Source organism: Crassostrea angulata, chromosome 10 (genome assembly GCF_025612915.1).
Source record: "Crassostrea angulata isolate pt1a10 chromosome 10, ASM2561291v2, whole genome shotgun sequence".
Lineage (NCBI taxonomy): Eukaryota > Metazoa > Mollusca > Bivalvia > Ostreida > Ostreidae > Magallana > Magallana angulata.
Genome location: NC_069120.1, coordinates 15,799,946 through 15,872,034, shown reverse-complemented (window position 1 = coordinate 15,872,034; position 72,089 = coordinate 15,799,946). Strand labels below are relative to the sequence as shown.

The following is a 72,089-nucleotide window of genomic DNA, read 5'->3' as shown; positions in this document are numbered from 1 at the left end:
CTTGTATAAACTGCATTTAAGCTTTTTGAAATATCTTATTTCATGTTGCTAAAAACTGTTGTTGTTTTTTTTAAATAATGTATGATTTTGCTTAACTTTCTACGTCGAGATTCCTTTTGTGACGTCAGCAAACTCGCGAGATAACTTAATATCACAGAAAGTTAAATGAAGTACTAAACTTCTATGATATTAATACATATAGGATATTATGTTTGAAATAAAGTTTGTTAAAAATAGAAACAAAGTCTTTTCCTCGACCAGAATGGCACTACGTTATTAAAACCTGTCACGCGGTTTCTTTCTTATATTATAGGACACTAAGCACCAATATGGCGACTACGTTTTCATCATTGTATTTCTTTCTTTTATGTATCTATATTTACAAAGTTTCTCTACTGAACCAAATCACTTAAAATTAGATTTTTACTGTATATCGGATCGGTTAAGTCAATTTAATGGCTCAGTCATGCCCTAGTTGGACTTTCATGCTAAACACCCACCCTATTCTCTCCGTCAACAGTAACGGATTGTTTTATGTTCATGTAAAGTACATGTAAGAATCGTCTTACTCTGTTTTACAATGTTTATGTCCTAATATTCAGGAACCTAGTGTACACCAATTTTTGTTACAAATTAAATTATACCAAGCGATATGTAAATTGCGTAGCAGAAACCAAATAATTTTTAAGGGTAACAAAAACATTTATTTTTTTTTTTTAATAATTTATTTCTATTTCAAAGAACAGACATGCAGAAACAGACACAAAAACATAAGTGTTCGATTCAATATACTAATATCTAATCTAATACATCAAGATGCTTAGCCAGCAATTTGAATATGGAGTACGGTTAGTACAAGGTAACATCATACAAACGTAAGCATTATGTATTTGCTGTTTTTATAATTTAGTTTCTTCTGTAGTTTTAGTTTAAGTACTACTTTTTTTGCATTCATCTTATATGATTTTTTTGTCATGAGGAAGGGATTTGCATTATTAATAAAATATTAGATTTTGACCCGTGCATGCACGAGTTGACATAGCATATGATATCGGACATTTACGAAATAAATACATCGATACACCGTATATTGTTTACGTTTGCAAAACCAAGCTTTAAGCCTACAATAATGCTATTAATTTCACTACACTCTGCTGAGTTTGAATTATGTAACTGTGTTTGGGGAAATGCCTTCACCACAGTTAAAATGCCTTTCATATACCCGTAATGTAGCAGAAAATTGCAGAATCGTCCCAAAACGATTTGGGAGAAAATTAATAAAGTTGCATTTAAAATAAGAGTCAAATTGTTCGTAACAAATCATTTTGAAGCTGTAAATACCTTTCTTCGAAAAGTGTAATTTTATGATTGCAGAATTCAATATTTCTACAACAACGTTTTTTACATACCATGTTGACATTCAAAACTCTCAGGATTTTATTTAGTAAATGCCCTGTGTTAGAGTTATCTCCCGCATTTTCTTTGATGAACAGAAGAAAAAAATTCCAATGAAAATTTACACCCATTTGTTTTATCGTCTCTAAGTTTATCCATGCAAATGTGATATTGTGGAAACATAAAATAAAGAGCCTTGATTGAGCGTGAATGTAATGCGCATGCGCAAGATTGTAAAATCCAAAAATATAAGATGATTTCCGGAATTTTTTGAGGAATTTTTGTTGATTATTAATTAGCGCAGCTTGATTGAGAAATAATAAGAACAAATTGGTAATCTTCAAGTATCAATGATTTTTAGAATATATAAAACAAAAGACAGTACTCTTCCGATTTATCGGTATTAAAGCTAAAAAAAATTCGAGTCTATTATTTCAATATATTAGTACAGATCGAACCTATGTTAAGAGAGATAACTCCGGGTCTTATTTAAAAGAATATGGTCAAGTTGTGTGCATTTCATTTTTCTAAATTATTTTGGGAAAACTTTATCGTTTAGCAAACGAAGGGTTGATTAATCAGAAGTATTGTTATTTAGTGTGTTGATACGGTTCTTCAATATTTAATATCAAGCACTTCACAGTTTAGGACTGCTATGCAAATGGCATGATTGATAGTATCTCCTGAAAATCTAAGAAATCTATGAATCATCAGAATGGGCTTTGTTAGTGAATGAGTACGCATAAGGTCCTTCCTCTGTTGAAAGTATCAACATTATGCAAAGAACAGTATTACATACTCGTATCAAAATAACATGCTGATTATGAAGATTATGAATATGCTTATATATTTTATTTAAGACTAATCAAAATAGCTTAAATACATGCGAATGCAGTTTTGAAATAGCAAAAACGAGACAAATATTCTATTCTTATATTCTGCCATTTTGTTCTATTTGCACAATGTTAATTTTTTAAAATCAAAGCACATACAACGAAATCATTGACTTGTTATAAAAAAAAAATCTTGGTTAAAAACCACGATTAATCATAATTTTTGTATAACATGATTTACAATCAACTAATTAACAAAGAGAGCATGGAAAAATAACTATTTCTAGATTTAACTTTTAAGAAAGTTGGTTTTAAAAAATATGCAGTGGAAAGCAGCGTTTGCTACCAATACCGGGTGTGCACATAAAGCACTCACACTGATAAAAACGCAAATAATTACCCAAGTATCATGGATAACATCTTGTCCTTGATCAAAAAACATCACAGATAATTGAAAAACTTTGGTTTTACTGTATTTTTTTAAATGTTCTACATGAATCGAAACTCAATGTGAATGCTAGTTAAGTTTCGATTCTAATCAAATTAAGTTTAATTAGATTAAACCTAAAATATTTAGAAAATTAATTAATTTCTCGCATTATCAACAATGTGAGATCAGTCTGTCCAGTGTGAGACAGCAGTGTCTTACACTGTGTATTACTACGCCGCTTTAAAACGTTAACAAACGTCTGCTGTAGAAAAATGCAAAATGATGGATTGAGATTATCCAAGTAATTATTAATCCATTGTTTTGCTAATTAATTACAAATTATCTTATTTTTATTTAAAAAAAATGTTGTATGCTCTCATTTTAACCTCCACTATTTGAAGCACGCGGAGGGATAAACCAAAAGTAATCATTTGAACGTTGTAACAGAAAGTTGTCATAGCCTCGTCATAGACCATGAATCTTGTCCCTCGGTGGAATTTTACTATCCCACACTCGAAATAATGAATGATTCTATCAAGGATCAAGGACTTTTATTGATTAAGAATTCAATTGATAACATTCTAGATGTTTTATTTCTAATAGCTGAACACTGAAAATTTTTTGGGGAGTAAAAAGTGTTAGATTATTGACCGTTGAAATTACATTTTACAATATACTATTTTATGATAAGCCTATACAATACAATATTCAAGTTCCAATGAATCTCGCTCTCCTGATACAGCAAATATAAATATTGAATTTACTTCATACACTAAATAATTAAGATTATTAGCGACCAAGCATTTGAATACATGAAATGTTTCACAATTATATGTTTCGACCACACAGTTTAAAAACTTCTTGACGAAATTGGTTGTCAGTGAAGAAGTAGACGAATGGATTCAGAATTCCATTAAGAATAATGGCGTCCGGAACATATTCATTCACAACGTCTTCGACTTTAGAGATTTCCCTATTTGGAGACACGTATCTTTCAATTCCTTGAGCCAGATGAAAGATATTCAAAGTTACAAAACTTATCACAAGCATGGAGGTAACAATGGAAAAAGTTATCGCAATCCGTCTGTTTTTGGCCGCTTCCTGGTCTTCGACCGATGGTTGCGGCGTTTTCGCTTCTTCCTGATTTTCTGTTCCCGCGACAAATTTTAATGTTGTCGTGTTTTTCAAATTTTTCATCCTCATTTTTGACTTTGCTTTTTGCACGAGAGCATTCCGTATTTTGATTTGAAATATTAATATAGCAACAATATCGAACAAAACAGCTGTAAACGTGATGAGAGGAAATACAAAAGGTAGTACCAAATAGTCATACTTGTTTTTAATATCGCATCTTGTTGCAGTTATGTTATCTACCTTGACAAACCTCACCCCATATATTTCATAGACGGGGGACACTATTGGAATAGACAGCAAAATGGAAACAATGCACATAATTTTTGAACGCTTGATAGTGATTTGGGGCTTGAACGGAGTACAGATTTTTCTGTATCTCTCAAATGCAATGAAAGTAACAATAGAGAGAGCAGGGACTCCTGATAAGTAACCAATGTAGTTACCCATTGCACAAATATGTGTTTGTAACACGTCCTCAAATTGTCGATAGATAATGAACATTCTATTTAATTCTTTAATAATGTGATCGATACACATAGAAATATCTAGACCTGATAGAGACATAACGAACACTCTGTAGTTTGAGGCCGGCATGCGCGTTAGAAATATGTACAAAACTAAGATGTTGCCAACAATTCCTATGATGTTTAGGAGATAACATAGTGCCCCTAGCGGTGCCCTTTCTTCCCTCCAATGTATGTTGTCTGGTGGTTGCGATAATTCGAAAGGCGAATGTAGATAATCCATCTTTCAAGGATTAAAATGATCTAACAAATAAAAGGTGAACACATATATTGTACATCTGTATTTGGAAGAATAAATAAAACAATCATAGTAAATTCATATATCCAATTTTTTCAACAATTCAATTTATAGCTCACCTTAGCTGAAAGATCAAGTGAGCTATTCTGATCACATTTTGTCTGTCGTCCGTCCGTCCGTCTGTCTGTCCGTAAACAATTTCAACCAAACTTGGCACAATGCATCCATAGGCAAAGGGGATTCAAACTTGTTAAAATTAAGAACCACACCCTTTTACAAAGGGGAGATAATTACGATTTATTGAAAAATGTAAAGAACTTTTTTTTAAATCTTCTTCTCAAGAACCATTTTGCCAGGAAAGCTGAAACTTGTACAAGCATCCTCGGGTAGTGTACATTCAAAGTTGTGAAAATTATGACCCCCGGAGTTAGGTTGGGCCACCATCGGGGGTCGAATTTTACATAGGAATATATAGAGAAAATCTTTTAAATTGTTTTTCTAAAAAACCATTTGGCCAGGAAAGCTGAAAATTTTGTGGAAGCATCCTTAGGTAGCGTAGATTCAAAGTTGTGAAAATCATGACCCACGGGTGTAGGGTGGGGCCACAATGAGGGTCGAATTTTTACAAAGGAATATATAGAGTGATCCTTAAAGAGACAGTACAGCTGAAAACATATGTGTGCATAACTTCTGATTTACCTATTGAATCGTTAGGAAAAAAGAAATAACGTTGATTTTAATAGTTGAAATAAAAAAAATCCATTTCACATACATGTACTTAATTATCGTAATTATGAGCTTCCGGAAATGTAAGGGTCATACAAACCGGAATAATCTTATCTCGTTTATTTATACCACGTGGACTTTGATTGACAGTAATTGACACGTGCTGAAAACTACAAGATCTTCGTCCGACTACGGTCATACGGTTATTCGAGGTTAAAGGGACACTCTACACGGAACACATCCTCACTATAAATGGCTTACTAATTTTGGTTCATTTTAAAATGAACAAACATAAATAGGTCAATTAACCCCTCAAAGGGTCTTATTTACAAAAATGAATTTAGGTTGTAGCAACTTATTGATAAACACGAAAAATACATGCTTACAAAATAATAATTGTTGTTATCTTAAAAACTTTGAACAATTACTACGTGGAGGATGTAAAAAAGACATATTTTTATCGACAAGCATTTCCAGGAGAATCTTCGCGAGCCCTACATATGTTTTGTTTACAGTAAATATGCATGCGTAATAGTATATAAATAGTGCCTGTTTGGGAGGGTAACAGTTGAAATTGACACCCCGAGAAAACCATTGTCAACCGACGCGAAGCGGAGGTTGACAATGGTTTTCGAGGGGTGTTAATTTCAACTGTTATCCTCCTAAATAGGCACTATTTATTTTGTTATACTGAATGTCTTAATTTTTAAGAAAATTTTATTGCTTTTATATAGGAATAACGTGAATTCTACAGCGAACCGTACGCGCATAATTTTCGCGCATGTAATATTTTTTAATGTTACCCGTTGCTAAGTGCGTTGCTAACGCTGAGGGTAATTGAAAATATTATTAACTGCGTCTCAACCAATCAGATTTCAGTATTTAACATGAAAGTATAACAATATAGAAGGATGAACCCCATAACACTTTGCGATGTAAATATGTCGATTTATTTCATGGAGAACTTTATACTTTTCTGAAAGTTTATACATTCATGAAAAGTACAAAAACATTGAACCCTATCGGAAAAATTTTTCAAGTCGGTTCTTTGATAAGATGCGCGGTACTGTCTCTTTAAAAATTTTCTTCTCAGAAACCAACTAGCCAGGAAAACTGAAACTTGTGTGGAGACATCCTCAGGTAGTGTAAATTCAAAGTTGTGAAAATCATGACTCCTGGGGGTAGAGCGGGCCAACAATGGGGGGGGGGGTCGAATTTTTCAACGGAATTAAATAGTTAATCCTTAAAAAAATTTTCTTAGAAACCAATCAGCCAGGGAAGCTGAAACTTAGTTGGAGACATCCTTAAGTAGTGTAGATTCCAAGTTGTGAAAATCATGACCCCCGGGGGTAGGTCGGGCCCACAATAGAGGGGGGAGAGGTGGAAATTTTTATATAAGAATATAAAGAGTAAATCTTTGAAAATCTTCTCAGAAACCAATCAGCCAGGAAAGCTGAAACTTATGTGGAGGCATCCTCAGGTAGTGTAGATTCAAAGTTGTGAAAATCATGACCCCTGGGGGTATGGTAGGTCCACAATGGGGGTCATTTTTTTTACATACGAGTATATAGTGTACTGTCTGTTAAAATTTTCTTCTTAAAAACCAATCAACCAGAAAGCTGAAACCTGTCTGGAAGCATCGTCAGGTTGTGTAGATTCAAGTTTGTTCAAATCATGATCCCCGGGGGTAGGATAGGATCACAACGGGGCGGTGGGGGGCGGACAAATTTTTTCATAGGAATATATAAAGAAAAATCTTAAAATTTTCCAAAAACTATTTGACTAAAAAACCTGTAATTTGATTAAGTGAAAACAACTTCAGATAGTGTGGATTCAAATTCGTTGAAATCAACATTTTGATGAGTAGAGTTGGGGGGGGGGGGGCATTTATTTATACAGGATCTACATGTAATATACCACATTATCCACATATTTTTATTATGACTCCATTCAGATGATTGTATCATGCCTATTGTTGCTCAGGTGTGCGATATGGCCCATGGGCCTCTTGTTTATTATTTCAAACGAAAAGTACTTTCAATAAGCATTACAACTTAATGATTACAGTAGATTTACTTTTCAATGTATTGTTTTTTATGAATAGGATACAATTAAATATTTGTTGAGATACTGCTTTGACACAAATGAATCGCTATTCCACAATGTAACTATGTTTCCGTTCATCAAATGTTTCAATTAAAGAATTGTAAATTTTTTGTGTAAAATCTTTTTACATTTAGGAATTACTGTGTGGTATTGACACAACTAATGTATAGGACAAAGTCTATTAAAACATTTATAAATTGAGAATACAGATTGAAATCAAATTAGTGTTGAAAAGTTGCAATTAAACTCATGTTTGATAAGTTTTAGGTTAAAACATATTTTCCCGATCGAACACGGGATATAATTACATGTGTAAGTTCCTGTGCTGTCTTAATATTCTATAACCATTATAAAAACCACAAGAAAAAATTGCATTTTAAAAGAAAAGGTGGAATGCCAAACCAACGTTTTATCTAATGAACAGTTTCATTTCTAACTCATAATTTTGTTGTTGGTACATGTAATAATTTTTTTAATTTCATCATTTTATTTCATGTTTTTTATTTGCCTGACATTCTTCCCTATAACACACTTATCTTTTTATAGTTTTATTAATAAGTTTGAAAATATAAACAAAAGATGTAATTTTTTATTTACAGAAAACCATCTAATTGAGATTACAGGAAGTGTTTTGTTATCTATAATGACATCATCAAATTTAACTGCAAATTTCAAATTCCGTTTTCTCATGAAAAAATACACACACAAAATGCGTATATTCTATCAACAACGATATCAGAAATGATACTTTGGTGATCCATAAAATAAACATTGGCGTAGCATTTTACCTTACATCCAAATTATTGCCAAAATAAATATCTTACAATCTTATTTCATTTTATTTGATAAACATTTCTTAGAATCAATGATGTTAGTATATAAAGTATGATACTTTGATAATCTAATGGAACCCTTTTGCTGATTGCTTCTTAACAAATATATCTACAGATACAGTAAAATAAACATTTCTTAGAATCAATGATGTTAGTATATAAAGTATGTTTACCTGGTAATGGTCCAACTTTGTCTATGTAGTAAGACAAAGTAATTGTCCCTCTTTATATACATTCATTTTTTTTTTAAAAACTAATAATGGATGAAATTGAGTATCACGATACAATATGTTTTGCATGATTTGACAAAATACGTCAAAGTTCATTAGTAGGAATGAAAGTTATCGTGAAAAACTCATCTGAACTACCAATATATCTTTCCAAATAACCATAAACAGGTTAAGAGACCCCTATTAAGCATTCATAAGGATATCATATGTTGTTTTTCATACAATTTATGGCAGAAAATATTTCTTTTGAATATCCATTAAGTTTTATTTTTCCATCCAATAATTAGCAAAAGCTGTGCGTTATTGAAATACGTTGAAGCGTGTTATAAATTTATCAGTTTGATATAGATTGTATTGCTTATTAGTATTAAGACCTAAACTTTAGTATAGCTATTCCTTAGGATGAAATAGAAAATAGATATTCCTTTGGATGGAGTTTACTTATGCTCTGATACGGTGGGGAGAGTTGTAATTTGAGACCGCATTATATAGGGATAGAAATGCATTACTTTATAAAATAGGTATAGCAGCAGGTTTATGCACCCCTTTCAATGTTCTCCGAATGCTGTCTTTATCGTTGTTAAGTCTCTAGCAGATCCTAAATGATATGACCATCGACTTTGTTCCGTATTTGGCATTTTCCTTATCGAGCTACTACTAAGGAATAAGATAACACTCGCTGCAGAGCAGGGACGAGCGGGGACTCCAGACATGCTAGAAAACCAATGAAGTAAACTATTGCGCAAGTATTTGTTTATAACATTTCCTTGAATTGTCGATAGATAATCAACATTATTTTTAATTCTTTAATAATGTGATTGATACACATAGAAAGATGTAGGCCTGATAGAAATATTACGAACATTCTGTAATTCAGATTGTAATAATCTATTGTATTCTAATACCTTAACGCAGAGGCGGGTCCAACAATTTGGAAAAGAAGGGGGGGGGGGGGTCAATTTGATGAAAACCAATATGTGCAAAATTCATCATTTGTCAATAAACAAGGACTTATTGAACGTTTTCCGTGCGTATACAACTGTATTTAATAAACATTTATCTCATCACTATCTATTTCACATCTATTTCAACAGCAGAGTGCACTGCGTTATTGAGTGTTTTGCCGTTTTCTAATAATATAACCCCTTCGACTTAAAATGTATGAAATGTAGAGTGACTAGAATTATTAAGCATATGCATTGTATTTTGAATATCGTGACAAAATACGGCAAAGTTCAATCGTTTAAAAGATACCGGAAGAACCAATCCGAGTTAACAATTGCAATACCTGTATAATTAAGAGGGAATGTCACAAATCATCAAGCTTGGCTATGAAACTTGAAAAAAAAATTCCCCGTTTTTCTATTCTAAATTGAACATCTGAATTGTACTAATCGTTTATTTGGATATGAATAATTTAAAGTCACCTTTATTAATGATTTCAGAAGTTTCCATGGAAACGGCTTATAATACCAAAATAAACTCATTTTCTATGATTTTCATGTATATTGTATTGGCATTTTTTACTGTTAAACACATTTAAATTTATAAGTAGATTAATGTTACATAAACAAAGTTTCTAAACTAACATACTTTAGAAAAAATAGTTTTGGTTATTGGGTTGCTATGGTAACCAATATTTGAGACATTTTTGAAAATAACCAAATTCTAAAATAGGCCTCTAACATTAATTGGAATATTTCAACTCTGCAACAAAATAGGCAAAAAATGTATGTTGCATACAAATGACCAAGAGCATCTTAATCAAAATCATAAATAAAATAGAGAAGCCTTTTTATAAAAATATCGGGAAAATTGTGTTAAAAAATCACATTTTTGCTTAATTTTCATTTTTCAAATTTTGAATGAAAGAGCTAAATTCATTTGCAGAATGATCTTTTTAGAGGATTAGTCATAAAAGAAAGAAAATAACTTGCATAAAAAAGACAATATTGCTAAAAAAGTCCTTAGCAACCAGTTTTACACCATAGCAACCCCCCCTTTTTTTTATTAAAAATGCAAAAAATTGTTTTTTGTTGCATTCAAACTTTTTACAACAAAAAGAAACATGATAAATGATTTAATTGAAAAATAATTTCTCCCTAGCAACCATCTATACAGTTGTATGCCTTAGCAACCAAATCAGTTCCTTAACAACTATATTAAGATCAATTCTATGTAAGAATCAAAATTCGGTGACCACGCGTAGTCACGGATTTTCTTCATACTTGACAATTTGATACACTTTCATGAGTAAAACAGCCTTACACCATTTGTGTGTTGCTATGTGGTCCTGTTGCCATGGTAACCGAGAGTTAAGATGTAAAAATTGCATTTTAATGCTTATTTGAGAGCATGTTGTGAGTAATGTGCAGATCTTGGGGATTCCAGGGTAGAATATATTATTAAAAATAGTGTCATTTTTCAAAAGAAAGAAAAACATTCGTGGAGAAACGCATATTTGTAGAGCGTTTCCATGGTTACTAAACCGAAATTTTAAAATCTGTTTTCTACTTTTAATTTGAATAAAAACTGCAAATCTTCGATTTTTTGGTAAACACTTTTATGATTGTGCAAAAGAAATTTAAATATGAAAATTGAGAACCGTTGCTATGGTAACAAGCTTAAAAAAAGTGAAGATGGGTTGATTCTGTTTTGTGAAAGATGTGCGTCAATGTTGTCACGACAAGAATTGAATGAACATATCTGAGATGATGGTTTGGTGTTAAAGTTAGTGTTACAAGTAATCCTTGAATACTGGGAAAAAGAGCACTCCATCTATAACATCATGAAAACACTTAAACCACATCAAAGAAGATACTGCATATCATTGATTTGTTGACATGTGTCTTCTGCTACTGGAAGTTGACATGTACTATCTTTTGTGCACTTACTATTAAAGACCTCATTCAAGGGAGATAATTCTATGGCACAATTTTGAAGAAAAATTGAGAAAGTTCATGCAGAGAATCACTGTCACCGTGGCCTCTGTCCAAAAGCTTCTCAATATTTCTTTTGATTTATATTGTTTAGGTGTGGCACTTTCTGGATATGTTCTGTTTGATCAATTATGTTGTTGCAAATTTAAGAAAAATAGCATTGAAATTGGGGAAAATTGAGATAAAAATTTCGTTATTATAGCGTTTGAACTGATAGTCAATAAAAAAAATATGGGAAAAATTGTGAAAATTAATGAATTGAGGCAAACAGTTGTATATCTATTGATTTTTTCATAATTTTCATTATGCAAATTTGAGAAAATTTCACATTTCATCAAATTTCAACCCCCCTTTTTTCCCTATTGGTTACCATGGGAATGGAGCGCAATATTGCAAAAAAAAATGGTCTGATATATTAGCATTGTTTTTCTTGACCCACAACTGGAGTAAAAATTGGTTTTTCAAAAAATGTAGTTTCAGTTAATTTTAGGGATGAAGCTTGATGGTTCGTGGCATTCCCTCTTAATTATTAATTATTTAATACTATATATACTTTTAATTAAACCATTAAGAGAGCTGGATGGTCTTCTTGTGAAAAAGAGCTCTATATAAAAATATAGGGAAACGATCAAACTTAAAAGGCACTTAATAATAGCTGATAACTTAACAAAAAATTCTCTTGAATATAAGGTAGATCTGGTGGTTATTTTGTTCACCACCCAACCTCTTTAACAGGGATAGGAATGTCAAATTTTGTTTGCTACAATTCATGGCAGAAAAATATACCCTGCGAATGTCCGTCAGGTTTTATTTATCTATTCAATAAATAGCAAAAGTCATTGACATATGATGGGGCGTGTCGTGAAGTTGTCAGGTTGGTGTAGATCGCTTATATGATTGCTTATTAGAGTTCAGAGTCTAGGGATATGAACGAGTACTCGACTATCGCTCGGTCACACCGATCATCAACTAAAATTGGTCGATTACTCGTAATAAAGTGTAGTAAAAAGTACTAGATGAGAGCCCGCGCAAGCGCGGGATATAACACTTAAAACATTATCATGATATAATAATGCTTAATTTGTTGAACCATTTTTTGTTCATTTTTGTATATACTTTGTCCGATTTTTATATCTTATATTCTTTAAAATTGAAAAAAAAAACCCTGCATTCTTGGATATTTAGAGGAGAGGGCATGGATGAAACATTTAAACTGAAATGGATAATATATACATGTACGTGGCATTAATCCTGTTTGTTGCAGCTGACTGAAAAAAACACAACTTTTTTATTGTATTTATTTCAAACCAGTGAATGGGTATTTAATCTCTCTTTCTCTCTCTCTAAATTTGGTTCTTTTTTCTACATAATTTCTATTACTGTCCCATATAAGAATTTCAGATCAAAGACTGGGGGCATTCCCATTAAACTTCCCCGTTTTATGCATACATCATTTATTCATATAGACGTAGAATACAAACTTAAGTCCATTAATACAAAAAGTTAATAAATAAAATGGAACAATTAATGCGATTTTAGTATTAATAGAACGAACTCTTCAGAACGGGGTGCCCAGAAACGGGTTGACTAATTAACATTATGGCGGAAAGTGTAGGCCGCTTATGTTATGTAGTCTATCTATACTACTATATTAAAATAAAAGACTCGAATGTGTGGGCTTCAATACTGAGAAATCAGAAGAGTACTGTCTTTTTTTTATATATTTTAAACATCATTGGTACTTGAAAATTACCAATTTTTTTTAATTTTTTCTCAATCAAGCTTCTTTAAATATAATAAACAAAAAATCCTTTACAAAATCCGGAAATCGTCTGAATGTTTTGGATTTTACAATCTTGCGCATGCGCATTACATGCAGGCTAAATCACGGGAGGCTCTTTAGTTAATACTTCCACAAAATCACATTTGCATGGATAAACTCAGAAACAATAATACAAATACGTGTAAACTTTCATTGAAAATTTGTCTTATATTCTGTTAATCAAAAGAGATACGGGAGATAACACTAACTCAATACATTTAATATGAAAAATCCCAGAGTTCCGAATGTCAACATGGTGTGTAAATTCGTAGCAAGTAAAAGATGTCGGTGAATTTTTTTTTAATTCTTCATTAATATGAATTAAATTTATAGATGAAAGGTATTTATAGCCTCAAAATGGTTTGTTATGAATAATTTAACTGTCATCTTCAATGCAGCTTCATTACTTTTTCCAAAATCGTTTCGAAATGATTCTGCAATTTTTTTGCTACATTACGGGTATATGGGAGGCATTTTAACTGTGTTGAAGGCCTTTCCCCAAACACAGTTACATTATTCTAACTAAGCAGAGTGTAGTGAAATTAATAGCATTATTGTAGGCTTAAAGTTTGATTATGTAAATGTCAACAATAAGGTGTATCGATGTACCTATTTCGTAATTTAATGTCCGATATCATGTGCAATGTCACATCATGAAAAATAGTACGCTTTTAAATTCTACAAAACGGACACCTGATTTGCCTTAAATTTATTATTAGACAAATACCTAGTCATTCTATGATCCTTCGTAGAACTGCATTATAATCAGGTGACAGATTGGACCATTGGGCTCTCGTTTTATTTTCCTATGTGAGACTTAATACTGTTTAAGATTCGTGTTAAGGAGATCGGAAATCTGCGATAATACCCTTTTTCAACATTTTGTTTTTGTTGTATATTCCGATTTAATTGTAAATATACAGCGCTTTGTTCTTAACGCCTTTCCTGTCTGCATGAAGCAAACCTGTCATTAATGAGAAGTCGCGAAGAAATCCGTTAGATGTACGTGATTTTTCCTGGGCATACAATTAATCTTTTTAATCATCGGGTTCGGAATTTAATAAAACGGATTCGTTTTCCATTATGATGGAACGGACACAAAATGATAGAACACTCCTCAATAATCTTCGTTTTAATAATTACAATTCTCTCCATCACAAGTTTAGAGGACTGACCCAATCTCTCTCTCTTTCTCTCTTTCTCTTTTCTCTCTCTCTCTCTCTCTCTGTCTCTCTCTCTCTCTCTCTCTCTCTCTCAATGTTAAAGTTTTATCAGAAATGGTGTTCTTTTGTTCCAGAGTGACTGAAATATCAGCTACGGAATTCCAAAACACCTGTGCCATTCCTTAAAATAAGCAATGTTTTTCAAAGACAATGCTAGGTGCGGCAGCAAATTTCAGCTCTTCGACGTATGGATTGATTTATGTAAGCCCCAAAACTCACCTTTTTATTCAGATTTGGATCAGTGTAACCCAATTCGTTATATCGACACGTTTCTAGTGTGCGGTCTAGAACGATTCGTACTCACCAGTGACCTGCAATAACACTAGATTCGCCTTTATCAATTGTACCCGTTATACCGAGTTTGATTTTATGAAAAAAGGAAATGTTTCTTTGTTCACCTACACAAGTGCATATGAATTGTTTTATTTTTTTGGTATTTTTATGTTGTTGTTTCATGATATGGGCATTGCAAAAATAGTATTACATAATATTTCTTCTTTTAGTTTAACAAAATAACAAAAAAGGAAATATAAAACTGTTCAATTTCGTTGAAGTGATTTGATGTGCGACAAAACCGAGTCACTCTAAACGTCATCATTTTAACCTTTTATCTGGTATTAATGCTACTCTGCTTGTTTCCTCATTTTAGCTCACCTGAGCTGAAAGCTCAAGTGAGCTTTTCTGATCACATTTTGTTTATCGTCCGTCTGTCCGTAAACTTTTCACATTTTCAACATCTTCTCAAGAACTACTGGGCCAACTTCAACCAAACTTGGCACAAATCATCTCTAGGCAAAGAGGATTCAAAGTTGTGAAAAATTAGGGATCACACCTATTTTCAAGGGGAGATAATTAAAAATTAATGAAAAATTGTGAGAAATTTTCAAAAATCTTCTTCTGAAGAACAATAAAGCCAGGAAAGCTGAAACTTGTGTGGAAGCATCCTCGGTAATGTAAATTCAAAGTTGTGAAAATCATGACCCACAGGGGGTAGGGTCGGCCCACAATTGGGGGTCGAAGCTTTGCATAGGAATATTGGAGTAAATCTTTAAAAATCTTCTTCCCAGAAACTAATCAGCTAGGAAAGCTGAAACTTGTGTGGAAGCATCCTTAGGTAGTGTAGATTCAAAGATGTGAAAATCATGACTCCTGGCGGTAGGTTGGGGCACAATGGGGGGTCGAAGTTTTACATAGGGATATATAGAGTAAATCTTTAAAAATCTTCTTCTTAGAAACTAATCAGCCAGGAAAGCTGAAACTTGTGTGGAAGTATTCTCAGGTAGTGTAGATTCAAAGTTGTGAAAATCATTACCCCCGGGGGTAGGCTGGGGCAACAATGGGGGGGGGGTCGAAGTTTACATAGAAATATATAGAGTAAATTTTTAAAGATCTTCTTCTCCGAAACTAATCAGCCAGGAAAGCTGAAACTTGTGTGGAAGCATCAAGCATCCTCGGTAATTTAAATTCATAGTTGTGAAAATCATGACCGCCACATTGGAGGGTCGAAGTTTTACACAGGAATATATTGAGTAAATCTTTAAAAATCTTCTTCCCAGAAACTAATCAGCTAGGAACTCTGAAACTTGTGTGGAAACATCCTTAGGTGGTGTAGATTCAAAGCTGTGAAAATCATGACCCCTGGGGTTAGGGTGGGGCACAATGGGGGGTCGAAGTTTTACATAGAAATATATAGAGTAAATTTTTAAAAATCTTCTTCTCAGAACCTATCTGCCAGGAAAGCTGAAACTTGTGTGGAAGCATCCTCAGGTAGTGTAGATTCAAAATTGTATAAATCATGACCCCCAGGGGGTAGGTTGGGGCCACATCCGGGGGTCGAAGTTTTACATAGAAATATTTTGAGTAAATTTTTAAAAATCTTCTCAGAAACTAATCAGCCGGTATAGCTGAAACTTGTGTGAAAGCATCCATAGGTAGTTTAGATTCAAAATTGTAAAATTGTTCTATTGTTCCTCATGTGAGCGATGTGGCCCATGGGCCTCTTGTTTTGGTATGTTACCAATAAATCGATACACCTATATTGTTTACATTTGCATAACCAAGCTTTAAGCCTACAATAATGCTATTAATTTCACTACACTGCTGAGCTTGAATAATGTAACTGTGTTTTGGGAAATGCCTTCACCACAGTTAAAATGCCTTTCATATACCCGTAATGTGGCAGAAAATTGCAGAATCGTCCCAAAACGATTTGGGAGAAAATTAATAAAGTTGTATTTAAAATAACAGTCAAATTGTTCGTAACAAATCATTATGAAGCTGTAAATACTTTTCTTCGAAAAGTGTAATTCTATGTTTGCAGAATTCAATATTTCTTCAACAACGTTTTTTACAGACCATGTTGACATTCAAAACTCTCAGGATTTTATTTAGTAAATGCCCTGTGTTAGAGTTATCTCCCGTATTTTCTTTGATGAACAGAAGAAAAAAATTCCAATGAAAATTTACACGCATTTGTTTTATCGTCTCTAAGTTGATCCATGCAAATGTGATATTGTGGAAACATAAAATAAAGAGCCTTGATTGAGCGTGAATGTAATGCGCATGCGCAAGATTGACACATCCAAAAATATTAGATGATTTCCGGAATTTTTTGAGGAATTTTCGTTGATTATTAATCAGCGCAGTTTGATTGAGAAAAAATAAGAATAAATTGGTAATCTTCAATTATCAATGATTTTTAGAATATACAAAACAAAAGACAGTACTCTTCCAATTTATCGGTATTAAAGCTCAAAAATTCGAGTCTATTATTTTAATATATTAGTATAGATAGTATAGATAGTGCAGATTCAACCTATGTTAAGAGAGATAACTCCGGGTCTTATTTAAAGAGAATATGGTCAAGTTGTGTGCATTTCATTTTTCTAAATTATTTTGGGAAAACTTTATCGTTAAGCAAACGAAGGGTTGATTAATCAGAAGTATTGTTATTCAGTGTGTTGATGCGGCTCTTTAATATTTAATATCAAGCACTTCACTGTGTCACACAGCTTAAGACTGCTATGCAAATGGCATAATTGATAGTATTTCCTGAAAATCTAAGAAATCTATGAATCATCAGAATGGGGTTTTTTAGTGAATGAGTATGCATAAGGTCCTTCTTCTTTTGAAAGTATCAACATTATGCAAAGAACGGTATTACATACTCGTATCAAAATAACATGCAGATTATGAATATGCTTATATATTTTATTTAAGACTAATCAAAATAGCTTAAGGTTCCTCGACACACCAAAATTTTATTTTATGGATCGATAGAGAATCTTTTTTGAAACATGATTCCACAAAACAGAGATCAATATCGGCTTTCAGTTATTTTATACGAATTTTTTTGTATTTTTTCAGAGAAATAGGAAAAACTGTTTTGCAGACAAATAGAATATATTAGAGCTTAAAACTTGTTGTCAATGAATGTGTAATATAATTATAAATAAACTCATGCCAAAGATCGTTTGGTCAAGTGTTTAATTTTTTAATTAAAAAAATATTTCTGAAAATCAAAATTTTAATTCTTTAATGTCTTTTTAATCTATGGATAAAATTTTAAAAATAACATATAGTCACATAAACTATTTACTAAACAATGATATTTTACAAAGAAATTGAAATGAAAATGCGAAATTTTGGAAAAATTGCTAATTATCAAATTTGAACCGATCCCGATTGAAAAAAAACTGATCCCGATCAAAATTATTTTAAAATTGAAATTTTACAAATAAACTGCAGTTTTTTTCTAAGTAATTGATATAAATTATAAAGTTAGTAAATGACGAAACCATTTTACAGCTAAACAACCTGAAATTTTTTGCAAAATTTTGATTCATTCTAACTTTGTGATTTCGTTCGGGATCAGTTTAATTACAATCGGGATCGGTTCGATTTTAAAATTTTCCATTTTTCTTTAATTTCACTATTTTGTTTCAATTTCTTGATGAAATATGATTGTACAGCAATTGTTAAATGCGAGTAACAGTTTATCTGCAGTTTTTATCCATAGATTTAAAAAATATCTACAATCCTTTTTTTTTCATTTTCATAAATATTTTTTTTACAAAAATATTTCAAAGTTTATCTGGCCGTTTTTGATATGTATTTATAGATAATTGTATTGTGCATTAATTGATAACAAATTTTTAGCTCTAATATATCTTGTTCGCATCTAAAACGATGTTTCCGGTTTCTATCAAAAAATACAAAAAAATTCATATAAAATAATCAGAGGCCGATATAGGTGTGATTTTTGTATAATCATTTCTCAAAAATGATTCTTCATCGATCCATCAAATAATGCATTGGTGTGTCGAGCCACCTTAAATACACATGCAAATGCAGTTTTGAAATAGCAAAAACGAGACAAATATTCTATTCTTATATTCTGGCATTTTGTTCTATTTGCACAATATTAATTTTTTTAAATCAAAGCACATTAAACGAAATCATTGACTTGTTATAAAAAAAATCTTGGTTAAAAACCACGATTAATCATTATTTTTTGTATAACATGATTTACACTTAACCAATTAACAAAAAGAGCAAGGAAAAATAACTATTTCTAGATTTAACTTTTCAGAAAGTTGTTTTTAAAAGATATGCAGTTGAAAGCAATGTTTCTTTAACTTGCTACCAATACCGCATGTGCACATAGGACTCACACTGATAAAAACGCAAATAATTACCCGAGTATCATGGACAACATCTTGTCCTTGATCAAAAAACACCACAAATAATTGAAAATCTTTGGTTATGACTGTATTTTTTTTTTAATTTTCTACATGAATCGGAACTCATTGTGCATACTAGTTAAGTTTCAATTCTAATTAAATTAAGCTTAATTAGATTAAACCTAAAATGATTAAAGTAAGTAAAAGATGTTGGTGAAATTTTTTTTAATTCTTCATTAATATGAATTAAATTTATAGATGAAAGGTATTTATAGCCTCAAAATGGTTTGTTATGAATAATTTAACTGTCATCTTCAATGCAGCTTCATTACTTTTCTCCAAAATCGTTTCGAAATGATTCTGCAATTTTTTTGCTACATTACGGGTATATGGGAGGCATTTTAACTGTGTTGAAGGCCTTTCCCCAGACACAGTTACATTATTCTAACTAAGCAGAGTGTAGTGAAATTAATAGCATTATTGTAGGCTTAAAGTTTGATTATGTAAATGTCAACAATAAGGTGTATCGATGTACCTATTTCGTAATTTAATGTCCGATATCATGTGCAATGTCACATCATGAAAAATAGTACGCTTTTAAATTCTACAAAACGGACACCTGATTTGCCTTAAATTTATTATTAGACAAATACCTAGTCATTCTATGATCCTTCGTAGCACTGCATTATAATCAGGTGACAGATTGGACCATTGGGCTCTCGTTTTATTTTCCTTTGTGAGACTTAATACTGTTTAAGATTCGTGTTAAGGAGATCGGAAATCTGCGATAATACCCTTTTCCAACATTTTGTTTTTGTTGTATATTCCGATTTAATTGTAAATATACAGCGCTTTGTTCTTAACGCCTTTCCTGTCTGCATGAAGCAAACCTGTCATTAATGAGAAGTCGCGAAGAAATCCGTTAGATGTACGTGATTTTTCCTGGGCACACAATTGATTTTTTAATCATCGGGTTCGGAATTTAATATAACGGATTCGTTTTCCTTTATGATGGAACGGACACAAAATAATAGAACACTCCTCAATAATCTTCGTTTTAATAATTACATTTCTCTCCACCATTTGTTAAGAGGACCGACTCTCTCTCTCTCTGCAAAATACAAAACGTTCTTATTACGCATTACTTGTTTTCAACGACTTTCTGTCTCTTCTGATGTGATAAAAAAGTTTGATAAAAGATGATAAAAGTTTCGTAGAATAATAAAGAGTACCCCGCCTTTAACTCCTCTTTTTCTATGTTCTGCTTTGGTTGTTGTTTTATCTGGTGTAAGCCTGCAGGGCGCCTAATAAAGTGGATTATTAAAGACGGTTGCATATAGTGTTTCTATTTTATTTTACTTTAGTTTTGAAAATTCCCTTTGGTCCACACCTATAAAATAACGATTTTGTTATTTTAAAAAAAGACTAGTACTAATATGTGACTAAATGTGTCAAGTTTAAAAATTGGATTTTTTGTTAATTTTGCTTTTGATTACTTGAATAAATCAATTTTGGGATTAAAGCTGGTCTTTTTTAATGTCAAACTGAAAACAATTGTAAAAAATACACCGTTTAGTAGATTGTATTATTATGTATTTATGAAAATGACAAAATATTTGGTGTTACAATTGTGGGTTCAAAGGATTGCATTCTCCGTGTGTGTCAAACTAGTGTTATATATAATTACTTATAAGTAGGCTGAGATCTAACTGAATTCATAAAGCTCCACCATATGTCAAGAGGACTCTCTCTCTCTCTCTCTCTCTCTCTCTCTCTCTCTCTCTCAATGTAACATTTTTATTAGATACGGTGTTCTTGTGTTCCAGAGTGATTGAAATAACAGCTACGGAATTCCAAAACACCTGTGCCATTCTTTAAAATAAGCAATGTTTTTCAAAGACAATGCTAGGTGCGGCAGCAAATTTCAGCTCTTCGACGTATGGATTGATTTATGTAAGCCCAAAACCTCGCCTTTTTATTCAGATTCTGATCAGTGTAACCCAATTCGCTATATCGACATGTTTCTAGTGTGCGATCTAGAACGATTCGTACTCACCAGTGACCTGCAATAACACGGGATTCGCTTTAATCAAATGTACACATTATACCGAGTTTTATTTTATGAACAAAGGAAATGTTTCTTTGTTCACTTACAAAAGTGCATTTGAATTGTTTTATTTTTTGGTATTTTTATGTTGTTGTTTCATAATATGCATTGCAAAAATAGTATTACCTAATACTTCTTCTATTATTTTAACAAAATAACAAAAAAGGAAATATAAAACTGTTCAATTTCGTTGAAGTGATTTGATGTGAGACAAAACCGAGTCACTCTAAAAGTCATAATTTTAACCTATTATCCAGTATTAATGCTTCTCCGATTGTTTCCTCTTTTTTTGGTATGTTGCCGCCATTAACACCCACTATATCTGCTTTGTTGAATATTACTTTATTTTATTCGAGTACGTTATGCCCTACAAAGAAAATCAGACATCAATATACCAATTTTTCCTTGAATTATTTTCTGTATGTAAATTTGATAATGACACAGCCCCGTAAGCCTAGTGTTACTTTTTGAAGTGTTTTCCGTTCATGACTGAAAATTGTATCAAATTCAATTAAAATCAATATTTGTCGGTTGTATTTAAAAAATTAAAGATAAGTGGTGCATTGGGCTTTGCTTGTAAAATCTAGTGTATAAACAAATACAAAGTACTGTAAACCGTTTGCAAGTGTGAAAGGCAGAATATAACATGGGGCAGTACAACATAGTGATGACCTATCCCTCGGTCTTGGTGGATTTCTGTCTCAAATATATGACTTCTAGAAAATATGAATTTGAATCAAAACGTATAAATGAAGTACAAAGAATTTCTAAACAAAAAAGAAAATCAAACAAAATAATGGGATTTTGAAGGGATATGTTTGTCACGTAAAACAATATATAACCGTAATTTTATGTTCCATTATTCCATTACTTAAAGTCACCTTACTAATATGATACTCTACCAAACTTAGTGCCATGTAATACCATTATCTCATGTTTTTTAACAGAATACCGATAGGTCCTATGTGACTATGGGTTCTTTGAATATTAACGGTTGTCCCCTACAGAACTGTTGACGTGTGTCGTACACTAGTAAATACTTTTACCTTGTATAGAAGGCACCAAAACCATCTGAATATGTAAGAGAATATAACTCCATTTGTAATTTTTAAATAAAACGTCTTATTTCACTATCTCACATAATATCAACATTATATCATTAGACACCTGGATATCTAAAATTTGTAAAAACTTTGGATACCATTACTAACCCTGAAAATGTGACTTTTTGGTCCCGTCATTAAATTTTTATCACTTGTTAATTTATTGCTTGTATAAACTGCATTTAAGCTTTTTGAAATATCTTATTTCATGTTGCTAAAAACTGTTGTTGTTTTTAAAAAATAATGTCTGATTTTGCTTAACTTTCTACGTCGAGATTCCTCTGTGACGTCTGCAAACCCGCGAGCTAACTTTATATCACAGAAAGTTAAATGAAGTACTAACGTTCTATGAATATTAATGAGATACTGTGGTTTCATTAAAATTCGTTGAATACCAATTTTCGTGGATTTCGTTGTTAAGTTGATCCACGAAAATAAATGTTCATTGAAGTGCAATTTCTATTAACATTTTGTATTGATATGGTCATTGGCCACGAATTTACATATCCTTGAAACTGTGATTTTCACTTTATCCACGAAAACTGATACCCTTGAATATTAATGAAACCACAGTATAGGATATTGTGTTTCAAATAAAGTTTGTTAAAAATAGAAACAAAGTCTTTTCCTCGACCAGAATGGCACTACGTTATTAAAACCTGTCACGCGGTCTCTTTCTTATATTTTAGGACACTAAGCACCAATATGGCGACTACGTTTTTATCATTGTATTTCTTTCTTTTATGTATCTATATCCACAAAGTTTCTTTACTAAACCAAACCAAATCACTTAAAATTAGACTTTTACTGTATATCGGATCGGTTAAGTCAATTTAATGGCTCAGTTATGCCCTAGTTGGGCTTCAATGCAAAACACCCACCCTAATAATTTTTAAGGGTAACAAAAACATTTATTTTTTGTAATAATTTATTTATTTCTTTTTCATACAACAGACATGCAGAAACAGACAACAAAACATTTATGAAGAAAGTAAATATTGGCAAATATCTTATTTTCTGTATATCAAAGAAAAACTAAAGATAAGTGTTCGATTCAATATACTAGTATATGAAACTTTATATTAACAACACCAGTACTAAAGTGTCAAATCTCATACATCAAGATACTTAGCCAGCAATTTGAATATGGAACACAATAAGTACAAGGTAACATCATACAAACGTAAGCATTATGTATTTGCTGTTTTTATAAGGCCAAAAAAAATATGTCTGTTTCCGGTTTCCCGACCGACCCTATTTTTTATGCGCCGACCCTAACACTTTTTATTCCAAATCCCGATTACCAACCTTAATTGGTTTAAACAATAGAGACTTGACAAATCAGAGTTTAAAAACGCTTGTAACAATTCAATAGAAAACACCACTTATCAAAGCGTTTTAAAGATTTCTAAGTGCAGATTGACAGCATGGATGAAAGTTATCCTTGGTTATTTTAGTTAAATTATCAATGCAATAAATATTTTCTTAGGGCAATGATGTGTTATATATTAATATGAAGATGTACATGAAAAAAGCAGAGGCAAAGTTGTTTTTTTTAAATTCTGGGTGTGGAGACTGCAGACATCGTACAAAAAATGTAAGTCTTTGAATATACGCCTAACAATCATTCACATTATAAATATGATTTTAAAATGCTGCATTTCATTTACAAATGAAATTTTTAAAATTAGTCTTAAAACATTAATTATGTATTCATTTTTTTTTAAATATATTGAAAAGATTTAATTCTAAGGCTCTCGTCTGATCAACCAGAATTTCCTCTGTTTTAAATTCAACACCTACAGTTACGATATTAATGTCTTCTGTTATGTCAGTTGACCAGGAAAATAGAACTAATAACTACTATAGAATATATTTGTGGTAATGATCATTATACTCTGTTAATCTATAGTGGCTGTCATATTTATATTTTATATTTACATGAAAATAAAATCTTCGTATACATTCCAAAATTAAACTTAGATTTAAGAAAACTTTAATATTCTGTAACAGTTTTCACTATCCACAATTGCTCCACCTGTAAAAGACATTTTCTTAATGTATAGAAAATCATATGCTAGGAAAAGGGAAAACTTAAACGCTCATTTAAAAAAGTTTGATGAAATAGGAAACACATATGGCCTAATTTAGTTTCCTCTGTAGTTTTAGTTTAAGCACTTTTTTTGTGCATTCATTTTATATGATTTTTGTGTCATGAAGAAGGGATTTGCTTTATTAATAAAATATTCGACCTATGTTAAGAAAGATAACTCCGGGTCTTATTCAAAGAGGATATGCTCAAGTTGTGTGCATTTCATTTTTCTAAATAATTTTGGGAAAACTTTATCGTTAAACAAACGAAGGGATGATTAATCAGAAGTATTGTTATTCAGTGTGTTGATACGGCTCTTTAATATTTAATATCAAGCACTTCACTGTGTTACACAGTTTATGATCCTTCGTAGAACTGCATTATAATTAGGTGACAGATTAGACCATTGGGCTCTCGTTATATTTTCCTATGTGAGACTTAATACTGTTTAAGATTCGTGTTAAGGAGATCGGAAATCTGCGATAATACCCTTTTTCAACATTTTATTTTTGTTGTATATTCCGACTTAACTGTAAATATACGGCGCTTAGTTCTTAACGTCATTCCTGTCTGCATGAAGCAAACCTGTCATTAATGAGAAGTCGCGAAGAAATCCATTAGATGTACGTGATTTTTCCTGGGCATACAATTAATTTTTTTAATCATCGGGTTCGGAATTTAATAAAACGGATTCGTTTACCATTATGATGGAAAACAAACACAAAATGATAGAACACTCCTCAATAATCTTCGTTTTGATCATTACAATTCTCTCCATCACAAGTTTAGAGGACTGACTCAATCTCTCTTCTCTCTCTCTCTCTCTCTCTCTCTCTCTCTCTCTCTCTCTCTCTCTCTCTCTCTCTCTCTCTCTCTCTCTCTCTGCAATATACAAAACGTTCTTACTACGCATTTTTTGTTTTCAACGACTTTCTTTCTCTTCTGATGTGATAAAAATTCAAGTTTCATAGAGTAATGAAGAGTACCCCGCCTTTAATTCTCTTCTTCTTTCTATGTCCTGCTTTGGTCGTTGTTTTATCTGGTGTAAGCCTACAGGGTGCCTAATAAAGTGGATTATTAAGGACGGTTGCATATAGTGTGTCTATTTTATTTTACTTTAGTTTTGAAAATTCCCTTTGGTCCACACCTTTAAAATAACGATTTTGTTATTTAAAAAAAAGACTAGTACTAATATGTGACTAAATGTGTCAAGTTTAAAAATTGGATTTTTTGTTAATCTTTGCTTTTGAATACTTTAATAAATCAATGTTGGGATTAAAGCTGGTCTTTTTTAATGTCAATCTGAAAACAATTGTAAAAAATATACCGTTTAGTAGATTGTATTATTATGTATTTATGAAAATGACAAAATATTTGGTGTTACAAGTGTGGGTTCAAAGGATTGCTTTCTCCGTGTGTGTCAAACTAGTGTTATATATAATTACTTATAAGTAGGCTGAGATCTAACTGAATTCATAAAGCTCCACCATATGTCAAGAGGACTCTCTCTCTCTCTCTCTCTCTCTCTCTCTCTCTCTCTCTCTCTCTCTCTCTCTCAATGTAACATTTTTATTAGATACGGTGTTCTTGTGTTCCAGAGTGATTGAAATAACAGCTACGGAATTCCAAAACACCTGTGTCATTCTTTAAAATAAGCAATGTTTTTCAAAGACAATGCTAGGTGCGGCAGCAAATTTCAGCTCTTCGACGTATGGATTGATTTATGTAAGCCCAAAATCTCGCCTTTTTATTCAGATTCTGATCAGTGTAACCCAATTCGTTATATCGACATGTTTCTAGTGTGCGGTCTAGAACGATTCGTACTCACCAGTGACCTGCAATAACACGGGATTCGCTTTTATCAAATGTACACATTATACCGAGTTTTATTTTATGAAAAAAGGAAATGTTTCTTTGATCACTTACAAAAGTGCATTTGAATTGTTTTATTTTTTGGTATTTTTATGTTGTTGTTTCATAATATGCATTGCAAAAATAGTATTACCTAATACTTCTTCTATTATTTAACAGAATAACAATAAAGGAAATATAAAACTGTTCAATTTCGTTGAAGTGATTTGATGTGAGACAAAACCGAGTCACTCTAAAAGTCATAATTTTAACCTTTTATCCAGTATTAATGCTTCTCTGATTGTTTCCTCTTTTTTTTTTGGTATGTTGCCGCCATTAATACCCACTATATTTGCTTTGTTGAATATTACTTTATTTTATTCGAGTACGTTATGCCCTACAAAGAAAATCAGACATCAATATGCCAATTTTTCTTTTGATTATTTTCTGTATGTAAATTTGATAATGACACAGCCCCGTTAGCCTAGTGTTACTTTTTGAAGTGTTTTCCGTTCATGACTGAAAATTGTATCAAATTCAATTAAAATCAATATTTGTCGGTTGTATTTAAAAAATTAAAGATAAGTGGCGCATTGGGCTTTGCTTGTAAAATCTAGTGTATAAGCAAATACAAAGTACTGTAAACCGTTTGCAAGTGTGAAAGGCAAAAAATAACATGGGGCAGTACAATATAGTGATGATCTATCCCTCGGTCTTGGTGTATTTCTGTCTCAAACATATGACTTCTTGAAAATATGAATTTGAATCAAAACGTATATATGCAGTACAAAGAATTTCTAAACAAAAAAGAAAATCAAACAAAATAATGGGATTTTGAAGGGATATGTTTGTCACGTAAAACAAGATATAACCGTAATTTTATGTTCCATTATTCCATTACTTACAGTCAACTTACTAATATGATACTCTACCAAACTTAGTGCCATGTAATACCATTATCTCATGTTTTTTAACAGAATACCGATAGGTCCTATGTGACTATGGGTTCTTTGAATATTAACGGTTGTCCCCTACAGAACTGTTGACGTGTGTCGTACACTAGTAAATACCTTTACCTTGTATAGAAGGCACCAAAACCATCTGAATATGTAGGAGAATTTAACTCCATTTGTAATTTTTAAATAAAACCTCTTATTTCACTATCTCACATAATACCAACATTATATCATTAGACACATGGATATCTAAAATTTGTAAAAACTTTGGATACCATTACTAACCCTGAAAATGTGACTTTTTGGTCACGTCATTAAATTTTCATCACTTGTTAATTTATTGCTTGTATAAAATGCATTTAAGCTTTTTGAAATGTCTTATTTCATGTTGCTAAAAACTGTTGTTGTTTTATTTAAATAATGTATGATTTTGCTTAACTTTCTACGTCGAGATTCCTTTTGTGACGTCTGCAAACCCGCGAGATAACTTAATATCACAGAAAGTTAAATGAAATACTAAACTTCTATGATATTAATACATATAGGATATTATGTTTGAAATAAAGTTTGTTAAAAATAGAAACAAAGTCTTTTCTTCGACCAGAATGGCACTACGTTATTAAAACCTGTCTTCTTAAAACGGTTTCTTTCTTATATTATAGGACACTTAGCACCAATATGGCGACTACGTTTTTATCATTGTATTTCTTTCTTTTATGTATCTATATTTACAAAGTTTCTCTACTGAACCAAATCACTTAAAATTAGATTTTTACTGTATATCGGATCGGTTAAGTCAATTTAATGGCTCAGTCATGCCCTAGTTGGACTTTCATGCTAAACACCCACCCTATTCTCTCCGTCAACAGTAACGGATTGTTTTATGTTCATGTAAAGTACATGTAAGAATCGTCTTACTCTGTTTTACAATGTTTATGTCCTAATATTCAGGAACCTAGTGTACACCAATTTTTGTTACAAATTAAATTATACAAAGCGATATGTAAATTGCGTAGCAGAAACCAAATAATTTTTAAGGGTAACAAAAACATTTATTTATTTTTTTTAATAATTTATTTCTATTTCAAAGAACAGACATGCAGAAACAGACACAAAAACATAAGTGTTCGATTCAATATACTAGTATATGAAACTTTATATTAACAACACCAGTACTAAAGTGTCAAATCTAATACATCAAGATGCTTAGCCAGCAATTTGAATATGGAGCACGGTTAGTACAAGGTAACATCATACAAACGTAAGCATTATGTATTTGCTGTTTTTATAATTTAGTTTCTTCTGTAGTTTTAGTTTAAGTACTACTTTTTGTGCATTCATCTTATATGATTTTTTTGTCATGAGGAAGGGATTTGCATTATTAATAAAATATTAGATTTTGACCCGTGCGTGCACGAGTTGACATAGCATATGATATCGGACATTTACGAAATAAATACATCGATACACCGTATATTGTTTACGTTTGCATAACCAAGCTTTAAGCCTACAATAATGCTATTAATTTCACTACACTCTGCTGAGTTTGAATAATGTAACTGTGTTTGGGGAAATGCCTTCATCACAGTTAAAATGCCTTTCATATACCCGTAATGTAGCAGAAAATTGCAGAATCGTCCCAAAACGATTTTGGAGAAAATTAATAAAGTTGATTTAAAATAAGAGTCAAATTGTTCGTAACAAATCATTTTGAAGCTGTAAATACCTTTCTTCGAAAAGTGTAATTTTATGATTGCAGAATTCAATATTTCTACAACATTTTTTACAGACCATGTTCACCCCTGCGAATGTGTTCGGAATGTTTTTTTTATCGTTGCTAAGTATGTAATAAATCCAGAGGTGCTCAAATGAAAGTTCACGAGACTACACCGAGATTTGTTCAGTTCCTGTGAAATTTCGAGCGGAAGTATAAGTGTTCGGATTATATTCTCAAAATACGTAAGTACTGGTCGGTTTTCATATCGTATCCTACTTCGGTTTATGTTAAAACATTAAATTCTTTTAATAAGTTCGTCTTATTTCACCATTTAGCGGTTTTTTATATTAAACGATAATATTCAGAACAGAGTTATCGTTAGTGTTCAACCACGTGTTGAGTGGTTGAAAATATAAACATTGCGTGGCTTAATAAAATCATAGCCATGTTTGATGCTTGTGGTGTGCAATACCATGTTTTAAAAAAAAATAATGGATGTCTGTTTTGCATAAAAAACTTAGTATATCGAGTCATTTTCAAGGAACATTCTGCATAAAATTGTATAGTCTGTTTCACTATTGATGCTATTACTAGGTCAGGCGCGGATCGAAAATTAATCCTCAGGGGGGATCTCTACTTAGCATGTTAATTGTTGCAACAGCTGACAAAAACTATTTTTTGTATTGTCACATTTATTTCTAGAAAACATTTTATTCACCAATTAATGAAGATAAAGTTTAAAATCAATAAACCTCTAGATTTAATATTTGACTACTATAGTACCTATAGATTCTATGAACTAGACTATAAACACGAGGCACGATTTTCACTGCGAAACTGAAAGGGTCAAATAAAACCACGTGGTCTAAAATTTAAATGACAATAACATTCGCAGGGGTGATGTTGAAATTCAAAACTCTCAGGATTTTATTTAGTAAATGCCCTGTGTTAGAGTTATCTCCCGCATTTTCTTTGATGAACAGAAGAAAACAATTCCAATGAAAATTTAAACGCATTTGTTTTATCGTCTCTAAGTTTATCCATGCAAATGTGATATTGTGGAAACATAAAATAAAGAGCCTTGATTGAGCGTGAATGTAATGCGCATGCGCAAGATTGTAAAATCCAAAAATATACGATGATTTCCGGAATTTTTTGAGGAATTTTTGTTGATAATTAATTAGCGCAGCTTGATAGAGAAATAATAAGAACAAATTGGTCATCTTCAAGTATCAATGATTTTTAGAATATATAAAACAAAAGACAGTACTCCTCCGATTTATCGGTATTAAAGCTAAAAAAATTTCGAGTCTATTATTTTAATATATTAGTATAGATTCAACCTATGTTAAGAGAGATAACTCCGGGTCTTATTTAAAAGAATATGGTCAAGTTGTGTGCATTTCATTTTTCTAAATTATTTTGGGAAAACTTTATCGTTTAGCAAACGAAGGGTTGATTAATCAGAAGTATTGTTATTTAGTGTGTTGATACGGTTCTTCAATATTTAATATCAAGCACTTCACAGTTTAGGACTGCTATGCAAATGGCATGATTGATAGTATCTCCTGAAAATCTAAGAAATCTATGAATCATCAGAATGGGCTTTTTTAGTGAATGAGTACGCATAAGGTCCTTCCTCTGTTGAAAGTATCAACATTATGCAAAGAACAGTATTACATACTCGTATCAAAATAACATGCTGATTATGCAGATTATGAATATGCTTATATATTTTATTTAAGACTAATCAAAATAGCTTAAATACACATGCAAATGCAGTTTTGAAATAGCAAAAACGAGACAAATATTCTATTCTTATATTCTGCCATTTTGTTCTATTTGCACAATGTTAATTTTTTAAAATCAAAGCACATAAAACGAAATCATTGACTTGTTATAAAAAAAAAATCTTGGTTAAAAACCACGATTAATCATAATTTTTGTATAACATGATTTACAATCAACCAATTAACAAAGAGAGCATGGAAAAATAACTATTTCTAGATTTAACTTTTAAGAAAGTTGGTTTTAAAAAAATATGCAGTGGAAAGCAGTGTTTGCTACCAATACCAGATGTGCACATAAAGGACTCACACTGATAAAAACGCAAATAATTACCCAAGTATCATGGATAACATCTTGTCCTTGATCAAAAAACACCACAAATAATTGAAAAACTTTGGTTTTTACTGTATTTTTTTTTAAATGTTCTACATGAATCGAAACTCAATGTGAATGCTAGTTAAGTTTCAATTCTAATCAAATTAAGTTTTATTAGATTAAACCTAAAATAATTACAAATCAATTAATTTCTCGCATTATCAACGATGTGAGATCAGTCTGTCCAGTGTGAGACAGCAGTGTCTTACACTGTGTATTACTACGCCGCTTTAAAACGTTAACAAACGTCTGCTGTAGAAAAATGCAAAATGATGGATTGAGATTATCCAAGTAATTATTAATCCATTGTTTTGCTAATTAATTACAAATTATCATATTTTTATTTTTAAAAATGTTGTATGCTCTCATTTTAACCTCCACTATTTGAAGCACGCGGAGGGATAAACCGAAAGTAATCATTTGAACGTCGTAACAGAAAGTTGTCATAGCCTCGTCGTAGACCATGAATCTTGTCCCTCGGTGGAATTTTACTATCCCACACTCGAAATAATGAATGATTCTATCAAGGATCAAGGACTTTTATTGATTAAGAATTCAATTGATAACATTCTAAATGTTTTATTTCTAATAGCTGAACACTGAAAAAATTTTGGGGAGTAAAAAGTGTTAGATTATTGACTGTTGAAATTACATTTTACAATATACTATTTTATGATAAGCCTATACAATACAATATTCAAGTTCCAGTGAATCTCGCTCTCCTGATACAGCAAATATAAGTATTGAAATTAACTTCATACACTAAATAATTAAGATTATTAGCGACCAAGCATTTGAATACATGAAATGTTTCACAATTATATGTTTCGACCACACAGTTTAAAAACTTCTTGACGAAATTGATTGTCAGTGAAGAAGTAGACGAATGGATTCAGAATTCCATTAAGAATAATGGCGTCCGGAACATATTCATTCACAACGTCTTCGACTTTAGAGATTTCCCTATTTGGAGACAAGTATCTTTCAATTCCTTGAGCCAGATGAAAGATATTCAAAGTTACAAAACTTATCACAAGCATGGAGGTAACAATGGAAAAAGTTATCGCAATCCGTCTGTTCTTGGCCGCTTCCTGGTCTTCGACCGATGGTTGCGGCGTTTTCGCTTCTTCCTGATTTTCTGTTCCCGCGACAATTTTTAATGTTGTCGTGTTTTTCAAATTTTTCATCCTCATTTTTGACTTTGCTTTTTGCACGAGAGCATTCCGTATTTTGATTTGAAATATTAATATAGCAACAATATCGAACAAAACAGCTGTAAACGTGATGAGAGGAAATACAAAAGGTAGTACCAAATAGTCATACTTGTTTTTAATATCGCATCTTGTTGCAGTTATGTTATCTACCTTGACAAACCTCACCCCATATATTTCATAGACGGGGGACACTATTGGAATAGACAGCAAAATGGAAACAATGCACATAATTTTTGAACGCTTGATAGTGATTTGGGGCTTGAACGGGGTACAGATTTTTCTGTATCTCTCAAATGCAATGAAAGTAACAATAGAGAGAGCAGGGACTCCTGATAAGTAACCTATGTAGTTACCCATTGCACAAATATGTGTTTGTAACACGTCCTCAAATTGTCGATAGATAATGAACATTCTATTTAATTCTTTAATAATGTGATCGATACACATAGAAATATCTAGACCTGATAGAGACATAACGAACACTCTGTAGTTCGAGGCCGGCATGCGCGTTAGAAATACGTACAAAACTAAGGTGTTGCCGACAATTCCTATGATGTTTAGGAGATAACAAAGCGCCCCTAGCGGTGCCCTTTCTTCCCTCCAATGTATGTTGTCTGGTGGTTGCGATAATTCGAAAGGCGAATGTAGATAATCCATCTTTCAAGGATTAAAAATGATCTAACAAATAAAAGGTGAACACATATATTGTACATCTGTAGTTGGAAGAATAAATAAAACAATCATAGTAAATTCATATATCCAAATTTTTTCAACAATTCAGTTTATAGCTCACCTTAGCTGAAAGATCAAGTGAGCTATTCTGATCACATTTTGTCTGTCGTCCGTCCGTCCGTCTGTCTGTCCGTAAACAATTTCAACCAAACTTGGCACAATGCATCCTTAGGCAAAGGGGATTCAAACTTGTTAAAATTAAGAACCACACCCTTTTACAAAGGGGAGATAATTACGATTTATTGAAAAATGTAAAGAACTTTTTTTTAAATCTTCTTCTCAAGAACCATTTTGCCAGGAAAGCTGAAACTTGTACAAGCATCCTCGGGTAGTGTACATTCAAAGTTGTGAAAATTATGACCCCGGAGTTAGGTTGGGCCACCATCGGGGGTCGAATTTTACATAGGAATATATAGAGAAAATCTTTTAAATTTTTTTTCTAAAAAACCATTTGGCCAGGAAAGCTGAAAATTTTGTGGAAGCATCCTTAGGTAGCGTAGATTCAAAGTTGTGAAAATCATGACCCACGGGTGTAGGGTGGGGCCACAATGGGGGTCGAATTTTTACAAAGGAATATATAGAGTGATCCTAAAAGAGACAGTACAGCTGAAAACATATGTGTGCATAACTTCTGATTTACCTATAGAATCGTTAGGAAAAAAGAAATAACGTTGATTTTAATAGTTGAAATAAAAAAAATCCATTTCACATACATGTACTTAATTATCGTAATTATGAGCTTCCGGAAATGTAAGGGTCATACAAACCGGAATAATCTTATCTCGTTTATTTATACTACGTGGACTTTGATTGACAGTAATTGACACGTGCTGAAAACTACAAGATCTTCGTCCGACTACGGTCATACGGTTATTCGAGGTTAAAGGGACACTCTAAACGGAACATATCCTCACTATAAATGGCTTACTAATTTTGGTTCATTTTAAAATGAACAAACATAAATAGGTCAATTAACCCCTCAAGGGGTCTCATTTACAAAAATGAATTTAGGTTGTAGCAACTTATTGATAAACACGAAAAATACATGCTTACAAAATAATAATTGTTGTTATCTTAAAAACTTTGAACAATTACTACGTGGAGGATGTAAAAAAGACATATTTTTATCGACAAGCATTTCCAGGAGAATCTTCGCGAGCCCTACATATGTTTTGTTTACAGTAAATATGCATGCGTAATAGTATAGAAGGTTGAACCCCGTAACACTTTGCGATGTAAATATGTCGATTTATTTCATGAAGAACTTTATACTTTTCTGAAAGTTTATACATTCATGAAAAGTACAAAAATATTGAACCATATCGGAAAAATTTTTCAAGTCGGTTCTTTGATAAGATGCGCTGTACTGTCTCTTTAAAAAAATTTTTCTCAGAAACCAACTAGCAAGGAAAACTGAAACTTGTGTGGAGACTTCCTCAGGTAGTGTAGATTCAAAGTTGTGAAAATCATGACTCCTGGGGGTAGGGCGGGCCAACAATGGGGGGGGGGGTCAAATTTTACAACGGAATTAAAGAGTTAATCCTTAAAAAATTTTTCTTAGAAACCAATCAGCCAGGGAAGCTGAAACTTATGTGGAGACATCCTTAAGTAGTGTAGATTCCAAGTTGTGAAAATCATGACCCCCGGGGGTAGGTCGGGCCCACAATAGAGGGGGGGGGGAGAGGGGGAAATTTTTATATAAGAATATAAAGAGTAAATCTTTAAAAATCTTCTCAGAAACCAATCAGCCAGGAAAGCTGAAACTTCTGTGGAGGCATCCTCAGGTAGTGTAGATTCAAAGTTTTGAAAATCATGACCCCTGGGGGTATGGTAGGTCCTAAATGGGGGTCATTTTTTTACATACGAGTATATAGTGTACAGTCTGTTAAAATTTTCTTCTTAAAAACCAATCAACCAGAAAGCTGAAACCTGTCTGGAAGCATCGTCAGGTTGTGTAGATTCAAGTTTGTTCAAATCATGATCCCCGGGGGTAGGATAGGGTCACAACGGGGCGGTGGGGGGGGGGGGGGCGGACAAATTTTTACATAGGAATATATAAAGAAAAATCTTAAAATTTTCCAAAAACTATTTGACAAAAAAACCTGTAATTTGATTAAGTGAAAACAACTTCAGATAGTGTGGATTCAAATTAGTTGAAATCAACATTTTGACGAGTAGAGTTGGGGGGGGGGGGGGGTGGACATTTATTTATACAGGATCTACATGTAATATACCACATTATCCACATATTTTTATTATGACTCCATTCAGCTGATTGTATCATGCCTATTGTTGCTCAGGTGTGCGATATGGCCCATGGGCCTCTTGTTTATTATTTCAAACGATAAGTACTTTCAATAAGCATTACAATTTAATGATTACAGTAGATTTACTTTTCAATGTATTGTTTTTATGAATAAGATACAATTAAATATTTGTTGAGTTACTGCTTTGACACAAATGAATCGCTATTCCACAATGTAACTATGTTTCCGTTCATCAAATGTTTCAATTAAAGAATTGTAAATTTTTTGTGTAAACTCTTTTTACATTAAGGAATTACTGTGTGGTATTGACACAACTAATGTATAGGACAAAGTCTATTAAAACATTTATAAATTGAGAATACAGATTGAAATGAAATTAGTGTTGAAAAGTTGCAATTAAACTCATGTTTGATAAGTTTTAGGTTAAAACATATTTTCCCGATCGAACACGGGATATAATTACATGTGTAAGTTCCTGTGCTGTCTTAATATTCTATAACTTTTATAAAAACCACAAGAAAAAATTGCATTTTAAAAGAAAAGGTGGAATGCCAAACCAACGTTTTATCTAATGAACAGTTTCATTTGTAACTCATAATTTTGTTGTTGGTACATGTAATAATTTTTTTAATTTCATCATGTTATTTCATTTTTTTTTATTTGCCTAACATTCTTCCCTATAACACATTTATCTTTTTATGGTTTTTTTTAATAAGTTTGAAAATATAAACAAAAAATGTAATTTTTTATTTACAGAAAACCATCTAATTGAGATTACAGGAAGTGTTTTGTTATCTATAATGACATCATCAAATTTAACTGCAAATTTCAAATTCCGTTTACTCATGAAAAAATACACACACAAAATGCGTATATTCTATCAACAACGATATCAGAAATGATACTTTGGTGATCCATAAAATAAACATTGGCGTAGCATTTAACCTTACATCCAAATTATTGCCAAAATAAATATCTTATAATCTTATTTCATTTTATTTGATAAACATTTCTTTGAATCAATGATGTTAGTATATAAAGTATGATACTTTGATAATCTAATGGAACCCTTTTGCTGATTGCTTCTTAACAAATATATCTACAGATACATGTACAGTAAAATAAACATTTCTTAGAAACAATGATGTTAGTATATAAAGTATGTTTACCTGGTAATGGTCCAAATTTGGTCTATGTAGTAAGACAAAGTAATTGTTTCTCTTTATATACATTCAATTTTTTTTAAACTAATAATGGATGAAATTGAGTATCACGATACAATATGTTTTGCATGATTTGACAAAATACGTCAAAGTTCATTAGTAGGAATGAAAGCTATCGTGAAAAACTCATCTGAACTACCAATATATCCTTCCAAATAACCATAAACAGGTTAAGAGACCCCTATTAAGCATTCATAAGGATATCATATGTTGTTTTTCATACAATTTATGGCAGAAAATATTTCTTTTGAATATCCATTAAGTTTTATTTATCCATCCAATAATTAGCAAAAGCTGTGCGTTATTGAAATACGTTGAAGCGTGTTATAAATTTATCAGTTTGATATAGATTGTATTGCTTATTAGTATTAAGACCTAAACTTTAGTATAGCTATTCCTTAGGATGAAATAGAAAATAGATATTCCTTTGGATGGAGTTTACTTATGCTCTGATACGGTGGGGAGAGTTGTAATTTGAGACCGCATTATATAGGGATAGAAATGCATTACTTTATAAAATAGGTATAGCAGCAGGTTTATGCACCCCTTTCAATGTTCTCCGAATGCTGTCTTTATCGTTGTTAAGTCTCTAGCAGATCCTAAATGATATAACCGCCGACTTTGTTCCGTATTTGGCATTTTCCTTATCGAGCTACTACTAAGGAATAAGATAACACTCGCTGCAGAGCAGGGACGAGCAGGGACTCCAGACATGCTAGAAAACCAATGAAGTAAACTATTGCGCAAGTATTTGTTTATAACATTTCCTTGAATTGTCGATAGATAATTAACATTATTTTTAATTCTTTAATAATGTGATTGATACACATAGAAAGATGTAGGCCTGATAGAAATATTACGAACATTCTGTAATTCAGATTGTAATAATCTATTGTATTCTTATACCTTAACGCAGAGGCGGATCCAACAATTTGGAAAAGAAGGGGGGGGTCAATTTGATGAAAACCAATATGTGCAAAATTCATCATTTGTCAATAAACAAGGACTTATTGAACGTTTTCTGTGCGTATACAACTGTATTTAATAAACATTTATCTCATCACTATCTATTTCAACAGCAGAGTGCACTGCGTTATTGAGTGTTTTGCCGTTTTCTCTATATATAACCCCTTCGACTTAAAATGTATGAAATGTAGAGTGACTAGAATTATTAAGCATATGCATTGTATTTTGAATATCGTGACAAAATACGGCAAAGTTCAATCGTTTAAAAGATACCGGAAGAACCAATCCGAGCTACCAATACATGTATATCCTTTTAATTAAACCATTAAGAGAGCTGGATGGTGGTGGTTATTTTCAAGTCTTCTTGTGAAAAAGAGCTCTATATAAAAATATAGGGAAACGATTAAACTTAAAAGGTACTTAATAATAGCTTATAACTTAACAAAAAATTCTGTTGAATATAAGGTAGATCTGGTGGTTATTTTGTTCACCACTCAGCCTCTTTAACAGGGATTGGAATGTCAAATTTTGTTTCCTACAATTCATGGCAGAAAAATATACCCTGCGAATGTCCGTCAGGTTTTATTTATCTATTCAATAAATAGCAGAAGTCATTGACATATGATGGGGCGTGTCGTGAAGTTATCAGGTTGGTGTTGATCGCTTATATGATTGCTATCGCTCGGTCACACCGATCATCAACTAAAATTGGTCGATTACTCGTAATAAAGTGAATAGAATTAAAAAGTACTAGATGAGAGCCCGCGCAAGCGCGGGATATAACACTTAAAACATTATCATGATATAATAATGCTTAATTTGTTGAACCACTTTTTTGTTCATTTATGCATATACTTTGTCCGATTTTTTCCTTATCTTATATTCTTTAAAATTGAAAAAAAAAACTGCATTATTTATAAGAGAGGGCATGGATGAAACATTTAAACTGAAATGGATAATATATTCATGTACGTGGCATTAATCCTGTTTGTTGCAGCTGACTGAAAACAAACTTTTTTATTTTATTTATTTCAAACCAGTGAATGGGTATTAAATCTCTCTTTCTCTCTCTCTAAATTTGGTTCTTTTTTCTACATAATTTCTATTACTGTCCCAAATAAGGATTTCAGATCAAAGACTGGGGGTATTCCCATTAAACTTCCCCGTTTTATGCATACATCATTTATCTATATAGACGTACATGTAGAATACAAACTTAAGTCCATTAATACAAAAAATTAATAAATAAAATGGTACAATTAATGCGATATTAGGATTAATGGAAAGAACTCTTCAGAACGGGGTGCCCAGAAACGGGTTGACTAATTAACATTATGGCGGAAAGTGTAGGCCGCTTATGTTATGTAGTCTATCTATACTACTATATTAAAATCGACTCGTATTTGTGGGCTTCGATCAATACCGAGAAATCGGAAGGGTACTGTCTTTTGTTTTATATATTTTAAACATCATTGGTACTTCAAAATTACCAATTTTTTTTTAATTTTTTCTCAATCAAGCTTTCCAAATAATATTCAACAAAAAATCCTTTAAAAAATCCGGAAATCGTCTGATTTTTTGGGATGCGCATGCGCATTACATTCACGCTAAATCACGGGAGGCTCTTTAACCACATTTGCATGGATAAACTCAGTAACAATATTACAAATACGTGTAAACTTTCATTGAAAATTTGTATTATATTCTGTTAATCAAAAGAGATACGGGAGATAACACTAACTCAATGCATTTAATATGAAAAATCCCAGAGTTCCGAATTTCAGCATGATGTGTAAATTCGTAGCAAGTAAAAAATGTTGGTGAAAATTTTTTGAATTCTTCATTAAGATGAATTGAATTTATAGATGAAAGGTATTTATAGCCTCAAAATGGTTTGTTATGAATAATTTAACTGTTATTTTCAATGCAGCTTCATTAATTTTTTCCAAAATCGTTTCGAAGTGATTCTGCAATTTTTTTTGCTACATTTCGTGTATATGGGAGGCATTTTAACTGTGGTGAAGGCCTGTCCCGAGACACAGGCAACCCGTGCACGCACAGGTCAAACTTAATAAGATACTTGGATTGTATGGAAAATTATTTGTTACCGTAATAGCCAAAAAATCGGACCAACCAAGCATCATTAAAAAGGCGCACATTATCAAAAAAATAGTACGCTTTTAAATTCTACAAAACGGACATCTGATTTAACTTAAATTTATTATTAGAAAAATACCTAGTCATTTTATGATCCCTCGTAGAGCTGCATTAAAAACAGGTGACAGATTGGACCATTGGGCTCTCGTTTTATTTTCCTATGTGAGACTTAATACTGTTTAAGATTCGTGTTAAGGAGATCGGAAATCTGCGATAATACCCTTTTTCAACATTTTGTTTTTGTTGTATATTCCGACTTAACTGTAAATATACGGCGCTTTGTTCTTAACGTCATTCCTGTCTGCATGAACAAACCTGTCATTAATGAGAAGTCGCGAAGAAATCCGTTAGATGTACGTGATTTTTCCTGGGCACACAATTATTTTTTTTAATCATCGGGTTCGGAATTTAATAAAACGGATTGGTTTTCCATTATGATGGAACGGACACAAAATGATAGAACACTCCTCAATAATCTTCGTTTTAATAATTACAATTCTCTCCATCACATGTTAAGAGGACTGACTCAATCTCTCTCTCTCTCTCTCTCTCTCTCTCTCTCTCTCTCTCTCTCTCTCTCTCTCTCTCTCTATCTCTCTCTCTCACTGTGCAATATACAAAACGTTCTTATTACGCATTATTTGTTTTCAACGAATTTCTTTCTCTTCTGATGTGATAAAAATCTAAGTTTCATAGAGTAATAAAGAGTACTTCGCCTTTAATTCTCTTCTTCTTTCTATGTCCTGCTTTGGTCGTTGTTTTATCTGATGTAAGCCTGCAGGGTGCCTAATAAAGTGGATTATTAAGGACGGTTGCATATAGTGTTTCTATTTTATTTTAATTTAGTTTTGAAAATTCTCTTTGGTCCACACCTATAAAATTTTGTAATTAAAATAAAAAGACTAGTACTAATATGTGACAAAATGCGTGAAGTTTAAAAATTGGATTTGTCTGTTAATCTTTGCTTTTGATTACTTTATTAAATCAATTTTGGGATTAAAGCTGATCTTTTTAAATGTCAAACTGAAAACAATTGTAAAAAGTACACCGTTTAATAAATAGTATTATTCTGTATTTATAAAAATGACAAAATATTTGGTGTTACAAGTGTGGGCTCAAAGGATTGTATTCTCCATGTTTGTCAAACTAGTGTTATATATAATTACTTAAAAGGAGGCTGAGATCTAACTGAATTCATAAAGCTCCACCACATGTTAAGAGGACTCTATCTCTCTCTCTCTCAATGTAAAAACTTTATTAGATATGGTGTTCTTTTGTTCCAGAGTGACTCAAATATCAGCTACGGAATTCCAAAACACCTGTGCCATTCTTTAAAATAAGCAATGTTTTTCAAAGACAATGCTAGGTGCGGCAGCAAATTTCAGCTCTTCGACGTATGGATTGATTTATGTAAGCCCAAAAACTCACCTTTTTATTCAGATTTGGATCAGTCAAACCCAATTCATTATATCGACACGTTTTTAGTGTGCGGTCTAGAAAGATTCGTACCCACCAGTGACCTGCAATAACACGTTATTCGCCTTTATCATCTGTACCCGTAATACCGAGTTTGATTTAATGAAAAAGGGAAATGTTTCTTTGTTCACTTCCACAAGTGCATTTGAATTGTTTTATTTTTTTGTATTTTTATGTTGTTGTTTCATGATATGGGCATTGCAAAAATAGTATTACATAATATTTCTTCTTTTATTTTAACAAAATAACGAAAAAAGGAAATATAAAACTGTTCAATTTCGTTGAAGTGATTTGATGTGCGACAAAACCGAGTCACTCTAAACGTCATCATTTTAACCTTTTATCTGGTATTGATCGCTTCTCTGATTGTTTCCTCTTTTTAGCTCACCTGAGCTGAAAGCTCAAGTAAGCTTTTCTGATCACATTTTGTCTGTCGTCCGTCTGTCTGTAAACTTTTCACATTTTCAACATCTTCTCGAGAACTACTGGGCCAATTTCAACCAAACTTGGCACAAATCATCTCTAGGCAAAGGGGATTCAAAGTTGTGAAAATTAAGGGTCACGCCTATTTTCAAGGGGAGATAATTAGAAATTTTCAAAAATCTTCTTCTGAAGAACCATAAAGACAGGAAGGCTGAAATTTGTGTGGAAGCATCCTCAGGTAGTGTAGATTCAAAGTTGTGAAAATCATGACCCACAGGGGGTAGGGTGGGGCCACATTGGGGGGTCAAAGTTTTAAATAGGAATATATTGAGTAAATCTTTAAAAATCTTCTTCTCAGAAACTAATCAGCCAGGAAAGCTGAAACTTATGTGGAAGTATCCTCAGGTAGTGTAGATTCAAAGTTGTGATAATCATGACTCCCGGGGGTAAAGTGGGTCCACAATGGGGGTCAATTGTTTACATAGGAGTATATAGTGAACAGTCTGTTAAAATCTTCTTCTCAGAAACTAATTAGCCAGGAAAGCTGAAACTTGTGTGGAAGCATCCTCAGGTAGTGTAGATTCAAAGTTGTGAAAATCATGACCCCTAGGGGTAGGGTGGGGCACAATGGGGGGTCGAAGTTTTACATAGGAATATATAGAGGAGTAAATCTTTAAAAATCTTCTTCTCAGAAACTAATCAGCCAGAAAAGCTTAAACTTGTGTGGAAGTATCCTCAGGTAGTGTAGATTCAAAGTTTTGAAAATCATGATCCCTGGGGGTACATAGGGGCCACATTGGGGGGGGGGGGGGGTCAAGTTTTACATAGGAATATATAGAGTAAATCTTTAAAAATCTTCTTCTCAGAAACTAATCAGCCAGATGATTTTTTATAATTGTTAAGACTTTGGTTCCTGGACAATTCTTCGGCCTCACAAGAAGGTTCATAGTTTGATGTAGCTTTATATCCCATATATAAACAATTGTTAAGGATCTTTTTGAGAACTGCAATACTCAACATGTGATATGACTATAAAATCATCCTGTTAGATAAGGGACTAATGATTATAAACATAAGAATATCCAGGGGGGAAAATGGATTTTATTTATACAGGATCTACATGTATTATTGTACATTGTTCTATTGTTCCTCAGGTGAGCGATGTTGCCCATGGGCCTTTTGTTTAGGTATGTTACCGCCATTAACACCCACTATATCTGCTTTGTTGAATTACTTTATTTTATTCGAGTACGTTATGCCATACAAAGAAAATCAGACATCAATATGCCAATTTTTCCTTTAATTATTTTCTGTATGTAAATTTAATGACACGGCCCCGTAAGCCTAGTGTTACTTTTTGGAGTGTTTTCCGTTCATGACAGAAAATTGTATCAAATTCAATTAAAATCAATATTTGTCGGTTGTATTTAAAAATTTAAAGATAGGTGGCGCATTGGGCTTTGCTTGTAAAATCTAGTATATAAACAAATACAAAGTACTGTAAACCGTTTGCAAGTGTGAAAGGCAAAAAATAACATGGGGCAGTACAACATAGTGATAATGTATCCCCAGGTCTTGGTGGATTTCTGTCTCAAATATATGACTTCTAGAAAATATGAATTTGAATCAAAACGTATAAATGCAGTACAAAGAATTTCTAAACAAAAAAGAAAATCAAACAAAATAATGGGATTTTGAAGGGATATGTTTGTCACGTAAAACAAGATATAACCGTAATTTTATGTTCCATTACTTACTGATATGATACTCTACCAAACTTAGTGCCATGTAATACCATTATCTCATGTTTTTTAACAGAATACCGATAGGTCCTATGTGACTATGGGTTCTTTGAATATTAACGGTTGTCCCCTACAGAACTGTTGACGTGTGTCGTACACTAGTAAATACCTTTACCTTGTATAGAAGACACCAAAACCATCTGAATATGTAGGAGAATTTAACTCCATTTGTAATTTTTTTTTAAACTCTTATTGCACTATCTCGCATAATATCTGAATACCTAAAACTAATTGAAAACATTACATCATTAGACACCGGGATATCTAAAATTTGTAAAAACTTGTGTAACAATTGCCACTTTACCTGGAAAGAAGAGAGTGATGATAGAAAAACATGCGTTTATTCAGTTGGGTACCAGATACTGACTTCTAATGTTCACAGTACTTACATTAGAGTAACTACGGTAATTTCACAAATCAACATTTAAGTAGCCTGTGGCTTATTAGTATAAATACGATAATTTCCCAAAAATCAATCCTACAGCATTTTAGGTATGCAACAATCTCATGAACATGAATGAATCGATAAAGAATGTTATTCTCTACTTGACAGATAAGTATTAAGTCTAAATTCCAGTTGAAAATGATAAAAACACCAAAAATACCAATTGCGGGAACATGCGCCGCACATGTGCTTGGCCAAACCCAGTAACATCCCAATTAAATAATATTATTGCGCGACACCACAACATGTAAATGTAAACATTATCCGCTGGATCTTGGATATAATTCTGCAACATTACAAATACATTATAAGTCTCAAAATATGTAATAATTACCTGGAAAGAAAAGAGTGAAGATAGAAAAACATGCGTTTATTCAGTTGGGTACCAGATACTGACTTCTAATGTAAAAGAGTTCCAATAACAGAGGACCAGTCAAAGCGTATACATATATTGGAGTTACCTCTCTTTGCTTGTACATAAAAAATGGTACCCCCTTATTCTATACTAACACTTTGGATATCATTACTAACCCTGAAAATGTGAGTTTTGTCGCGTCTTTGGACTTTCATGCAAAACACCCAACCTATTCTTTTCATCGACAGTAACGGATTATGTTTTATGTTCATGTAAAGTACAGGTAAGAATCGTCTTACTCTGTTTTACAATGTTTATGTCCTAATATTCAGGAACCTAGTGTACATCAATTTTTGTTACAAATTAAGTTATACCGAACAATATGTAAATTGCATAGCAGAAACCAAATAATTTTTAAGGGTAACAAAAAATATTTTTTTAATAATTTATTTCTTTTTCAAAGAACAGACATGCAGAAACAGACAACAAAAACATAAGTGTTGAATTCAATATACTAGTATATGAAACTTTATATTAACAACACCAGTACTAAAGTGTCAAATCTAATACATCAAGATACTTAGCCAGCAATTTGAATATGGAACACAATTAGTACAAGGTAACATCATACAAACGTTAGCATTATGTATTTGCTGTTTTTATAATTTAGTTTCTTCTGTAGTTTTAGTTTTAAGTACTACTTTTTGTGCATTCATCTTATATGATTTTTTGTCATGAGGAAGGGATTTGCATTATTAATGAAATACTAGATTTTGACCCGTGTGTGCACGAGTTGACATAGCATATGATTTCGGACATTTACGAAATAGATACATTGATACACCGTATATTGTTTACATTTGCATAACCAAGCTTTAAGCCTACAATAATGCTATTAATTTCACTACACTCTGCTGAGTTTGAATAATGTAACTGTGTTTGGGGAAATGCCTTCACCACTGTTAAAATGCCTTTCATATACCCGTAATGTAGCAGATAATTGAAGAATCGTCCCAAAACGATTTTGGAGAAAATGAATAAAGTTGCATTTAAAATAACAGTCAAATTGTTCGTAATAAATCAATTGAAGCTGTAAATACCTTTCTTCGAAAAGTGTAATTCTATGATTGCAGAATTCAATATTTCTTCAACTACGTTTTTTACAGACCATGTTGACATTCAAAACTCTCAGGATTTTATTTAGTAAATGCCATGTGTTAGAGTTATCTCCCGCATTTTCTTTGATGAACAGAAGAAAAAAAATCCAATGAAAATTTACACGCATTTGTTTTATCGTCTCTAAGTTGATCCATGCAAATGTGATATTGTGGAAACATAAAATAAAGAGCCTTGATTGAGCGTGAATGTAATGCGCATGCGCAAGAGTGTAAAATCCTAAAATATTAGATGATTTCCGGAATTTTTTGAAGAATTTTTGTTGATTATTAATTAGCGCAGCTTGATTGAGAAAAAATATGAACAAATTGGTAATTCTCAAGTATCAATGATTTTTAAAATATATCAAACAAAAGACAGTACTCTTCCAATTTATCGGTATTAAAGCTCAAAAACTCGAGTCTATTATTTTGATATATTAGTATAGATAGTATAGATTCAACCGAATCTATTATTTTAATTTATTAGTATAGATAGTATAGATTCAACCTGTGTTAAGAGAGATAACTGCGGGTATTAAGTTAAAGAGAATATGGTCAAGTTGTGTGCATTTCATTTTTCTAAATAATTTTGGGAAAACTTTCTCGTTAAGCAAACGACGGGTTGATTAATCAGAAGTATTGTTATTCAGTGTGTTGATACGGCTCTTTAATATTTAATATCAAGCACTTCACTGTGTTACACAGTTTAGGACTGCTATGCAAATGGCATGATTGATAGTATCTCCAGAAAATCTAAGAGATCCATGAATCATCAGAATGGGTATTTTTTAGTGAATGAGTACACATAAGGTCCTTCCTCTTTTGAAAGTATCAACACTATGCAAAGAACTGTATATTTTATTTAAGACTAATCAAAATAGCTTAAATACACATGCAAATGCAGTTTTGAAATAGCAAAAACGAGACAAATGATCTATTCTTATATTCTGCCATTTTGTTCTATTTGCACAATATTAATTTTTTAAAATGAAAGCACATAAAACGAAATCATTGACTTGTTATAAAAAAAAATCTTGGTTAAAAACCACGATTAATCATTATTTTTTGTATAACATGATATACACTCAACCAATTCACAAAAAGAGCAAGGAAAAATAACTATTTCTAGATTTAACTTTTAAGAAAGTTGTTTTTAAAAGATATGCAGTGGAAAGCAATGTTTCTTTAACTTGCTACCAATACCAGATGTGCACGTAAAGAACTCACACGGATAAAAACGCAAATAATTACCCAAGTAATATGGACAACATCTTGTCCTTGATCCAAAAACACCACAAATAATTGAAAATCTTTGGTTTTGACTGTATTTTTTTTTAAATGTTCTACATGAATCGAAACTCAATGTGAATACTAGTTAAGTTTCAATTCTAATCAAATTAAGTTTAATTAGATTAAACCTATAATAAGTAAAAAATAAATTAATTTCTCGCATTATCAACAGTGTGAGATCTGTCTGTCCAGTGTGAGACAGCAGTGTCTTACACTGTGTATTACTACGCCGCTTTAAAACGTTAACAAACGTCTGCTGTAGAAAAATGCAAAATGATGGATTGAGATTATCCAAGTAATTATTTATCCATTGTTTTGCTAATTAATTACAAATTATCATATTTTTATTTTAAAAAATGTTGTATGCTCTCATTTTAACCTCCACTAATTGAAGCACGCGGAGAGATAAACCGGAGGTAATCATTTGAACGTCGTAACAGAAAGATGTCATAGCCTCGTCGTAGACCATGAATCTTGTCCCTCGGCGGAATTTTACTATCCCACACTCGAAATAATGAATGATTCTATCAAGGATCAAGGATTTTTATTGATTAAGAATTCAATTGATAACATTCTAGATGTTTTATTTCTAATAGCTGAACACTGAAAAATTTTTGGGAGTAAAAAGTGTTAGATTATTGACCGTTGAAATTACATTTTACAATATACTATTTTATGATAAGCCTATACATTACAATATTCAAGTAAACTACTTCTGTTCCAGTGAATCTCGCTCTCCTGATACAGCAAATATAAATATTGAAATTAACTTTATACACTAGATAATTAAGATTATTAGAGACCAAGCATTTGAATACATGAAATGTTTCACAATTATATGTTTCGACCACACAGTTTAAAAACTTCTTGACGAAATTGGTTGTCAGTGACGAAGTAGACGAATGGATTCAGAATTCCATTAAGAATAATGGCGTCTGGAACATATTCATTCACAACATCTTCGACTTTAGAGATTTCCCTATTTGGAGACACGTATCTTTCAATTCCTTGAGCCAGATGAAAGATATTCAAAGTTACAAAACTTATCACAAGCATGGAGGTAACAATGGAAAAAGTTATCGCAATCCGTCTGTTCTTGGCCGCTTCCTGGTCTTCGACCGATGGTTGCGGCTTTTTCGCTTCTTCCTGATTTGCTGTTCCCGCGACAACTTTTAATATTGTCGTGTTTTTCAAATTTTTCATCCTCATTTTTGACTTTGCTTTTTGCACGAGAGCATTCCGTATTTTGATTTGAAATATTAATATAGCAACAATATTGAACGAAACAGATATAAATGTGAAGAGAGGAAATACAAAAGGTAGTACCGAATAGTCATACTTGTTTTTAGTATCGCATCTTGTTGCCGTGATGTTATCTACCTTGACAAACCTCACCCCGTATATTTCATAGACGGGGGACACTATTGGAACACACAGCAATATGGAAACAATGCACATAATTTTTGAACGCTTGATAGTGATTTGGGGCTTGAACGGGGTACAAATTTTTCTGTATCTCTCAAATGCAATGAAAGTAACAATAGGGAGAGCAGGGACTCCTGCTAAGTAACCTATATAGTTACCCATTGCACAAATATGTGTTTGTAACACGTCCTCAAATTGTCGATAGATAATGAACATTCTATTTAATTCTTTAATAACGTGATCGATACACATAGAAAGATCTAGACCTGATAGAGACATAACGAACACTCTGTAGTTTGAGGCCGGCATGCGCGTTAGAAATATGTACAAGACTACGGTGTTGCCGACAATTCCTATGATGTTTAGGAGATAACATAGCGCCCCTAGCGGTGCCCGTTCTTCCCTCCAATGTATGTTGTCTGGTGGTTGCGATAATTCGAAAGGCGAATGTAGATAATCCATCTTTCAAGGATTATAATTGATCTAACAAATTAAAGGCGAACACATATATTGTACATCTGTAGTTGGAAGAATAAATAAAACAATCATAGTAAAGTCAGAAAACAAAATTTTTTCTACAATTCAGTTTTAGCTCACCTGAACTGAAAACTCAAGTGAGCTATTCTGATTACATTTTGTCCGTCTTCTGTACGTCCGTCTGTCTGTCCGTAAACTTTTCACATTTTCAACACCTTCTCTAGAAGTACTTTACCAATTTCAACCAAACTTGGCACAATGCAACCTCAGGCAAAAGGGACTCAAAGTTGGGGAAACATCCTCGGGTAGTGTAGAATCAAAGTTGTGAAAATTATGACCCCCGCAGGTAGGGAGGGGCCATCATTGGGGGTCGAATTTATAGAGTAATCTTTAAAGAGACAGTACAGCTGGAAACATGTGTGAATAACTTCTGATTAACCTATTGTATCGTTAGAAATAACGTTGATTGTAATAGTTGAAATACTTAAAAATCCCTTTCACATACTTAATTATCGTAATTATGAGCTTCCGGAAATTTAAGGGTCGTACAAACTGGAATAATCTTATATCGTTTATTTTTACCACGTGGATTTTGATTGACAGTAATTGACACGTGCTGAAATCTACAAGATCTTCGTCCGACTACGATCAAACGGTTGTACGAGGTTAAAGGGACACTCTAAACGGAACACATCCTCACTATAAATGGTTTACTGATTTCGGTTCATTTTAAAATGAACAGACAAAATTATGTCAAATAACCCCTCAAGGACCATCATTTACAAAAATGAATTTAGGTTGTAGCAACTCCTATGATAAACACAAAATACAAAAAATAATAATTGTGGTTATTCTATAAACTTTGAACAATTACTCCCTGGGAGAAGTAGAAAAGACATATTTTTATCAACAAACATGTCCAGAAGAATCTTCGCGAACCCTGCATGTGTTTTGTTTACAGTAAATACGCATGCGTAATAGTATAGAAGGCTGAACCCCGTAACAAGTTCCGATGTAAATATGTGATAGGTTATACTAATTATTGATTTCAATGAAATAATTAAATTTATTTCATGGAGAACTTTGTAATTTTTTTAAAGTTTATACATTCATGAGTAGTAAAAAAATACTGTACCCGATCGGAAATTTTTTTCGTTTTTTTTTTTATAAGATGCGCCGTGCTGTCTCTTTAAAAATCTTCTTCTCAGAAATCAATCATCCAGGAAAGCTGAAACTTGTGTGGAAGCATCGTCAGATTGTGTAGATTCAAGTTTGTTGAAATCATGATCCCCAGGGGTAGGATAAGGTCACAACGGTGTGGGACAAATTTTTACATAGGAATATATAAGAAATATCTTAAAATCTTCTACACCATTTGCCTAGAAAAAAGCTGTAATTTTATTATGGGAAAGCAACTTCAGAGTTCAGATAGAGTGGATTCAAATTCGTTAAAATCGAAATTTTGAGGAGTTGGCTTGGGCGGCCACATTCGGGATCTAGTTGTACAAAGGAAAACATTATATTTATTCACAAAATCTGAAATGTTATCATGTATGGTTTTACTTATATGCAAGCATTTTGACATATTGCTGATTCTTTAAAACAATTTAAACTTTAGCCCCTAACTGATTATTGGGCCTCACATGGGATTCAGAGTGTTTTGTAGGTTTATATCCCGTTTATAAACAATTGTTTAGGATCTTTTTGAGAACTGCAATGCTCAACATGTGATATTACCATGAAACCATCTGGAACTGGATCATAAACACAAGGATATCGGGGGGGGGGGGGGGGGGACTTTTATTTATACAGGATCTACATGTAATATACCACATTGTCCACATATTTTTTATTCTGACTCCATTAAGCTGATTTTATCATGCCTATTGCTGCTCAGGTGAGCGATGTGGCCCATGGGCCTCTTGATTATTATTTCAAGCGATAAGTACATGCAATAACCATTACAACCTAATGATTACAGAAGATTTACTTTTCAATGTATCGTTTTTTTATGAATAAGATACAAATAAATATTTGTTAAGATACTGCTTTGACACAAATGCATCGCTATTCCACAATGTAACTATGTTTCCGTTCATCAAATGTTTCGATTGAAGATTTGTAATTTTTTTGTGTAAAATCTTGTTACATTTAGGAATTACTGCGTGGTTTTGACACAACCAATGTATATGACAAAGTCTATTAAAACATTTATAAATTGAGAATACAGATTGAAATCAAATTAGTGTTGAACAGTTGCAATTAAACTTACGTTTGATAAGTTTTAGGTTAAAACATATTTTCCCGATCGAACACGGAATATAATTACATGTGTAAGTTCCTGTGCTGTCTCAATATTCTATAACTTTTATAAATACCACAAGAGAAAATTACATTTTTAAAAAAAAAGGTGGAATACCAAACCAACGTTTTATCTAATAAACAGTATACGTATCATTTCTGAATCATAATTTTGTTGTTGGTAATATTTATCTTAATTTCATCATGTTATTTCATTTTTTTTATATTTGCCTAACATTCTTCCTTATTACACAGTTATCTTTTAATGGTTTTATTAATAAATTCCGTTTTCTCATGAAAAATTACACACACAAAATGCGTATATTCTATCAACAACGATATCAGAGATGATACTTTAGCGAACCATAAAATAAAATTTTGGCGTAGCATTTTACCTTATATCCAAACTATTGCCAAAATAAATATCTTACAATCTTATTTCATTTTATTTGATAAACATTTCTTAGAATCAATGATGTTAGTATATAAAGTTATTTACCTGGTAATGGTCCAAATTTGGTCTATGTAGTAAGACAAAGTAATTGTTTCTCTTTATATACATTCATTTTTTATCTAATAATGAATGAAATTAAGAATCACGATACAATATGTTTTGCATGATTTGACAAAATACGGCAAATGTTCATTAGTCGGAATGAAAGCTATCGTGAAAAACTCATTTGAATTACCAATACATCCTTCCAAATAACCATATACAGGTTAATAGACTCATATTAAGCAATTATAAGGATATCATATGTTGTTTTTCATACATATTATGGCAGAAAATATATCCTTTGAATATCCATTAAGTTTTATTTATCCATCCAATATGTAACAAAAGCTGTGCGTTATTGAAATACGTTGAAGCGTGTTATAAACTTATCAGTTTGATATAGATTGTATTGCTTATTAGTATTAAGACCTAAACTTTAGTATAGCTATTCCTTAGGATGAAATAGAAAATAGATATTCCTTTGGATGGAGTTTACTTATGCTCTGATACGGTGGGGAGATTTGTAATTTGAGACCGCATGATATACTAGTAGGGATAGAAATGCATTACTTAGTAAAATAGGTATAGAAGCAAGTTTATGCACCCCTTCCAATGTTCTCCGAATGCTGTCTTTATCGTTGTTGAGTTTCTAGCAGATCCTAAATGATATAACCGCCGACTTTGTTCCGTATTTGGCATTTTCCTTATCGAGCTATTACTAAGGAATAAGATAACACTCGCTGCAGAGCAGGGACGAGCAGGGACTCCAGACATGCTAGAAAACCAATGAAGTTAACCATAGTATTTGTTTATAACATTTTCTTGAATTGTCGATAGATAATCAACATTTTTTTTTATTCTTTAATAATGTGATCGATACACATAGAAAGATGTAGGCCTGATAGAAACATAACGAACATTCTGTAATTCAGATTTTTTCCTTATCTTATATTCTTTAAATCAACCGTGGGTTACCGACGATGAGTTTTCCTATGCTTTGACAATGTATGTAATGTATACGCCAATAAACTACTACTACATATAAAATTATACACAAATTTGTGATTGTTCAAGCTATATAATTCACATAATTTCTTATGTTATTTATCAATAGTACGTATACATATAGATAGCTATTAAACTTAATTTACTCAAGGTATATGTTTATATCTTATGGCGCTATGTATCTTATTTAGAGATCAAAGGATTGCGTTACGTAAATTCTTCAAAGATACATTGTAGAATAGGTGATAATCATCAACTAAGCTTCTCAATGAGCCAATTAAGGTATCAATTTCTTTAATTGTTTAAAAAAACACCAAGCGGATCATTATAAAAACAAGACGACGGTTATCGACAATTAACGGCAATATAATCTTACAATTATACCAGGTACGTCTTTTTTGATGAAGGAAAAGCATAGAATATACGAATAATTAATAAAAGTTAATAAGTTTTCAGTTATTAAGGTAAATGAAATAACTTAAAATGTGGTTTATTAATAAACGAGGAGCGAACGAGGTTTAGGGCGAACGATAATTAGACCGAATGGACTTACAGCGAACGGACTAAGGCGAACAGGTGGATAGGGCGAACGAACCCGATACCTGATACTATACATGCAATCTTCATTTATATAGATTATAATTATTTTAGAAGTATAAACCCTTTAAACTCTGAGATAAAAAATCAGGGCTATATGTGATACAACGTACAATTTTAGTGGTAAAAAGTAGGCGGTCTGATAATCTTAAAGCTTCCACGTTTTCGTTCAAAACACATGCAAATGGTCCACGTATTGTAGTCCTTTTTTAAAGGACAGCAACTTGTTTATTTTAATTTAGTTTTGAAAATTTTCTTTGGTCCACACCTATAAAATTATGATTTTGTTATAAAAATAAAAAGACTAGTACTAATATGTTATTAAATGTGTCAAGTTTAAAAATTGGATTTATCTGTTAATCTTTGCTTTTGATTACTTTAATAAATCAATTTTGGGATTGAAGCTGATCAGTTTTAAATGTCAAACTGAAAACAATTGTAAAAAGTACACCGTTTAATAAATTGTATTATTCTATATCTATAAAATTGACAAAATATTTGGTGTTACAAGTGTGGACTCAAAGGATTGTATTCTCCATGTTTGTCACACTAGTGATATATATAATTACTTAAAAGGAGGCTGAGATCTAACTGAATTCATAAAGCTCCACCACATGTTAAAAGGACTCTCTCTCTCTCTCTCTCTCTCTCTCTCTCTCTCTCTCTCTCTCTCTCTCTCTCTCTCAATGTTAAATTTTTATCAGAAATGGTGTTCTTTTGTTCCAGAGCGACTGAAATATCAGCTACGGAATTCCAAAACACCTGTGCCATTCCTTAAAATAAGCAATGTATTTCAAAGACAATGCTAGGTGCGGCAGCAAATTTCAGCTCTTCGACGTATGGATTGATTTATGTAAGCCCCAAAACTCACCTTTTATTCAGATTTGGATCAGTGTAACCCAATTCGTTATATCGACACGTTTCTAGTGTGCGGTCTAGAACGATTCGTACTCACCAGTGACCTGCAATAACACGGGATTCGCCTTTATCAATTGTACCCGTTATACCGAGTTTGATTTTATGAAAAAAGGAAATGTTTCTTTGTTCACTTACACAAGTGCATATGAATTGTTTTATTTTTTGGTATTTTTATGTTGTTGTTTCATGATATGGGCATTGCAAAAGTAGTATTACATAATATTTCTTCTTTTAGTTTAACAAAATAACAAAAAAGGAAATATAAAACTGTTCAATTTCGTTGAAGTGATTTGATGTGCGACAAAACCGAGTCACTCTAAATGTCATCATTTTAACCTTTTATCTGGTATTAATGCTACTCTGCTTGTTTCCTCATTTTAGCTCACCTGAGCTGAAAGCTCAAGTAAGCTTTTCTGATCATATTTTGTTTATCGTTCGTCTGTCCGTAATCTTTTCACATTTTCAACATCTTCTCAAGAACTACTGGGCCAACTTCAACCAAACTTGGCACAAATCATTTCTAGGCAAAGAGGATTCAAAGTTGTGAAAATTAAGGGTCACACCTATTTTCAAGGGGAGATAATTAGAAATTAATGAGAAATTGTGAGAAATTTTCAAAAATCTTCTTCTGAAGAACCATAAAGCCAGGAAAGCTGAAACTTATGTGGAAGCATCCTCGGTAATGTAAATTCAAAGTTGTGAAAATCATGACCCACAGGGGGTAGGGTGGGGCCACATTGGGGGGTTGAAGTTTTACATAGGAAGATTGGAGTAAACCTTTAAAAATCTTCTTCCCAGAAACTAATCAGCTAGGAAAGCTGAAACTTGTGTGGAAGCATCCTTAGGTAGTGTAGATTCAAAGATGTGAAAATCATGACTCCTGGGGGTAGGTTGGGGCACAATGGGGGGTCGAAGTTTTTCATAGGGATATATAGAGTAAATTTTTAAAAATCTTCTTCTCAGAAAGTAATCAGCCATGAAAGCTGAAACTTGTGTGGAAGCATCCTCAGGTAGTGTAGATTCAAAAGATTCAAAGTTGTGAAAATCATGATCCCTGGAGGTAGATTGGACCACATTGGGGGGGGGGGGGGGGGGTTCAAGTTTTACATATGATTATATTGAGTAAATCTTTAAAAATCTTCTTCTTAGAAACTAATCAGCCAGGAAAGCTGAAACTTATGTGGAAGTATCCTCAGGTAGTGTAGATTCAAAGTTGTGAAAATCATGACCCCCGGGGGTAGGATGGGGCAACAATGGGGGGGGGGGGTGTCGAAGTTTACATAGAAATATATAGAGTAAATTTTTAAAGATCTTCTTCTCAGAAACAAATCAGCCAGGAAAGCTGAAACTTGTGTGGAAGCATCCTTAAGTACTGTAGATTCAAAGTTGTGAAAATCATGACTCGTGGGGGTAGGGTGGGGCACAATGGGGGGGGGGGTCAAAGTTTCACATAGGGATATATAGAGTAAATCTTTAAAAATCTTCATCCCAGAAACTCATCCGCTAGGAAAGCTGAAAATTGTGTGGAAGCATCCTTAGGTAGTGTAGATTCAAAGTTGTGAAAGTCATGACCCACAAGGGGTACGGTGGGGCCACATTCAAAGTTGTGAAAATCATGATCCCTGGAGGTAGATTAGGGCCTCACTGGGGGGGGGGGGGGGAGTTCAAGTTTTACATATGAATATATTGAGTAAATCTTAAAAAATCTTCTTCTTAGAAACTAATCAGCTAGAAAAGCTGAAACTTGTGTGGAAGTATCCTCAGATAGTGTAGATTCAAAGTTGTGAAAATCATGACCCCCGGGGGGAGGAAGGGGCAACAATGGGGGGGGGGTCAAAGTTTTACATAGAAATATATAGAGTAAATTTTTAAAAATCTTCTTCTCAGAACCTATCAGCCAGGAAAGCTGAAACTTGTGTGGAAACATCCTCGGTAATGTAAATTCAAAGTTGTGAAAATCATGACCCACAGGGGGTAGGGTGGAGCCACATTGGGGGTCGAAGTTTTACATATGAATATATTGAGTAAATCTTTAAAAATCTTCTTCCTAGAAACTAATCAGCTAGGAACTCTGAAACTTGTGTGGAAACATCCTTAGGTAGTGTAGATTCAAAGTTGTGAAAATCATGACCCCTGGGGTTAGGGTGGGGCACAATGGGGGGGTCGAAGTTTTACATAGGAATATATAGAGTAAATTTTTAAAAATCTTCTTCTCAGAACTTATCTACCAGGAAAGCTGAAACTTGTGTGGAAGCATCCTCAGGTAGTGTAGATTCAAAATTGTATAAATCATGACCCCAATGGGGTACGTTTGGGCCACATTGGGGGGTCGAAGTTTTACATAGAAATATATAGAGTAAATTTTTAAAAATCTTCTCAGAAACTAATCAGCCGGTATAGCTGAAACTTGTGTGAAAGCATCCATAGGTAGTTTAGATTCAAAATTGTAAAATTGTTCTATTGTTCCTCAGGTGAGCGATGTGGCCCATTGGCTTCTTGTTTTGGTATGTTACCAATACTTCGATACACCGTATATTGTTTACATTTGCATAACCAAGCTTTAAGCCTACAATAATGCTATTAATTTCACTACACTGCTGAGCTTGAATAATGTAGCTGTGTTTGGGGAAATGCCTTCACCACAGTTAAAATGCCTTTCATATACCCGTAATGTAGCAGAAAATTGCAGAATCGTCCCAAAACGATTTTGGAGAAAATTAATAAAGTTGCATTTAAAATAACAGTCAAATTGTTCGAAACAAATCATTATGAAGCTGTAAATACTTATCTTCGAAAAGTGTAATTCTATGATTGCAGAATTCAATATTTCTTCAACAACGTTTTTTACAGACCATGTTGACATTCAAAACTCTTAGGATTTTATTTAGTAAATGCCCTGTGTTAGAGTTATCTCCCGTATTTTCTTTGATGAACAGAAGAAAAAAATTCCAATGAAAATTTACACACATTTGTTTTATCGTCTCTAAGTTGATCCATGCAAATGTGATATTAAGGAAACATAAAATAAAGAGCCTTGATTGAGCGTGAATGTAATGCGCATGCGCAAGAGTGTAAAATCCAAAAATATTAGATGATTTCCGGAATTTTTTGAGGAATTTTCGTTGATTATTAATCAGCGCAGTTTGATCGAGAAAAAATAAGAATAAATTGGTAATCTTCAATTATCAATGATTTTTAGAATATATAAAACAAAAGACAGTACTCTTCCGATTTATCGGTATTAAAGCTCAAAAATTCGAGTCTATTATTTTAATATATTAGTATAGATAGTATAGATAGTATAGATTCAACCTATGTTAAGAAAGATAACTCCAGGTCTTATTTAAAGAGAATATGGTCAAGTTGTGTGCATTTCATTTTTCTAAATTATTTTGGGAAAACTTTATCGTTAAGCAAACGAAGGGTTGATTAATCAGAAGTATTGTTATTCAGTGTGTTGATGCAGCTCTTTAATATTTAATATCAAGCACTTCACTGTGTTACACAGTTTAAGACTGCTATGCAAATGGCATAATTGATAGTATTTCCTGAAAATCTAAGAAATCTATGAATCATCAGAATGGGGTTTTTTAGTGATTGAGTATGCATAAGGTCCTTCTTCTTTTGAAAGTATTAACATTATGCAAAGAACTGTATTACATACTCGTATCAAAATAACATGCAGATTATGAATATGCTTATATATTTTATTTAAGACTAATCAAAATAGCTTAAATACACATGCAAATGCAGTTTTGAAATAGCAAAAACGAGACAAATCATCTATTCTTATATTCTGGCATTTTGTTCTATTTGCACAATATTAATTTTTTTAAAACAAAGCACATAAAACGAAATCATTGACTTGTTATAAAAAACATTTTGGTTAAAAACCACGATAAACCATTATTTTTTGTATAACATGATTTACACTTAACCAATTAACAAAAAGAGCAAGGAAAAATAACTATTTCTAGATTTAACTTTTAAGAAAGTTGTTTTTAAAAGATATGCAGTGGAAAGCAATGTTTCTTTAACTTGCTACCAATACCGGATGTGCACATAAAGGACTCACACTGATAAAAACGCAAATAAATACCCGAGTATCATGGACAACATCTTGTCCTTGATCAAAAAACACCACAAATAATTGAAAATCTTTGGTTTTGACTGTATTTTTTTTTTAATTTTCTACATGAATCGAAACTCAATGTGAATGCTAATTAAGTTTCAATTCTAATCAAATTAAGTTTAATTAGATTAAACCTAAAATAATTAAAAAATAAATTAATTTCTCGCATTATCAACAGTGTGAGATCTGTCTGTCCAGTGTGAGACAGCAGTGTCTTACACTGTGTATTACTACGCCGCTTTAAAACGTTAACAAACGTCTGCTGTAGAAACATGCAAAATGATGGATTGAGATTATCCAAGTAATTATTAATCCATTGTTTTGCTAATTAATTACAAATTATGATATTTTTATTTTTAAAAATGTTGTATGCTCTCATTTTAACCTCCACTAATTGAAGCACGCGGAGGGATAAACCGAAAGTAATCATTTGAACGTCGTAACAAGTTCAAGTTCATTTATTCGCTCAAAACCATTTCAAGCACATGGTACATGAGGACAAAAATAACATTAAAATATACATATAAATTGGTCAGAGGTAAACATATATTAATATAAAGGTTATAGAGTTTGGAAAAGTTATACAAAGTGAAACTCATTGAGGACAGACTACCTCGTATATCTTTGTTATAAAAATACACAATTTTCTCAGCAATTTCATGTTACATGTTGTCATAAGATACGAAAATTTTAACACATTAGGTCTAGCTGAAAATTTTTTGTCTATAAACTTGTTCCGGACTTGTGATATTGCATCACATTCTAAAATATAATGAAATTCATCGGCTATACGTTTTGTATTACAGAGAGGACAACATCTTTCATTTAATGGGATACCCTCCCATCTTCCCAGTTCAACTGGTAGATGGTGATTTGAAGTACGAAATTTACCAAGAATTTTTCTGAATTTCAGGGGTAAAATATCTAAATATTTTTCATATCCAAAATTTGTTTTAAAAATTTTATATATTACTCCTTTTGATGAATTATTTATATCAGCATGCCACTTTTGAATAAATTGATCTTGTAATCTCTGTTTAACTGCCGCTGAAACCCATTTTTGGTTAACAATATTTAAAAACTGACTATGCCAAACATTTGATAAACCACATGAGTTAAAAACATGACGAATACAATCAATCCAAGGGTTAGTACTGGTTGTATTTTCAGTCTGATTCAACAAGTACCGGTATAATATATTTATAATGCTAGTATTAGTATTAGAAATTAATTTACACCAGTATGATACCATTCTAGTAAATACAGTTACAGATAAAGGAAAACGACCTGTTTCTCCGTAAACCATATAGTTTGGAGTACTACTCTTTAAACATAAAATGTGCTTTAAAAACTTTAGGTGAACACGTTCAATACTATCAAGTTTTTCAAAACCCCATACTTCGCAACCATACAGCAATACAGGTACAACCATTTTATCAAAGAGTTCTAACTGACATGTAACTGGTAGATTAAATTGTCTAATTTTTCTAATGACACCATACATTGCCTTTTGGGCTTGGTCACATAAATGTTTTTTGGCTTTTAAAAAAGAGCCAGTTTTTGAGAATACAATGCCAAGGTACTTTTAAGTACAGGTTCACGTAAGAATCAGGCAAACAGTGATAGTCATATATTTCATATTGATATGATAATTTACTTTGAGAACAGTATATATAAGTGTTCTCAAAAAATGATAAAATTTTTAGTGAATCGTGCATAATTGTGAAGCTGTGTTACTAAAAATAAATCCACTCTGTCACAGTTTTTAAACACAATGAAAACACTATGGTATGAAGGTCTGACAGGATTTTCAGAAATTCGGTGTCAATTCCTTTATTCAAAAATGTTGGTATGAAGAGAAGACAATGCCCTCTTCTTTTTTCTAATGTTAAAGATGTAGTATCCCATTGGTTTCCATGGCAACCACGACAATAATGATCTATACAGTCTTTCAAATTAGAGAAAAACTATCACTTTTATGTTTCTTTTTAAAAAAAACAGCAAACATATATGACTGTGTATTATAAATGAATGAATAAAGGATATTCTGAAATATTTTTTTACATAATAAAAAGTTTTGAAAAATTAACAGACGGTTTACATAATCAAAGCAATCATGTGGAATTCCTAACAAAATTTTAAAAATCTTTATCATTTTTACATGTATCTAAGAGTAATATTACAATTATATTGCATATTAATAGTTTCATTTTAAAACAAGGATTAGACTTTGAATTCATTGATGTGTAAATGTTGTTGTTTTAACCCATTACCTGTGAAAATGTGATCTTAAATCATTATTGATCGGGATCGGAATACCAAATATTGTGTTTCAAATTTATACCGAATTTTCTCAGACTTCTAAAAGATACGTTCATAAAGTTATCAAAAGTTTAGTTTTCAACAATATTTAATGATGTATCACAAGTCTTAAAACAATATATAAGTATGTCTATCAAAAAATAATGGAAGTAGCCAAAGTTAGCAAGTCTTACGATAACTAACAGGGAAAAGGAACAATATTAACTGTCCGACCTGCTGTATATCATGGTTATAGTGAGTAATATGTACAACCATTAAAAAACTTATATACAATATTGTTGGTCTCGGTGGTCAAAAACACCTGAACCTACATGTACTTTTGAGGAATTCATACATGTATTATTTTTACGTAATTTGAAATGAGGTTGTTGGGGATGTTGACTTTAAAAAAAATAACACAATTCTCGCTCGAGGTCGCATATGACGTCACAAAACATGGCGGGTAGATGGCGAGAAAAAATATGCATATCGCGGGATTTGAACTTCATCGCTTTCAAACTAATAAACTAGGCAGATTATCATGTAAAATTTGCGACGAAATCGATTTTTAATAAGTATAGAATGATTTTATTAAAAAAAAAACGAAGTTTAAAAATCATGCGATATGTCCTTTAACAAAGATGTCTGCAGATTTGTTAAATACCATGTACACCATATTAAGCAATTAAAATGAATTTATCTTTTTATGTGGACCCTTAGCCCAGCCTTTCCAATAAAAAATAAATATATTTTATACTATTACAATGTACAGTAAAACAGGCTCATATCTGATATATAAATTTAGAATATGTTTGTAGACTATATGAGGGGGGGGGGGGGGGTCTTCAGTAAGCATCAATTTATTGTGAGCGTAATTATTGTAACCCTGTATTAGTTTATATAATGTGCATTGGATACAGTTTAATCATTAAGGGCATGCTTTATATTCCAGAATTTAACAAAACATATAAGCATTTTTCACTCCCTTTAAATATATAGGTATACATTTTTAGATATTTATTCAAATATACTACAAGGTTGTATACTTAATAAAAACAACCATATGTAGGAAACACGTGTGACACCATAACAAGTACTTTATTAACCTGACTTCCAGTCATACATATAATAAACAAGTTGTACATGAATAACTTGATATACATGACACCATACATGTTAAAATGTATCACACATACTATAGATGGCTATATCAAACATCAACCAATAGATTACTTATTGATTTTTTTCCCTCAATTTGGACCCTGGAAAGGCTAAAAGTTTACAATTTTTTAAAAAGAAAATCCTAAGTGAACGATTGCACACAAACAAGACATGTTTGTGAAACAATTATGCCCCCTCCTTTGAAAACATCTCAGGGTTGGCAAAAAAGCGGGAAATACTCATATTTCCCAGGACGGTGGGAAATAATGGTAATTCCCGGGAATTACTGGTATTTCCCAGGAAATACTGGGAAATAAAGTACAACTACATATTATAGTACTTCAAACTTAGACATTAGTCTTAATCAAATCTGTAGGGATGTAGACAATAGTACACCTTGTCAGCTTTTTGACATTTTATAATGTTCTTTGATTTTAACAAGTTTTGACTTCCCAGTGATGCATTGGTTATCTTCTTATGAATACTCCAAACATGGTTCATTCATTGGCAACATTGTTATTTTGTTTTTAAGACTAGTCAGGTATAGGTGAATCTACACAGTTATCATAAACTTGTTATCAAAAGTTCCATTTTCTGGTTATTTGGTGAATGTGAAAATGGTGCAAGAAAATTTTGAAAAATAAAGTGTGACTGTGTCACTACCTCATTATGCAACACACCTAAGAAGAAGCCAATCAGCCTCACTCATAGTATATATCTCCCCAAAACAGGAGCACAAAACTGTTAAGTGTTATTTATTATAACAACATGTGTGATTATTTAATTGTTACTTGTAATACCTACAGTAATCATAACAGTTTATTTTGTGCTTTGAATTATAAATCTGTAAAACAGAAAACTTTAAGTTCAAAAATCTGGACTTAAATTTGTACTTTAGCAGCTATAGAAGTCTTTGTGAATAGGTGATTGGTGAATTTAAGATTCATTAACTGGCAGTGCAATGGGAAAGTAGGATAAATTGATTTTTTATGCTTATTGTTAATATCTTTTATCATGAACATACGTTTTGCATTGAAAAAATTAAAGAAATAAAGATTATAAATTTGTATTTCCCAGTATTTCCCAGATTAGTGAAAAACAGTTGTATTGACCGGGACGGGAAGTACCGGTATATACCACCAGTAATTCCCAGCAGTGGTATTTCCCGGCCAACCCTGATTAACATCTGAGAAGAAAATGCAAATAATTGGAATTTTTTTTTAATTCCAAGGTCAAAAATTGATCAATCATACCCAACAAATAACTTTGCTTAGATCTTATACAGATAAATCTGTATACCAAATTGCGAAGAAAATGAATGGTAACTGTTGGTGGACTGGCCGTCCGACCAACAGACAGACAGAGAGAGACGCACAGCAGCAAAGTGATATGCCATACAAAATTCTTTAACAATTTTTAAAACTCTATCGTTAAAATAAAAAACTCTTTTACACATTCGTCCTTTGGAAAAAATTAATACTTTTGTTTTATCTATATTAACATTTAATTTCCACTCTTTACAATAACACAGAAAGATGTCATAGCCTCGTCGTAGACCATGAATCTTGTCCCTCGGTGGAATTTTACTATCCCACACTCGTAATAATGAATGATTCTATCAAGCATTTTTATTGATTAAGAATTCAATTAATAACATTCTAGATGTTTTATTTCTAATAGCTGAACACTGAAAAATTTTTTGGGAGTAAAAAATGTTAGATTATTGACCGTTGAAATTACATTTTACAATATACTATTTTATGATAAGCCTATACATTACAATATTCAAGTAAACTACTTCTGTTCCAGTGAATCTCGCTCTCCTGATACAGCAAATATAAATATTGAAATAAACTTCATACACTAAATAATTAAGATTATTAGAGACCAAGCATTTAAATACATGAAATGTTTCACAATTATATGTTTCGACCACACAGTTTAAAAACTTCTTGACGAAATTGGTTGTCAGTGAAGAAGTAGACGAATGGATTCAGAATTCCATTAAGAATAATGGCGTCCGGAACATATTCATTCACAACATCTTCGACTTTAGAGATTTTCCTATTTGGAGACACGTATCTTTCAATTCCTTGAGCCAGATGAAAGATATTCAAAGTTACAAAACTTATCACAAGCATGGAGGTAACAATGGAAAAAGTTATCGCAATCCGTCTGTTCTTGGCCGCTTCCTGGTCTTCGACCGATGGTTGCGGCTTTTTCGCTTCTTCCTGATTTGCTGTTCCCGCGACAACTTTTAATGTTGTCGTGTTTTTAAAATTTTTCATCCTCATTTTTGACTTTACTTTTTGCACGAGAGCATTCCGTATTTTGATTTGAAATATTAATATAGCAACAATATTGAACGAAACAGATATAAACGTGAAGAGAGGAAATACAAAAGGTAGTACCGAATAGTCATACTTGTTTTTAGTATCGCATCTTGTTGCCGTGATGTTATCTACCTTGACAAACCTCACCCCGTATATTTCATAGACAGGGGACACTATTGGAATAGACAGCAAAATGGAAACAATGCACATAATTTTTGAACGCTTGATAGTGATTTGGGGCTTGAACGGGGTACAAATTTTTCTGTATCTCTCAAATGCAATGAAAGTAACAATAAGGAGAGCAGGGACTCCTGCTAAGTAACCTATGTAGTTACCCATTGCACAAATATGTGTTTGTAACACGTCCTCAAATTGTCGATAGATAATGAACATTCTATTTAATTCTTTAATAATGTGATCGATACACATAGAAAGATCTAGACCTGATAGAGACATAACGAACACTCTGTAGTTTGAGGCCGGCATGCGCGTTAGAAATATGTACAAGACTACGGTGTTGCCGACAATTCCTATGATGTTTAGGAGATAACATAGCGCCCCTAGCGGTGCCCGTTCTTCCCTCCAATGTATGTTGTCTGGTGGTTGCGATAATTCGAAAGGCGAATGTAGATAATCCATCTTTCAAGGATTATAATTGATCTAACAAATTAAAGGTGAACACATATATTGTACATATGTAGTTGGAAGAATAAATAAAACAATCATAGTAAAGTCAGAAAACAAAATTTTTTCTACAATTCAGTTTTAGCTCACCTGAACTGAAAACTCAAGTGAGCTATTCTGATCACATTTTGTCCGTTGTCCGTACGTCCGTCTGTCTGTCCGTAAACTTTTCACATTTTCAACACCTTCTCCAGAAGTACTTTACCAATTTCAACCAAACTTGGCACAATGCAACCTTAAGCAAAAGGGACTCAAAGCTGGGGAAGCATCCTCGGGTAGTGTAGAATCAAAGTTGTGAAAATTATGACCCCCGGAGGTAGGGAGGGGCCATCATTGGGGTCGAATTTATAGAGTAATCTTTAAAGAGACAGTACAGCTGGAAACATGTGTGAATAACTTCTGATTAACCTATTGTATCGTTAGAAATAACGTTGATTGTAATAGTTGAAATACATAAAAATCCCTTTCACATACTTAATTATCGTAATTATGAGCTTCCGGAAATTTAAGGGTCGTACAAACTGGAATAATCTTATATCGTTTATTTGTACCACGTGGATTTTGATTGACAGTAATTGACACGTGCTGAAATCTACAAGATCTTCGTCCGACTACGATCAAACGGTTATACGAGGTTAAAGGGACACTCTAAACGGAACACATCCTCACTATAAATGGTTTACTGATTTCGGTTCATTTTAAAATAAACAGACAAAATTATGTCAAATAACCCCTCAAGGGCCATCATTTACAAAAATGAATTTAGGTTGTAGCAACTCCTATGATAAACTGGAAATTCAAAAAATAATAATTGTGGTTATTTTATAAAACTTTGAACAATTACTCCCTGGGAGAAGTAGAAAAGACGTATTTTTATCAACAAACATGTCCAGGAGAATCTTCGCGAACCCTGCATGTGTTTTGTTTACAGTAAATACGCATGCGTAATAGTATAGAAGGCTGAACCCCGTAACACGTTCCGATGTAAATATGTGATAGGTTATACTAATTATTAATTTCAATGAAATAATTAGATTTATTTCATGGAGAACTTTGTAATTTTCTATAAAAGTTTATACATTCATGAGTAGTAAAAAAAATACTGTACCCGATCGGAAATGTTTTTCGATTTTTTGATAAGATGCGCCGTACTGTCTCTTTAAAAATCTTCTTCTCAGAAATCAATCATCCAGGAAAGCTGAAACTTGTGTGGAAGCATCGTCAGCATCGTCAGTAGATTCAAGTTCGTTCAAATCATGATCCCCAGGGGTAGGATAGGGTCACAACGGGGTGGGACAAATTTTTACATAGGAATATATAAAGAAAAATCTTAAAATCATCTACACCATTTGCCTAGAAAAAAGCTGTAATTTAATTATGTGAAAGCAACTTCAGAGTTCAGATAGAGTGGATTCAAATTCGTTAAAATCAAAATTTTGAGGAGTTGGATTGGGCCACATTCGGGATCTTGTTGTACAAAGGAAAACATTACATTTATTCACAAAATCTGAAATGTTATCATGTATGGTTTTACTTACATGCAAGCATTTTGACATATTGCTGATTCTTTAAAACAATTTAAACTTTAGCCCCTAACTGATTCTTGGGCCTCACATGGGATTCAGAGTGTTTTGTAGGTTTATATCCCGTTTATAAACAATTGTTTAGGATCTTTTTGAGAACTGCAATGCTCAACATGTGATATGACTTTGAAACCATCTGGGACTGGATCAAAAATACAAGGATATCGGGGGGGGGGGGGGGGTGGACTTTTATTTATACAGGATCTACATGTAATATACCACATTGTCCACATATTTTTTATTCTGACTCCATTAAGCTTATTTTATCATGCATATTGTTGCTCAGGTGAGCGATGTGGCCCATGGGCCTCTTGTTTATTATTTCAAGCGATAAGTACATGCAATAAGCATTACAACTTAATGATTACAGTAGATTTACTTTTCAATGTATCTTTTTTTTTTATGAATAAGATACAATTAAATATTTGTTAAGATACTGCTTTGACACAAATGAATCGCTATTCCACAATGTAACCGTGTTTCCGTTCATCAAATGTTTCGATTGAAGATTTGTAAATTTTTTGTGTAAAATCTTGTTACGTTTAGGAATTACTGCGTGGTTTTAACACAACCAATGTATATGACAAAGTCTATTAAAACATTTATAAATTGAGAATACAGATTGAAATCAAATTAGTGTTGAAAAGTTGCAATTAAACTCACGTTTGATAAGTTTTAGGTTAAAACATATTTTCCCGATCGAACACGGAATATAATTACATGTGTAAGTTCCTGTGCTGTCTTAATATTCTATAACTTTTATAAATACCACAAGAGAAAATTACATTTTAAAAAAAAAGGTGGAATGCCAAACCAACGTTTTATCTAATAAACAGTATACATATCATTTCTGAATCATAATTTTGTTGTTGGTAATATTTATTTTAATTTCATCATGTTATTTCATGTTTTTATATTTGCCTAACACTCTTCCTTATTACACAGTTATCTTTTAATGGTTTTATTAATAAATTCCGTTTTCTCATGAAAAAATACACACACAAAATGCGTATATTCTATCAACAACGATATCAGAGATGATACTTTGGCGAACCATAAAATAAAATTTTGGCGTAGCATTTTACCTTATATCCAACCTATTGCCAAAATAAATATCTTACAATCTTATTTCATTTTATTTGATAAACATTTCTTAGAATCAATGATGTTAGTATATAAAGTATGTTTACCTGGTAATGGTCCAAATTTGGTCTATGTAGTAAGACAAAGTAATTGTTTCTCTTTATATACATTCATTTTTTATCTAATAATGAATGAAATTAAGAATCACGATACAATATGTTTTGCATGATCTGACAAAATACGGCAATGTTCATTAGTCGGAATGAAAGCTATCGTGAAAAACTCATCTGAACTACCAATATATCCTTCCAAATAACCATATACAGGTTAAGAGACCCATATTAAGCAATTATAAGGATATCATATGTTGTTTTTCATACAATTTATGGCAGAAAATATATCCTTTGAATATCCATTAAGTTTTATTTATCCATCCAATATGTAGCAAAAGCTGTGCGTTATTGAAATACGTTGAAGCGTGTTATAAACTTATCAGTTTGATATAGATTGTATTGCTTATTAGTATTAAGACCTAAACTTTAGTATAGCTATTCCTTAGGATAAAATAGAAAATAGATATTCCTTTGGATGGAGTTTACTTATGCTCTGCTACGGAGGGGAGAGTTGTAATTTGAGACCGCGTGATATACTAGTAGGGATAGAAATCCATTACTTTGTAAAATAGCTCTATATAAAAATATAGGGAAACGATCAAACTTAAAAGGTACTTAATAATAGCTTATAACTTAACAAAAAATTGAATTTAAGGTAGATCTGGTGGTTAATTTTGTTCACCACCCAACCTCTTTAACAGGGATTGGAATGTCAAATTTTGTTTCCTACTATTCATGGCAGAAAAATATACCGTGCGAATGTCCGTCAGGTTTTATTTATCTATTCAATAAATAGCAGAAATCATTGACATATGATGGGGCGTGTCGTGAAGTTGTCAGGTTGGTGTAGATCGATTATAGGATTGCTTATTAGTGTTCAGAGTCTTGGGATGTGAACGAGTACTCGACTATCGCTCGGTCACACCGATCATCAACTAAAATTGGTCGATTACTAGTAAAAAAGTGGATAGAATTAAAAAGTACTAGATGAGAGCCCGCGCAAGCGCGGGATATAACACTTAAAACATTATCATGATATAATAATGCTTAATTTGTTGAACCACTTTTTTGTTCATTTATGTATATACTTTGTCCGAGTTTTTCCTTATCCTATATTCTTTAAAATTGAAAAAAAAAACTGCATTATTTAGAGGAGAGGTCATGGATGAAACATTTAAACTGAAATGGATAATATATTCATGTACGTGGCATTAATCCTGTTTGTTGCAGCTGACTGAAAAAAAAACCTTTTTCATTTTATTCATTTCAAACCAGTGAATGGGTATTTAATCTCTCTTTCTCTCTCTCTAAATTTGGTTCTTTTTTTTCTACATAATTTCTATTACTGTCCCAAATAAGAATTTTAGATCAAAGACTGGGGGCATTCCCATTAATCTTCCCCGTTTTATGCATACATCATTTATCCATATAGACGTACATGTAGAATACAAACTTAAGTCCATTAATACAAAAAGTTAATAAATAAAATGGAACAATTAATGCGATTTTAGGATTAATGGAAAGAACTCTTTAGAACGGGGTGCCCAGAAACGGGTTGAATAATTAACATTATGGCGGAAAGTGTAAGCCGCTTATGTTATGTAGTCTATCTATACTGCTATATTAAAATCGGAAGGGTACTGTCTTTTGTATTATATATTTTAAACATCATTGGTACTTGAAAATTACCAAATTTTTTAAATTTTTTCTCAATAAAGCTTCTCTAATTAATACTCAACAAAAAATCCTTTAAAAAATCCAGAAATCGTCTGAATTTTTTTGGATGCGCATGCACATTCACGCTGAATCAAGGGAGGCTCTTTACTTTATGCTTCCAAAAAATCACATTTGCATGGATAAACTCAGAAACAATATTACAAATACGTGTAAACTTTCATTGAAAATTTGTATTATATTATGTTCATGAAAAGAGATACGGGAGATAACACTAACTCAATGCATTTAATATGAAAAATCCCAGAGTTCCGAATGTCAACATGGTGTGTAAATTCGTAGCAAGTAAAAGATGTTGGTGAAAATTTTTTTAATTCTTTATTTATATGAATTAAATTTATAGATGAAAGGTATTTATAGCCTCAAAATGGTTTGTTATGAATAATTTAATTGTTATTTTCAATGCAGCTTCATTAATTTTTTCCAAAATCGTTTCGAAGTGTTTCTGCAAATTTTTTGCTACATTGCGGGTATATGGGAGGCATTTTAACTGTGGTGAAGGCCTGTCCCGAGACACAGATAGATTATTCTAACTTAGCAGAGTGTAGTGAAATTAATAGCATTATTGTAGGCTTAAAGCTTGATTATGTAAATGTCAACAATAAGGTGTATCGATGTACCTATTTCGTAAATTAATGTCCGATATCATGTGCATTGTCAACCCGTGCACGCACAAGTCAAAGTCTAATAACTTCATAAGATACTTGGTTTGTATGGAAAATTATTTGTTACCGTAATAGCCAAAAAAATCGGACCAACCAAGCATCATTAAAAAGGCGCAGATTATCAAAAAAATATTACGCTTTTAAATTTTTTTTAATCATCGGGTTCGGAATTCAATAAAACAGATTGGTTTTCCATTATGATGGAACGGACACAAAATGATAGAACACTCCTCAATAATCTTCGTTTTAATAATTACAATTCTCTCCATCACATGTTAAGAGGACTGACTCAATCTCTCTCTCTCTCTCTCTCTCTCTCTCTCTCTCTCTCTCTCTCTCTCTCTCTCTCTCTCTCTCTCTCTGTGCAATATATAAAACGTTCTTATTACGCATTATTTGTTTTCAACGAGTTTCTTTCTCTTCTGATGTGATAAAAATCTAAGTTTCATAGAGTAATGAAGAGTATCCCGCCTTTAATTCTCTTCTTCTTTCTATGTCCTGCTTTGGTCGTTGTTTTATCTGATGTAAGCCTGCAGGGTGCCTAATAAAGTGGATTATTAAGGACGGTTGCATATAGTGTTTCTATTTTATTTTACTTTAGTTTTGAAAATTCTCTTTGGTCCACACCTATAAAATTACGATTTTGTTATTAAAATAAAAAGACTAGTACTAATATGTGACAAAATATGTCAAGTTTAAAAATTGGATTTGTCTGTTAATCCTTGCTTTTGATTACTTTAATAAATCAATTTTGGGATTAAAGCTGATCTTTTTAAATGTCAAACTGAAAACAATTGTAAAAAGGACACCGTTTAATAAATTGTATTATTCTGTATTTATAAAAATGACAAAATATTTGGTGTTACAAGTGTGGGCTCAAAGGATTGTATTCTCCATGTTTGTCAAACTAGTGTTATATATAATTACTTAAAAGGAGGCTGATATCTAACTGAATTCATAAAGCTCCACCACATGTTAAGAGGACTCTCTCTCTCTCTCTCTCTCTCTCTCTCTCTCTCTCTCTCTCTCTCTGTAAAAATTTTATTAGATATGGTGTTCTTTTGTTCCAGAGTGACTCAAATATCAGCTACGGAATTCCAAAACACCTGTGCCATTCTTTAAAATAAGCAATGTTTTTCAAAGACAATGCTAGGTGCCGCAGCAAATTTCAGCTCTTCGACGTATGGATTGATTTATGTAAGCCCAAAAACTCACCTTTTTATTCAGATTTGGATTAGTGTAACCCAATTCATTATATCGACACGTTTCTAGTGTGCGGTCCAGAACGATTCGTACTCACCGGTGACCTGCAATAACACGTTATTCGCCTTTATCATCTGTACCCGTTATACCGAGTTTAATTTAATGAAAAAGGGAAATGTTTCTTTGTTCACTTACACAAGTGCATTTGAATTGTTTTATTTTTTGGTATTTTTATGTTGTTGTTTCATGATATGGGCATTGCAAAAATAGTATTACATAATATTTCTTCTCTTATTTCTATTATTATTCTATATAACAAAATAACAAAAAAGGAAATATAAAACTGTTCAATTTCGTTGAAGTGATTTGATGTGCGACAAAACCGAGTCACTCTAAACGTCATCATTTTAACCTTTTATCTGGTATTTATACTTCTCTGATTGTTTCCTCTTTTAAGCTCACCTGAGCTGAAAGCTCAAGTGAGCTTTTCTGATCACATTTTGTCTGTCGTCCGTCTGTCCGTCTGTCTGTAAACTTTTCACATTTTCAACATCTTCTCGAGAACTACTGGGCCAATTTCAACCAAACTTGGCACAAATCATCTCTAGGCAAAGGGGATTCAAAATTGTGAAAATTAAGGGTCACACCTATTTTCAAGGGAAGATAATAAGAAATTTTCAAAAATCTTCTTCTGAAGAACCATAAAGACAGGAAAGCTGAAATTTGTGTGGAAGCATCCTCAGGTAGTGTAGATTCAAAGTTGTGAAAATCATGACCCACAGGGGGCAGGGTGGGGCCACATTGGGGAGGTCGAAGTTTTACATGGGATATATATTGAGTAAATCTTTAAAAATCTTCTTCTCAGAAACTAATCAGCCAGGAAAGCTGAAACTTATGTGGAAGTATACTCAGATAGTGTAGATTCAGAGTTGTGAAAATCATGACTCTCGGGGGTAGGGTGGGTCCACAATGGGGTCAGTTGTTTACATAGGAGTATATAGTGAACAGTCTGTTAAAATCTTCTTCTCAGAAACTAATCAGCCAGGAAAGCGGAAACTTGTGTGGAAGCATCCTCAGGTAGTGTAGATTCAAAATTGTAAAAATCATGACCCCCAGGGGGTAGGGTGGGACCACAATGGGGGTCGAAGTTTTACATAGGAATATTGGAGTAAATCTTTAAAAATCTTCTTCCAAGAAACTAATCAGCTAGGAAAGCTGAAACTTGTGTGGAAGCATCCTTAGGTAGTGTAGATTCAAAGTTGTGAAA

At 32.3% G+C, this 72,089-nt stretch overlaps 2 protein-coding genes across 2 annotated transcripts; both read right to left on the bottom strand.

Moving 5' to 3' along the window:
- Positions 1-44,621: 44,621 nt before the first annotated feature.
- On the bottom strand, positions 44,622-51,353 carry LOC128166998 (rhodopsin-like). Its single transcript, XM_052832484.1, has 2 exons — positions 51,314-51,353; positions 44,622-48,519 (listed from the first exon to the last, which is right to left on the bottom strand). Exon 2 carries the CDS (start codon positions 48,496-48,498, stop codon positions 47,446-47,448), a length of 1,053 nt encoding a protein of 350 aa, XP_052688444.1. The 5' UTR covers positions 48,499-48,519; positions 51,314-51,353; the 3' UTR covers positions 44,622-47,445.
- Positions 51,354-61,365: 10,012 nt separating this feature from the next.
- LOC128167540 (rhodopsin-like) lies at positions 61,366-67,254 on the bottom strand. Its single transcript, XM_052833325.1, has 2 exons — positions 67,215-67,254; positions 61,366-64,417 (listed from the first exon to the last, which is right to left on the bottom strand). Exon 2 carries the CDS (start codon positions 64,394-64,396, stop codon positions 63,344-63,346), a length of 1,053 nt encoding a protein of 350 aa, XP_052689285.1. The 5' UTR covers positions 64,397-64,417; positions 67,215-67,254; the 3' UTR covers positions 61,366-63,343.
- Between the last annotated feature and the right edge of the window lie 4,835 nt (positions 67,255-72,089).

What these genes read in the sequence shown, in the direction of transcription:
- LOC128166998 (XM_052832484.1), bottom strand. Translation starts at nt 48,498, where the DNA reads ATGGATTATCTACATTCGCCTTTCGAATTATCGCAACCACCAGACAAC.
- LOC128167540 (XM_052833325.1), bottom strand. Translation starts at nt 64,396, where the DNA reads ATGGATTATCTACATTCGCCTTTCGAATTATCGCAACCACCAGACAAC.